Source organism: Pholcus phalangioides, unplaced genomic scaffold (genome assembly GCF_987345545.1).
Source record: "Pholcus phalangioides strain wild (caught in Gottingen) unplaced genomic scaffold, Ppha-v1.0 ptg000032l_1, whole genome shotgun sequence".
Taxonomy (NCBI): domain Eukaryota; kingdom Metazoa; phylum Arthropoda; class Arachnida; order Araneae; family Pholcidae; genus Pholcus; species Pholcus phalangioides.
The window spans coordinates 3,835,519-3,907,607 of NW_028301622.1; the positions used below are offsets into that span (position 1 = coordinate 3,835,519).

At 40.7% G+C, this 72,089-nt stretch overlaps 3 protein-coding genes and 1 non-coding gene across 4 annotated transcripts; 3 read left to right on the plus strand and 1 right to left on the minus strand.

Moving 5' to 3' along the window:
- Positions 1 to 205: 205 nt before the first annotated feature.
- LOC149066792 (uncharacterized protein F54H12.2-like) lies at positions 206 to 1,479 on the minus strand. The gene is made up of 2 exons (XM_089253099.1): positions 1,389 to 1,479; positions 206 to 1,299 (listed from the first exon to the last, which is right to left on the minus strand). Exons 1-2 carry the CDS (start codon positions 1,477 to 1,479, stop codon positions 206 to 208), a joined length of 1,185 nt encoding a protein of 394 aa, XP_089109225.1.
- Positions 1,480 to 6,507: 5,028 nt separating this feature from the next.
- Positions 6,508 to 25,589, plus strand: LOC149066793 (myeloblastin-like). Its single transcript, XM_089253202.1, has 7 exons — positions 6,508 to 6,671; positions 6,766 to 6,796; positions 11,929 to 12,053; positions 18,785 to 18,888; positions 18,976 to 19,241; positions 22,239 to 22,360; positions 25,297 to 25,589. The coding sequence occupies exons 1-7, from the start codon at positions 6,555 to 6,557 to the stop codon at positions 25,486 to 25,488; spliced, it is 957 nt and encodes a 318-aa protein (XP_089109328.1). The 5' UTR covers positions 6,508 to 6,554; the 3' UTR covers positions 25,489 to 25,589.
- Positions 25,590 to 36,602: 11,013 nt separating this feature from the next.
- LOC149066794 (mast cell protease 2-like) lies at positions 36,603 to 55,033 on the plus strand. Its single transcript, XM_089253171.1, has 7 exons — positions 36,603 to 36,735; positions 36,843 to 36,873; positions 40,994 to 41,082; positions 45,780 to 45,883; positions 46,170 to 46,435; positions 50,665 to 50,786; positions 54,798 to 55,033. The coding sequence occupies exons 1-7, from the start codon at positions 36,646 to 36,648 to the stop codon at positions 54,984 to 54,986; spliced, it is 891 nt and encodes a 296-aa protein (XP_089109297.1). The 5' UTR covers positions 36,603 to 36,645; the 3' UTR covers positions 54,987 to 55,033.
- TRNAE-UUC (transfer RNA glutamic acid (anticodon UUC)) lies at positions 38,894 to 38,965 on the plus strand. Its single transcript has one exon. It is a non-coding gene; the product is annotated as a tRNA-Glu (tRNA).
- Positions 55,034 to 72,089: the final 17,056 nt, after the last annotated feature.

Consider the following 72,089-nt stretch of genomic DNA (forward strand, 5'->3'; position numbering starts at 1 on the left):
TCGAAGAATTCTGCAGTCATGTTATCGTGGAGATAAATCGCCAACCAGTGTGTTCCGGGTTCAGTGTTAGTATCAGTGTTAACGATCAAAGCTGCTGGATACTTCTGTATTTTCAAGGGTAAAGTATTACTAGCGTAAACATCCGTAAATGTTTTCTTAGTTATCGGGTTTGTTCGAAGAGCACGTCGAATTTGATCGGAATCCATTAGCTTGAGAAATCACACAAGACACTTCTAGACTTTGTAACCTCTATTAGACTCTGAAATTCACCGTAAATGATTACCGAGATGGTTTTGGGTAATGCCTGTGCAAATTTCAGTTCCACACGTAAGTTACCCTGTCGGACTAAATGTAGGTGTCCGCAGTCACTTTGATCGGGGAGCAGCGAGAAACAAAAGAGGGTATAGCCGTTTTGGAATTCCTGTTGGCTTATATCGATGCCACGATCTTCCTCGATTCTGAATAAGTTGTTGTATGCTCTGACTGTGTTCCCGGTTTCAAAGTTGGGTTCCAGAGGTTTATGAGGCACCGGACGTCCGTCTACGTATACGGAGACAAAGGTGAGGTTGTAATGCTTGAAATCAAACGGGTTACTTGTAAAGGTACCATTGAATGCTTCGTTATCCACTAAACCAATTGTAACTCGACGCGGCATTGCACCGAGGTACACATTATCTTGCACGAATGACATGCTACCCTGAGCCACTGAATAGACTTTTGTGAGAACCCTATCGATGGGGTATTTAGCTGTGGTCTTCTCTAAAGCTTTTGCATGTCCGATGGCAACGGCGGGACTAACCCTTACTTTTCTTACGAAGAGGCTGGCATGTTCAATGATGATGTCATAATTGCTAGTTGCTGCGATTAGGAAGAACGAAGGTTTAGAACGCACTAGACGGACTTTCAAATCCACCAAATTGAGTAACAGTCTTTGTTGGAAGAATAAAGAGCAGTGAATTCTTCCCATCATATCGTAAGATCGGCTGTTTGCGATTTTTTTGGTTCTCTTCTTCATACCATCATTATTTGTTGCGTCGGCCATATGTCCCGCGGTGTCCTTGTGATAGCCTTCCATCGTGAGCGGCCCAATCTTCGCATCTCGACCGTAGTTTAATAAGGTTTCTATGTATGCTCTATACGGATAGGTGTGAGACGAATTCGTGATGTTCCTCCCGTTTAGAGATACATCAACCTGAGAGAAGAGAGAATGTAGCGAGAGGTTAACGAGAGAGACCGGATCTTTATCCGGTAGAGGATTACCATCTTTCGTAACTTTCAACTTGATATACAGTTGTGTAGCTGATAAGTCGATTCAGTGCTTCCAGCAATATTAAACTCCAGCGGACCGTCTCTGATGCCTGAGAGCGGGAGAAATTCGACCCATTCACCTCCTTCAATAGCGGTTTGCGTGGGAGGTAAAGCAAACAAGTCCACTTCGCTTTTCAAGCACTCGGGTGAGTTTGTCATGATTAGAGTCATCTTTTCAATCAAAAATATCGTGTGTTGTTACTTTCCTCGCTTTCTTGCGAATGACGTTTCTCCTCGCTAAACGCTTTCTTTTATGACCTCCAAGCATTTTCTTTACCTTTGTTGACGCTTTGTCGCTCAGCGAACGACCCGCTTCTTTGGCTCTTTCCAGTGCTGCCGTTTTCGCATCTCTACCTTGCACGACATCGTTCGCAAAATCGACCTCGGATTTCAGAACCTGTCGACCTAAAACTTTTGCTCCTCTTTTCAGTAGCGGCATAGCAGATCGGAATAAGGAGCTGAAAATGGATCCAAAACCATAACCTCGTTGTAGTGGTATACCCTGATAATATCCAAGTCCTTGACCTGCCTGGTTGACGTAATAATCGGTAACGCTGGTTATACAGCAGCGGTATGGTTGATACGACATGTTTATAAATGTTTCAGTCTAAAGTGTAGTTTAACTATCACCTTCCCACGTTCAAATGACACGAGATGACCTGTATGTGTCCTTATATGAACGTGAACTGTTTCAAAACTCCTTCGGGCTAAAGGGATGTAGTGACCTCTCTCGAATGCAGCATTGACGATGTCGCCATCATGTCCTTCGGTTTTCACGATTCTTAGTAATGGGGCGAGGGTGTTGCCAACAATCTGCGGTTCTACTATATCACAATAAACGTACAACAGATGAAAGTCCAGTTTCGGATCAGCCGTGAAAGGTCCTTCGGTCACCATTCCCTTATATTCACCGGGTTCAAAACCTAGGTTCTCTGCTATCCCTGTATGCAGAATTAACTTGGCACTTTTCCTCGTAAACACCTTTACTTTTTTCGTGGTTTTGTTGAAAGTCAAATCAATGTCTTCCTTTCTAAAATTTCTCGTTATCGCCTTAATGAGGTCGGTGGTAGTCTCGTAGAAACCGCAAGGAATGACACCTTTATTTAACTCACCATCTCCAGAATCAAATTCAAAGCCGTTAGACCGTTCCGTTATGTTGTGGAAAGAATGGGGAAATATCAGCTCCGAGAGAGCTACTTCCATGTTAGACTCGAGTTCCAATGCATTCGGGAGCTTTATGGTGAAGTTTGAGAGAGTATTATCGGGGAAAAAATTCATGCTAGCATCGCTGGGCAACGTGAGGTAGAAAGAAGACATGTCGATGTAATGAATCCAGATCATCGCGGAGTGGGGTATTTATAGCTCAACCCACATGTTAAATTTGTCACCGTAATGTTGAAATTTCACAAGATGTTCCGTTTTCCCATTCCGCTTTCTTTTCCTCAACACTTTTTCAATGGGGAACGTCTCATCCAATTTCACCTTCACCAACTCATCTGTATAAAAAGTCCCTTTAATTTCTTCACCCATTAAATCTTTCAACTTATATACGGGTACCTCTCTCTCGATACATTTATCCACTACGAAAATTTCGTGGGAAAAATTAGACTCGTAACCTTTTTCGAATGGGTGTTTCGAGCGGGTAATGCGAACGTGGTCACCAACTTGAAATTTTTGGTAAACTTTTTTCCTATTCTTTCGCATGTATAGGTTCTCCCATACCAACTTCTCGTTTTCTTTATCTACTTCCGAAGGGGTCATCTTTATGCTGCTATGATGAGTGTTATTATAACTAAATATTAAGTCCGGTAAAACGTCGATATATCTATACGTGCTCTTCGCTGTGAAGTGCCGCCACATCTTAGATTTCAGGGTTCGGTTGAATCTCTCGACGATGGCAGCCTTCACGTCATCGTTCTCAGTCGTGAAGAATTTTACGCCCTTCTCTTTCAGAAACTTCTGGAAAATCTTGTTTTTGAATTCGGTGCCTTTATCGGTCTGTAACACTTGCGGTTGTCTTTCCTGGAATATTTCCTGAAACGCTCCCACGACAGCCCTCCCCGTTTTATCTCTCAGCGGGATAGCCCAAGCATATTTTGAGAATACATCGATACAAGTCAGGATGTATCGCTGACCATCGTTGAATTTCTCTAGATTTCTCATGTCCACCAGATCGGCTTGAAACTGTTGGTCGATGGCACCTACCAAAATGGGATTCCTGGTAAATTTTTTCCTTCTCTGACGGTGAAGAGTGTAAGACTTTTCTCCTTCCAACCACTTTTTTATTTTTGCTCGTGTCACCTGTCCTTTCAACGCTCTGTACAACGCATCCACTCCACCGTAACTTCCGACGCTCCTCGGATTTTGATAAATATTCTCCATCGAATGGAGGGAGACAACGTTCAGCTGATGAGGGTTGGGTGAATGAGGTTTTGGATGAAGTTCACGGTGAGGGAGCGGATGTGAGGCGCGTGAGGGGGCGGATGTGAGGTGCGTGAGGGAGCGGATGTGAGGTGTGTGAGGGAGCGGATGTGAGGCGTGTGAGGGGGCGGATGTGAGGCGCGTGAGGGAGCCGGATGTGAGGCGCGCGCCTCCGCGCCTCCCCCTGTGTTTGAACTGTCCTTTTTTTACTACTAACATACACAAATTGGATTTTCAAGTAAAAGTCCTCATTAGTTTTCCGAAAGGGTAAATAAAGAAAGAGGAAAATTCCTTTTTGCTGCTCGGTGTGGCTGCACCTTACGCACAGAGCAGCAACTAAGAGAGAGCGCATAAGTCTGGTGCTCCGGGCGCTTGACCACGAAGAGCACCGAGTGTACACTTTTTTTCCGAAAAGCCGGGTTTTCCTAGGAATAGGCTTTTGGTATCGCGTGAACCGAACTGGATCATTTTGCGTCACAAGAAACTTGTTACGTAATCACGTTACGCGTTTGTATTTTCCTAGCGTGGCGCATCAGCTCAGAGTGGCTATATAGTATATGGGCCCCTGGCATCAGCTACTCTGTCGTCTTCATGCTCCGGTTTGAAAGGAAGGGAAAGAAACTTGACAAAAATGAATAGAAGATCGGTGAAAAGCGTGCATACGACGCATACGACTCCTCCAGGAGCAGTCCGCCAATCACGCCCGACGTAAAGCGCACTCGTGAGCCGTATTGCGCTCTGCAGGAAACACTCGTACTGTTTCTCTTATTGGTGAGTGGACGGTGCGTCACGCTGGGCGAATCACGTTGCGCGGGGCACTGAAAACCTGCTCCCAAGAAAAAACCCGGCTTTAAATATTACTTCGTTTTCCTCCTAGTTGTGGCCCTGCTTAATTCTGGGCCTGGGTATTTTAAACTTAATTTTTTTGAAACAACGAAAGGTGTTCAGTTGTGTGTGAATGTGTGGTTTGCTATAATTTTTTGGTCCACGTTCATGCGTTGCACAATTAGAAAATTTTGGTAATTCGGGCGACGGACCTGGGGGCAAAATACATGATTTTCCAGTGTGAGAGAGTACTATATGTTTTTTTCCTAGTTGCTCCTTGTGAGATGGGTAGAAAAACGGCGCCCGAGCGCAAGATCCCAGTTCAAAGAGGGCCTAGAAATCATAACAGACATTATTTTTTACGTCAATGTTTCAAAAAATACATACTGCGATCGCGATTTGATTCCATTTTTTGAATGGGGGGGGGGGAACTCGCAGATGTCTCAGCCCTGATTCACGGAAATCGGTATACAGTATGTGCACTGCTCATCAACTCAAACTTTGAATTATTTTTTTTCATCACTTATTTTTCATGTGCATTTTGCACAGTAATTTTTTTTAAAAATTACCTTAAGGATTATTTTTTATATCTGCTATTCATGTATTTCTGAGTTTTCTAACTCATTTCGGCTCCCCCCCCCCCCCCTATAATTTCGCGCGCTGTGCAATTGCACCGGTTGCATAGCCCTAAGACCACCACTGTGCATGGCCTTGAATTTTCTGCACATGCTCAAAAGTGCAGCTAATTCAATAATATGGTTCATAGTCCATGTAAACATGGAAAATTAAAAAAATAAGAGAGAAAACGTCCACCCAACTAAAGCGAAAAACTTTTCGCCGAACTTTTTTCAAACGAACCTAATTCGCGGGAAAACCGACAACTTGATTTGCGAAAAATCGCAAAGGATTATGGGACAGGAGTATGCACCGCAAAAATCCCCAAAAGGATGTAAATACAGTATTTCTTCCTCTTTCGTTACTCCTCTCCCTACGAGGGAAAAAAGTCTTCAAGCCGATGCCGGAACTCCCAATGCTACCGCAATATTGCACATGAAAACCGGGCTAATATGACTTGAACATAAAACGCCCCCCTCCCTCCCTCCCTCCCTCAGACTTCTCAGCACCCACCGGTGGGCGGTAGCGCCCGAGTTGGGAACCACTGGTCTAGAGGTATGATTCCAATTTAAAAAAATGCTAAAAAGGCGTTTCCAAAATTACACTGTACCAGCTTGGAGAGTGAAAACACAGTGTGCCACAAAATAAAAAATCTAAATTTTTATACGGTCCTTTTCTCCTCTAACTTCATATAAAAAAGTTTTTGATCTGTCTCCTCTGAGCCCAACAGAAACCCCCCGCCTCCCTCATGTATCTAAATGCAATATTCACTGAGAGATTTTAAGTCGAAAATCGGAGAAAAGTTGGGAAATAACAGCGAAAATTAACCGACAACGCTCTTTTCCCCTCATTTATGATGTCCTTTCCCAACTTTTTTCTGTTTTTGAATTCGAATATCTCAGTGAGTATTACCGTTGAAAACATGGGATCTCTTTTGTTGGATTCAGAAAAAACGGAGTAAAACAACTTTCTTTTGTTGGAAGTCACGACAGGGAGGACCGTGTAAAAAATTAGATTTTTTCCCCACACTGTTATTTCACTCTAAAAATCTCGAGCAGGGTAATTTTTGAAAATATTCTGAACATTTTTTAAGTTAAAATCAATCATACCTCTACGACAAACGGTTGATGACACAAAGGCCACACAAGACACCTTGTATAAACGAAGATGCATCAATAAGAAATTTCTGGGATATGGTATTAATACGTGAGATAATTTTTCAATAAACAATAACCATTAGAAGACTTCGTAAGAGATTCCGTGAATCACTATTATGTACGGCTGTTATTTCGCTCATTAGCCAGGTGTGTTTTTCACTCATTACGCGATTTCACAAAACAACCGTTGATCGTTGTATAAAAACGCAATATCACAAGAGCAATATAATGATTTTTCTGTTAAACAAGTTCTCAATACACTCCAAGATGCAGATCTTCGTGGTTTTCTTACTTGTTGTATCCGCGGCTCCGTGTTTTGCTAAGGATAAAGAATCTAAGACCACGGTAAGCGAGCCCAAGTTTTAAAAATCATGTTTTTTTAGCATCAGATTTACCGATTTATTTTCACATTATAATTATTATTTTTTTTCATTTTCAGGATTTCAAAGAGAGATACGAAAAAGACACTCGTGAGTTATGATCAAAATATAAAAGTTCTCTATTACAAAATTATATTAAATTTTCTTTCATAAATTTAAAAAAAAAGCAATTATTTGTATATGTGAAGCTTCTTATTTTATATTGAACTAGCTACAATTCCTGGCATTGCCCATGTTTTCTTCAATTACTGGGAGGATTGAAAAAGTGACAAACTATTACAAAGGAACAAACTACAACTTGTGTTATGCATTAATACAGACAGCATTAAAGAAGTGACCAACCATTGCAAAGACATGAATGTCTGGAACGCATTGCTATGGAACCACGGTAACTAAAGTAAACATTCCGAAAGTGATTTTTGAGGCTCAGAAACCATTGTTATCCGACAGTTTTTTGCTCATCTAATTTTTGGTACACATTTCGGAATTTTAAACTTTAAAAACTCATATTTTAAGTGAATATTTCGGCATTTTAGAATTCGCAAATTTTTAGAGAACTATATTTTTGACTATATTTTTGCTACTATTTAAGTGCATATAATCCGGGCTCTAATCATTAAAAACCATTGTTGAATGAGGTCCTTAAAAATAGAAGTAGATGATGAAATACTGATTGAGTTGCACGTTCATAGAAAAAGATTAAGAACTGCGTGAGCGCTGATTGAATTCCCCGAAAATGGAAGATGATCAAGGACCGCTTCTGGTGGAATTCCTCTATAGGGCGACTGATGAATGAATTCCTCGAAAATGAGAGAAGTCGCCATTGCTGATTATATTCCTTGAAAATAAATGGAATGAATAAGTACCATTGTTGATTAAATACCTCGGTCAAAGAAATAAATTTCCAAGGACTGCTACTAATTGAATTCCTCCGGCAACGCTCGGTTGATTACGGAGCTCTGATTCGAATCACTGTACCGGACAAGTACCCTGTACCCTGTTAATCCATCTGATGTATCTAAGGCTGCCATAATAAGAACATTTGGGTTATTTGAATTTCCATACAAAAATTTCGGCCTCTGTTCAGCAGCACAAGCTTTCCAAAGATTTATCAACGAGGTTATGCGTCACTTAGACGACGTTTTTTTTTTCATACATTGGCGATATGCTAGTGAGAAACCAGAGCAGTATAGACAACATTCAGAGGAAATTGCCAAACGATTTTCGGAATATGGTATAGTAATTTACGAATCAAAATTAGAATTTGGTAAAGAACAAATTGAATTTTTACGTCATTCCATCAATCAAAATGTTTTCCTACAGAAAAAAACAAATTATTGCGATTTTGGATTTTAACAAACCTTGTAACATAAATCAGCTTAGAGGATATTTTTGGTGTTGGTAAATTTCTATCACTGCTTCATCCCAGGTGGTGCGTGTGTGTGGGTAGTGTTGTTATTCTTTCTCTTTAAATAAGCTGCTGGTTGGAGCGAAAACGAATCACAAGCGCAAAATCAAGTGTGATTCAGAGTTTGAAACAAACTTTGAGAAGGCAAAAATGCTATGACTGACGTCACTTTATTTTATCATCCTTCAACAAATATTAAAATGCCTTTTCTCATTGATTGCAGTGGTTTTACGATGGGTGCTGCATTGCACGAGATAACTACAGAGGGTCCAAAACCACTTGGTTATTTTTCGAAAAATCTATCACGACCTCAACGCAAATATTAAGCTTACGAAAGGGAATAATTGCTTGTCGTTGCATATTCAGCAATTCAATAATTTAGGTATTTGTTGAGAGCAAGACCGTTTGCTTTGTTCGTTGACTATAAACCCCCTCACGTTTGGGCTACAACAGAAACAGAGAAAATGCCCACCACGGAGGCTCAGGCAGCTTGACATCATTTTGCAGTTTACCACCGACATTCAGTACTTACCAGGTAAAGATAACAAAGTAGCGGATAGTTTGAATATCGTATTTCAGAAATTCAATTTTCGCCACTAGCACACATGCAGTTACGGGAGATAATGCAATCTGCACATGATGAATTTAAGGGCATACTGGAAGAAAGTATTGAGCATACTATGAAACTGGTCATGGTCAGAATGCCTGCTTCGGACATTCGTCTTTACTGTGGTAATTCTACAGGTGAAAATGGATTTTATGTCCCTCAAACACTGAGAAAAAACAGTTTTCCAACAGATGCATGGCTTATCGCCTGATATCAAAACCATTAAACAATTAATCAACAATCATTACTTTTAGCCTAATAGAAATAAGGATATTACTGTTTGGTGCACGGTACGTGTGTTTTGTCAAATCTGCATACCAAGTCGCATTTAGGCAGTTAGCGAAATTTTTTGTCCCTCATGAACGTTTTTCCGACATTCACCTAGACTTGATAGGGCCACCGCCTCCGTGCCATGGTTTCCGTTAATGTCTAACGATTGTAGATAGATTCACCAGATAGCCCGAGGTAGTTCCATTATCTATTATGACGGCCGAAAGAGTGTCGCCAGGGCTTTTGTACACGGGATTGCTCGATTTGGTACGCCGCAGAGTAATAGAGGTGGGCGATTTGAATCTGGTGTATTAAAGACTTTCCCAGATTGCTCGGAGCCCAATTATCAAGGACGGCTGTATACACTCCTCAGTCCAACGCCATGGTGGAGAGTTTCCATAGGCTACTCACGACAGCCTTCATGTGTCGCATGTGGGAACAAGTCCTGGAAGACCTCGACTCATACTGGTATGAAATTCTTCCGCTGGTCGTTTTCGGGTTGAGATCCACAAACAGGAGTGACCTCGATGCCCCAACCGCCCAGCTGACATATGGTTCCTCACTTCGTCTTCCTAGTCAGCTCTACGATGACATGTCAGCTCCATCCGACTTTCTTTTCTTTCAAACCGAGCCCAACTTATGTCTATCACCATCTATGGGCGAATTACTACCTAGTGAGTTGTGCCGGAAGTGTAACTGTTTTTGTGCACCTAACAATTTGAGTGCGTATGTAGTGTTGTGTTTGATTTTTCAGTGCTGCCATCTATATTTCAGAAGTGAAGTGAGCGATGTGTTATGATTGAATTACATTTTTACTGTTTGTAATTCTGCTGAAGAGAAATCGACTCACATTCGTGCCTTGAAGGTAGGAACAACAGAAAACTAACTTCAGCCGACCACCACTGTGGTGACGGTGGGGTTCGAACCCAGGATTTCGCGACGCGAGTCCGTCACTATGACCACTCGACCACCACAGCGGCTAAATCCATCCCACAACATTGCTCGATTGCAGAGAATCATGAACTGTGTGAAACCAAGTGTGACATGATCTTCGTCCCGAAGTGGCTCCCAAACCAAGTTTGAATCTGGCGGGGAAGTTGTGTAGTGAAGTTTTCGTGTGTAGTGTCACCAAGTATTTCTTTATAAACTCGCCGTTGCTGTGTTCCAGAGCTTTTCTTCGCAGAACCTTCTTAATCAGCTGTAAGCCGCAAGTTTATTTTTGCGTTGTGCTAACATTTAATGCCTAATACGTCGTTTCAGTTTTTTCAACTTTTACATCTGTTGATAAATTTTAATCAATCGATCTTCATAATAGTCCACTCTTTAGAAGCATAATTTTAAGTTAAGGAGCTAGATCGAGAATATTCATGCATACCATCGGTCACTGAACCAGAACCGCTACCGATAGAATTCACCTGGCCATGCTGGGATATGTGCTCGAATGTCTTTAAGCTCTTCTCTGTTTGGCATGATGTCATACCTTTTGTTCGTAAAAGGTGGGTTTGGTCATTGGTCCCTTGGTCACAGATAACGTGCGTAATCTTTATCTTGAAAAAAGAACAAGTTTCAGAGAATACAAATGTGGGAGAGTTGACCTGTCATCATTTACTGAGAAGAGAAGGGCGGTGAAGAAAGCGATAAGGAATAGTAAAAATAAATTTGAATCAAGGTTGGCAAATAACATTAGCTGTGATCCAAAATCATTTTTAGGTACGTCAATAATGGATGTAAAGGAACAAACAGTTGGTACTCTCTCGATGGGAGGGTCTAGGGTAGAGAGCAATGTAGGCAGGTGTAGTACTTTCAATGAATTTTTCATGGCAGTCTCTAATTGTGAAGGTGATATTCAAAGAACCGGTGTGCCATGATGTGACAAATTCTCAACGGAATTCAATTCCTCGATCATGGAAGAAATGATCAAGGCCTGCTACTGATTGTTTCCTTGGCCACAGACGTCTATCAAAGACCAATGATAATTGAATTCTTCGAAAATAGGTAATCAAAGGACGCTGTTGATCAAGTTCCTTAGTTATTCCGTACATATGAAGCAGATGAAGGAATTCCAACTGTGACTGCAAGAATGAACTGCACACAACCAACATAACCCTGCTACTTCTTATCAAGCACTCCCGATTGCTTATAAACAAATCCTACATTCCTAGCTACATTATAGAAATTTGGCACATCGTGATTGGCCGAAATGAGTGATAAACCATTACGTCACTCAGTGAAATGTTTGCTTGCGCGACATTTAACAATAGTTATACTTAATTGTATAGGAATCCGACATTCACAGTTAGCTGGTAGATACAGCACAAAAACACGTAACGAAGATTTTGCTTTCGATTCTCTCTCAAACCCATGAAATTTTTTTCCCGCCATTCCCTCTTTGCTACCATTCATTGATTAACTTTCATAACAATATGTAGATCTAAAATTTAATTATTAATTGATCTGGCGCTCTGTATCACTGTTCACGGTCACGGTCATAACAAAAATGCTTCCGTTTTTCGTTAATGAACTTCGAATTCAGTTTCGTCAGTTCGTCAGAGAGAAAGATAACGTTTGTTATCTTTCTTGCTCGTACTAACCAATCATCGGCGTGCTCATGCCTCTTGAGACAACTGTCAAGGACCACTGATAGTTAAATACTTCGAAAACAGGTAATCCAAGTCCATTGTTGATCAAGTTCCTTATTCTGTACATATGGAAGAAGATGAAGAAACTGCAGCTGTGAGAATGAACTGCACAACCAACTTCATCGTTCCACTTCCTATCAAGATCTCCCGACCTGTAATGGCATGCTAATACATTGAACACGTAACGTCATCCCCAATGGACAGTGAAATTTTAAATTCAAAATTTTTGTTCCTTTTTTTCTGCAGGTATCGCCACATTTTTTATCAAATTGCACATTATATAAATTTTATTTTCCAGGTCCTGTGTGCCAAATAAAATCGGAAAAAGCTGCCTCACCGCATCTCAACTTGCGCGATTCCACTCATCCTCCACCTGGGATCATAAAAGGACATACCGCTGAGAAAAATAGATACCCATATGCCGTAAGTAAACGAAAATTCGTGTAAATTCTCATGGACGCAAAGAAGTGAAAACTTATCTATATAAAACACCTTCAGAGCAAAATTTATGAATAGAATCAAATTTATTTATTTATACAATATTGGTGGACCTTGGGGCCTATACAAGAGCATACGATTAAAAATGCAAAGATATTGTTTGATATTGGACAAAAAACTAGTGATGGGGGGGACTCGACAAAAGAACTTGGGAGTTTGTTCCATTCACATCAATGGTATGAGCAAAGAAGCTGTATTTAAAGCAGGAAGCAAAAATTGGTTTTATTTTAAGGGAATGGTTGCGGCGGAGGAAGAAAAGTTTGTTAAGACACTTCTGGTAACTGTAGTCAACATGTTTGTTCCAACGTGGGTCGGCTGAGATTATGAGATCGAGGTATTTGTTTTGAGAAATTTGGGATAACGTTAAATTATTGATGGAGTACGAGTATTCAAAAGGAAGTAATTTACTGGTAAGAGGCCGTTCAAGTATTACGTAAGCCCATTTTTAGCCATTTTTGACCCCACCCCCTCCTTGTCAGCAAAATTTCATCACTGCCCCCTACCTCCTAACGCATATTGGTGGGATCAGAAACGTACGCGGGAGGGGGCGCAATAGAGGGCTCGTGCGCCTCCCCCCAGACGTAAAAATTATTTTTTTAATACAAAAAAAATACGTTTATATGTTATTATAATCGATTTCTGTGTAAACTTCAATGCTATTTGAAGGGTAAGAATACAAAATTTCTCTTTAAAAATTCATTGCGACCCACCGTTTAGCCATATATGGTAAACCCTTGACCCACAGACCAAATGTGGCCCTGAAGGTTATCTGATGTGGCTTGGCCCCCCCCCCTCAAACCTAACTTTTGTAAAACTGAACTAAGCGGCACATTTACAAATAGCTTAAATGACCAGTGTCACAATTCCAGAGCATTTAAGTGGCCCATGGCACATTTCCAATTCACTAAAGTAGGCCTTAACGATCACTTTCACATGCAAAGATCACCTAAGTAACCCGCGACACAGTTACATCACATTTAAACGATTTGTGGCACATTTAGAGATCCTTTGAGTGACATGTGGCACAGTTTTAGAGAGTTTAAGTGGCCCCCAGTGCGGTTCAACTTCACTCAAGTTACCCGCGGAACATTCCCAGATTACTTAAGTGATCCGTGGCATAATTACGGATCACTTGAGTGATGCGTGACACAGTTCCAGAGCACTTAAGCGGCTCGGAAACATTTCCAGAGCACTTGAAGGATCCGTAAAACATTTAGAGATCATTAAAGTGGCTCTGTAGAGGACTTATCAAGAAGTAGAATGTTAGTTCGGTTGTCCAATAACTATTGAAAGTTTTTTTTTTTCGTTTTTGACGCACCGAATAAGATGCCATAAAAAATATTTCATATCTTCATAAATAAAGGGTGGTTGATGACGTAAGCATCACCCCTCCACTCCCCCCTTGTCATCAAAAGTCAGCAAATCAGAAACCCCACACCGATGCTGACGTAATACTTGAATGGCCCCTAACTGTCATGTAAACCGTTTTTGAGGTATTAATCGGCATCTTATATATAAATGTGAAAGTATGTATGTATGTATGTATGTATGCTCTTTATGCAAATCTACAGTTTTAGACCGATCGTCGCCAGATTTTGCATATATACCAAACAGGACCGGGATTGAACCGTAGGCTACTTTAAAAGTTCGTCAGAGCTGGGCAAATGCCCGAAATGGGCGAAAAACTGTCGGTCAACAATGGTTTTGGGGCCCTCAACAATTACTTTCGGAACGTTTACTTTGGTTACCGTGGTTCCCAACAATGCATTTCAGACATGTATATGTCTTTACAATGGTTTGTCACACCTTTAATTCTGTTATTATAACAGTTTATTCCTTTATAACGGTTTGTCACTTTTCCAATCCTCCCAATAATTAAAAAAAACCCGGGAAGCGCCAGCTATTTTTGCTTGCATGTATACAGGGTGTCCTGTAAGTGCTAATGTGGCCTTTATCTCATCAACCACCCATCGTTGAGGTATAGTTTCAATTTAAAAAGTGCTTAAAAGGAGTTTGAATAATATTCGTTGCAGAAGCTGGGCATATGACGTCACTAACAGAGAACAACAACTACTACGATAAAACAGGGAATAAAAATGTTCAACGCCAGCTGATGAACTCAATGCTTGCCTCAAATCATCAACACTCTGGCACGAAGTTAAAAAATTATTTTTATATCCACCAACATGCGAGTTCAACTGCAAAATGACTCAGCACTGCTATCATTTTCACATCAGTTGACCAACCAGTAGACCCAAGCACTGGACCGATTACGTTCCCAAATGGATTTTGCCAGTTGTTAAACTCAGTTCAAGAACTTGCAGACAAAGTCTTCCCAAACATTCAAAAAAATGACCAAAACCATGAGTGGCTTTCTGAGAGCGATTCTGGCACCGAAAAATGACAGTGTGAACAAGATCAACGAAACAATCCTAAAAATTATTCCGGGATACTCCACATCTTACAAATCGGTTGACACTGTCACAGACACGGCACAGACACTTAGTTCTGTATCCTGCAGAATTTCTGAACTCCTTTGGATATTCCGGGTGTGCCACCACACAATTTGACCCTCAAAGTCGGAGCACCTATAATGCTTTTAAGAAATTTGGACACACCGAGACTCTGCAATGGCACCAGACTCTGCGTCAAGAAATTGCACAATTGCATCATTGAAGCAACGATTCTAACTGGATGTGGCAAAGAAAAAGAAGTCTTCATTCCACGTATCCCAATTATCACTGAAGAAATGTCATTCACTTTCAAGCGATTACAGTTCCCGATTCGTTTAGCTTTTGCCATGACCATCAACAAAGCGCAAGGCCAGTCGTTAGCAGTGGCAGGTATCAACTTACTTGAGCCCTGTTTTTCACACGGACACCTTTTCGTCACCTGTTCGCGTGTTGGTAATCCCAAAAATTTGTACATCTACACACCAGATGGAAAAAGAAAAAATATCCACAAGCGATTTTAATTAAAATATTTAAAAATGAAAGTAATTTTTTCTTACTTGATGCAGAAATTTTTTTGATTAAGAAATAATTAATAAGCTATACATATATACATTTTTTACGGGGCGGGCAACGTCGCCGGGTATCAGCTAGTCTTATATATAAATGTGAAAGTATGTAGGTATGTATGTATGTATGTATGTATGCTCTTTATACAAATCTACAGTTTTAGGCCGATCCTCGCCAGATTTTGCATATATACCAAACAGGACCGGGATTGAACCGTAGGCTACTTTAAAAGTTCGTCAGAGCTGGGCAAATGCCCGAAATGGGCAAAAAACTGTCGGGCAACAATGGTTTTGGGGTCTCAACAATCACTTTCGGAACGTTTACTTTGGGTACCGTGGTTTCCAACAATGCGTTTCAGACGTGAATATATGCCTTTACAATAGTTTGTCACATCTTTAACGCTGCCATCATAACAGTTTATTCCTTTATAATGGTTTGTCACTTTTCCAATCCTACCAGTAATTGAAGAAAACGCGGGAAGGGCCGGGTATTTCTGCTAGTTTGTCATAAAGAACACTAGTCCGCGATGGAAGCCAGGTTATGTTGGAGAAGTTTTTAATCAGATTCATGGGGAATGATGCGGTAAATTACACAGTCATCAGCAAATAATCTAGTAGTGTAGTTGAGGGATTCTGGGAGGTAATTGATGTGAATTAAGAAAAGTAACGGGGGGGGGGAAAGGAGCGATCCTTGAGGGGGCGGATGGGGAAAAATTATCATTAGCATGGACAAACTGTTCTCTATGTTATAGGAAAGCCTCCACTCAATCAAGTAATTGCACGTTCAGGCCAAGGTTTGAGAGTTTAAGAAGTTAATCATGGAGAACTTTATTAAAGAAAAATTATCAAGTGTTAGTGAATGAGATAATCTCAAATTACTGATTATTTTTTATTGAAATTACACACGTTTTCATTGCGGCGATTAACAGAATACTGTAGGCAAAGAAAATGTTTCAGGTCTTCTGAGCCACAATAAAGAAGAAAGATTGGTTTTAAGACACATTTTTGGGGTTGTGAATGAGGAATTTGAATATAGCCATTTTTTTAAATGAAATTTAATAGTTGTTTCATTTAGGTCTATTTTTAAAGTCTATTATACTTACTGTGGCGAGACCGGCTTGCATTTTCTCTTAAAAATTTGAAAGTCAGTTTCTCTGAAACATCACAGTATTGGGTCTAGATCTGAACCCATGACTTTGATTCAAATATAGCCATCGTGAGCTGCATGTGGTTCGGCCGTCCCAGGTTGAACACATTCTATTGTAAACTTTTTTTCTTAGCAACATGATTATTGCTGTAAACCGCTCCAGAGTTAAAACTTCCCGTTTAAGAAATGTGATATTGTATGGCAGGGGTTCTCAACCACGGGTCCTTGGAGAAATTTCAGAGATGCATGAACATTGATATAGAAAACAATTGACTCATTCTTTTCATATCATTAAGTAAGGAATATTATTTTGTTAAACGATTCCACCTTAATTTTCTTGGCACATTGGGTCCGGGGAACAATAAACATCAGGCATAGGTTTTACGCGACCCACTGCAGAGGACATACGCAAGGCTTCTGAAGATCAGACTTAGAAAAGCAATCCCACTCAGAAGGAGATTTAAATAGCGTTACTTGTGCAATCAAAATTGAGATAAAATTAAAAAAAAATAGTTTACCTCTGCTTTAGGGGGGCTATAGAAACCCCCTAAAACTGTGTGTCATGAGGATGAGTCAAAACTCAAAACTTGGCTTTCTTCTTAGGAGATATATTTTAAAATAAATTTAACTCAGCCTAATTTTTTTTAATTCGACCTCAATTTTTGATTCGAGACGCACGCACGCACGCACACACACACACACACCACGTTTTTATCATTTCATATCCTTACACATATGTGCCGTGTGTCTAAAGTCTTGACACTCGAAGCATTGTAAGGGCATCAAGTTTTCACGCACTTTGAACCCACGCAAACGACGTTTATTGCCACTTGTCCGATTATTCCATTGAAAGAGTGGGGTCCGAAAGAGCGACACAGAAAAGGATCAGAAACTCAAATGGTCCTTTCGTACATTTGACATTTTTAGTAAGGTGTCCAGTACAGTTTGCATATGACAGATGCATCCCCATCGCAAAAGAATTCGTTCGATAATAGCAAGGGAAAAGACGTGAAAATGTAGAGGTAGTTCTTTGAGGCTACCTTGACTTCCAAGCGTGAAGCTGTTCCCTCACGAATAGCCTCCCCTGAGACTAGCAACATTCACTGAATTATTAATTTTTATGTCCGAGGTAGATGGCAGCACATACTATACGAATAGCTTTCGTAGAAGTTATTGAGCTCAAACTCAAAATTGAAAAAGAGAGTTTTCCCCTAATACAAGGGTGACCACATTTTATCGTGACGAATACGGGACAATGAAAGTTTCTGTTCGGGAAAATACGAGACAGCTCCAATTTTTGTCATAAATGCTACCGGTTGCTGAAAAATAAGTAAATTTTATAGTTGAAATCACTTAAAAACTGCCGATGGGCAAGCTTCCACATGTGTGTAGACAGGAGTGGCTTAAGCGGAGGTGCAAGGAGTGCCGGGCACCCGAGCGGCAGTTCCTAATTAGTGGCAGCTTAGGCGTTAGTTAGATACAAAAAAATTTTAAAAATTTCCAGTACAAAATCCACATGACGAGAGGCAAATTTATGGTTAAGACTGTGGCTACGAAAATTTTGTGTCCCTTCTACCATCGTCGTTTAATTTTCAGGACCGTTTATTTTTTTCAATTTTGGTCTATAGACCTCTCAACTGGTAAACGTGTCTTAAAACGTGGGTTTTTTGTTACTTTTTTCCTCACACTTTCCGTCTTGACCTGGTACTTTGCTTTCTAGGTCACTCTTTGGTAAATCACATGCTGGCACACTGTTTTTGTCCCTCATGCTCTTGCAAACTATACGTCATTCGATTAGTCGCTCGCTCGCTCATTCCCCCCCTCTCTCTCTGGGGAGAGGCGGATTATAGTTTTGTAAATTTCTGCGCATTTCTCCCATTATACTAATTTTTTTGGCCACTCATTTCTGGAATTTGCTGGCCTGGACTAAAGCCCGCTAAGTCCCTGTGTGAATACGGCTCTGCACATGACACCCTGCTTTTGGGCCACACCTTGCCGACAAACCGTTTTGATGCTTCATCTAGTAATTTTTCTGGATCGGTCAAATGGATGCAAATTAAGAATTCGGCTTCTTACTTAGTAATGAGTGGTCAATAAAACTAATAGCATGAGAGGAGGATGACAAAATTTAAATTCATCATAGACAGTACAAACTTAAACCCACCATCTGTCTCTGCCTAGAGCGTGAGGGACTAGTCCAGTGAGTGACGAAATGGGTGATCTAAAGGGTTTGGAATCATGGGAGAGCTCAAAAAAGTGACCCAGAAAATATGGAAGCATGGACGAGATCAAAAGAGTGACGTAGAGCGTATGTAAGTATGCATGAAAGAGGGGCGGAAAAATTCATGTAGCCCACAGGCAAAAACGATGAATGTGCCTCCGGTGGAAGTTAGACTCGAGCCGCCCTTGTGTCTAGAGAATTAAAATGCACTATCAACACTATGAAACTTAGGACGTGTCAAGTATTTTCAATTAATTTTCTTATTCCAGACGGTTCTATTTAAAAGACGGAAGGATGGAGTCATCGTAAACGGTTGTGGATCGACTCTGATAACAAACCATCACGTCCTGACAGCAAGGCACTGCATAAAAACGTATGAACATGGCTTCTATCTCAACGTTTCGTTATAATTTCATGATATCTGAAAAGAAATTGACTTTTTTTTGATAATTTATTTCAGGGACAATCTTGATGATGTTGACATGAGCATCGGAGAATACGATCTGAGAAGTGAAAACGGTACTCATTTACTCCGTGAAACTTCTGGTTTCGTCAGAAAAGAGGGGGAGGACGACGATATAGCCGTGATGGAATTTAAAGAACCTGTTACTTTTGGATACAATGCAAAGATCGGCCGGGACATCTACGCTGCTAGTTTGCCTGGACCGGATTTCATCTTGAAGGAGGGATCATTGATGTCCATGTTCGGTTGGGGTTACGCCGAGAGTAAGATTTTTACACACGTTACACCATTATTAATCGTCGTGATAGGATTGGAATCCTAAACATTCGAAACTCTGTGGTCATCGTTTTTGCTTCCATTCGCCTTCGCACCAAATCACGGCGGAATTATTCTTTTGGTAAGAAAATGAAAATAACAATATCGATGAAAGGCACCGTGTATATTCAAATATATAGCCAAATACGCTGGTCGCTCATTCAGTCACTCTCGGATATAGTCAATCTCGCAATCAGTCGGTCACTCATAATCAGGGCACATGAAATGTCCAGGGCGAAGTGTCGGTGGCGAAATTTCCAGCTCCCCTTGGACGTACAGTACTTTCACGTGGTGTCCAGTTCCGCTCACAGAACTGACAGATATTCTTTTACTGAGTGACGCTGCAAACATGGATGTTATAGTTGTGGAGGTCGTTCGTTGATTCCGATTGGCTGCTATAGCAATACACTGATTATGGAAAGAATACCAAATAATGTAAACAACTGTCCGGAGACCTGTGCCTGGTCGACCAGTGGCGGTTCTTGGGACGGGAGATCTCTGCAGCCGCTCTAGGGGAAGTACTGAAAAAAATGTTTGTCAACCGAGAAAAACGTGGATGGGGGTGCCAAAAATATGTCCCGCACGGGTAAAAATTTATCTTGACTGTGGTCGACCAATGGTTACCATGTCCTTCTGATGACGTTACTGGCAAATATGAGGTTTTTACTGTGATATTGGTGCATAAAGCAGTGTTGTTGAAGTTGTTTTACCTTAGTCACGAATCACCAACTGAACCTTTACGACCGTTTCGTAAGCAGAAGAGGTTCCGGTCCAGTCAGTCATGACGTTCTTTCGTGCAGTGCCCAGTATAGGTGAAAATTTGAACTTTTTTTTTAAACTGTACCAAAAATATGCCAATTTGAGGGAATGGCAAACAACAACTTTTTGGCAAAACAACATTCGAAATTTTTTTTTATGAACTTTTTTGTAATTTTTTTTAGGAATTTTAAAACATTTTACGAATTTAAGTATTTATTTTCATCGTGTATTTTTTTAACTTTTGACTTTTAACCTCATTATTAACCTTTACCCTTAATTTTGAAACATCCAGAGAAATAAGTGCTTATAAATGCTACGTGAAAATTTCAAGCTGATGTCCTTTACTGGGTGATTCAGAAAAACATCGCCAAAATGAAAGGGCAGTTAGGGCATACGACAACCATTCAAAATCACCGCAAAGCTCATATGGAGCCGCTACAAGAAGTTGTTGGATCACACACTTTTCAAGCAATCCCGAACTCAGCAAGCATGAGGTCACTATTTTGACAACATAAATACATTAGTTATTACATTAAATACAAACATACACTCGGAACACATATTCCGACGTGTACCGATTCGTTACAAATTCATGGACCGCATGCTTGTTACTACTACTTAATTACTACAGTTGTAAGAATATGCTGACATCACGAATTAACTGTTCTACCGTGTCCATTCAAACACTTGTTTCTTTCTCTTTGCATTTTCTATCGAATATTGTAAAATATGTAATTTAATTGTAAACTCTAATTTTGTATAGTATTGTCGTAATTGACTGGGGGACAAATAAGTTATGTTATGTTATGATAAGAATGTAGATACAAAGTTATAATTCTCTTTTCACCCTCACCCTACCTGTTCTATTTTTCACTCTCTCAAGAACGATACATATGTGGGAGAAATATCACTACATCAGAGTATACAAAGCAAGGTTGCCTCAAAGTTTAGCGTTAATAAGGTGAAAGGAAAGAAAACAGGATGAACTCGTTTGAGTTCATTCCCACTGGCGTTTGGACGCAATATTACGTCCATGATCGTAAAGTGGTTAATATAAAATAAGTATTCTAAGTCCCACGGGCTCAGAACTGAATAATATCTGCTGAACTCCCATTAATATCTGCTGCTCGCGAGATATTAATGGGAGTCCGTGAGGTAGGATATTTCTCCCCCATTGAGAAAATAACTGCTCCCTCTCCGGACCCCGTATGGCGAATCATATTCACCGAGACGGGGTAAGTTACTCATTACTACTCAACCGTACCTGCACCTCGTACACACATTTCTATGCGGAATTTCTAATTCTTTTGAGTGTATGTGTGGCTCATAAAACGAATTTATGTTGTCAGAATTGCGAATTCATGCTTGCTGAGTTGGGGATTGCTTTAAAAGTGTTGACGCAACAATATATATATATATAGCAGCTCCGGATGGCGTTTGCGCATGTACGTTCTTATGTGATTTTGGATTATTATCATACGCCTGAATTTCTCTTTTATTTTTTCGATATTTTTCTGAATCACACTATATATAGTCGAATGCCATTTTAACGAATACCGTTATAGCGAAAATCTCGTTTTAACGAACACTTTTCTAATCCCTCAAATAAGTATATATAGGAACAACGCGCAAACAACCTGAAATTCCTTTATAACGAAGTGATTTCTCCGGTCTCTTGGAGTTCGTTATAACGGGATTCGACTGTATGACGTTCGACATTTTTATATGGGTAGTTGAAATGTTAGTCTACACCTAAAAGTGGGCACCTAATCAGTGAAACCTGGTTTCTGCTATCGAATGAAACTGCAACAAATCGGGATAAAATCATTAATTTGGTATCTATTTTGTGAAAAAAGATTGTTCATTCACTGAGTTCCTTTTCCATGAATTCGATGCAGCTAACCTCTCTTTTGTTTGGTTATAAACATGTGGTTGTTTTTTTTGGTATAACAATCAGTACAATTAACAGTGAATGGCGCATCAGCGCTGACGAGGGTCTGGAACTTTACCTTGGAGTGCCTTGCTTCGCCATTAGGGAATTCTAATTCATCTCATTGACTGTGTTTAATGAGAGTTTATGATACATAATGAGGAGTTTTTGAAAAAAGAATGTTAATATGAGCATGGTAAAATTTATATTCCATAAGAAGAAACTAAATGCGTATTCTTTCATTTCTATTTTACAGACCATACGACACCAACGATCCTCAATACATATGATGCACGGTTAAATGAAACAATGTGTGATAAAAGTAATAACATCACCATTTGCGTTGCAGGAGAAGAAGAGTATCAAAATACATGTTATGTGAGTATAAACTGATAAAATACCGAACCGTTCATGAGATTGTGACTGAATGAGGAAAAAACACTGTGTGTGACGATATGCAGCAGCAAAGCAAATTTTCTTTAATTTTGTGGCTGTGTCCGACACCGGAGAAATCCCTTCGCTATAACGAAATTTCGTTATAAAGGATTTCTGGGTTCTTGTATTGTTCCTACGGAAGCTTCTGTGGGGGGGGGGGGATTAGAAAAGTGTTCATTAAACGAGATTTTCGATATAACGGTATTCGTTAAAGAGGGATTCTACTGTACAGTGAAACCTATCCAAGACGGACGCTGCATGAGACGGAAACCTGTCTTTTAAGGACTCAGAAATAATCCCTTCATTGATAATGAAATGCTTCTACGTGCACCTTTATGCATTTCAGACCCGAGAGTTCATTTTTTGGAATTTTTCAGATGTTTGATACTAAAGAATTTTTGATACTAAAAAATTGCATTAAAAACATAAATGTCATCAAATCATCATTTTTACTCAAAAAATTCCACTTTTTTTGGCGAAGAAATAACGCACATCGTTAAAATTTATCAGGCCAAGATAATGGAGGGGGTGCATGCATCTTCACATATGAATTTTTCCAGAATTTCAGTGCCAAATCTATACATGTATATATTTATAGCTTCAGCCAAAACCGCTGAATATGGGAAATCATTGGTGAGCAATTTTCAGATTACCAAATCCAAACGAGTGAAGTCGCGTGTAAACAGCTAGTATTATGTAATAAATAATACTTTCCTGGAGGCACTTTCTCTCCTGGAAACCATCTTATATACCCCCCTGAAAGTTCAACTTTATTAACCTCTGATGAAAGCCTTCTACTCATCATGTTTCGAACTCAAAAACTGATAGAGTCCTTTAAGGCATAACTCCCTGAGGTCAAAATAAAAAATTCTGCAGTGAGAAAAAGCAACCCACACATGCGAGGCACCATCTCTTGGCGTTTCGTACAGGTTCCACTGAAAAAACAATAAAAACAAGGTGTGATACAAAACAAAGAATGCGAGTTCGAACTCACAATCAGCGACAAAAAAAGTGATTGGTTGCAGGCAGCTGCTACTCAACAATGTACACCCATCTATACAGCGTGTCCCGTAAGTTTTAAAGCGGCTTTTATCTCATCAACCGTTCGTCATAGAGGATGGTTCCAATTTAAGAAAGGCTAAAAATTTTCCAAACACCACCCCCACTTCAAGGTCCAATTTCGAAGAAACCCCCGTTGGTAGCATTCCACGTTGCTTCTTGTGTGATAGAACCTGGGGTGTCTGGCGGTTTAAGGTTTTGTCCAGGGTATTTAATAGCGCGGTAATTGTCTGCTGGAAGTGAAAAAAAAACAACCATAAGTAAATCCTGCAATTAATTTAGCTGGTATAAGACCCAAATACAGGGTGACCCATAAAATCCTAGAAATCATAAAAATTGAAGGAATTGGTATATTTTTGAATGCGGTTTGCAGAAAAAGAATTATGATGAAAGGGCATTTCTTTGCTATAAGAAAAAAAAGTTCAAATATTCGTCGATAGAGGGCACTTAATGGAAGCGAATGGCTGAAAATATGCAAATCAGAGTCCTATAAAACGATTAACAGCTTATTTAGGCAATTTTCTGTTACTTTACCGCTCACGAACTCCGGCCATATATCGCCATACGGCAATTTCCGACACTGGAGTAGGGAATGAATCGCCCCAGAATTTTCTGTTACTGACACCTATATAGTGATGGATGAAACCAATTGGCTGAAACTTTACGAACGTTTCGGATACAAAAGAGATTGAAAGAAGGTTTCTGGCCTAGAATTCTTTAGTTTGCTTTCATGCAACACCATCTATCGTCAAACGTTTAAACTGTTTTTTTTTTCTTCATCAAAGAAAAAAAAAATCCCATTTCGTGAAAACTGTTTCGCAAACAGCATTCAAATGTACCCATTTTTTCGATTTTTATGAATTTTTGAACTATTTACAATATACAAATACAACGCCACAACAGGCAAACCGCCCAACGAGGTGGCTGACCCAAGAACATCACGGATCCCCGAGCCCCTACCTAATACTGCCACACCACACATGCACCCCCCCCACCCGCGGAACCCCCCAACAAATCGGCACATGCGGGAATGTGCGCGCACGCGTTGTGCAACCAGACGTAAAGTTTGTTTCTGTGTAATGCTTGTTATGTGTAGTGCTGTCATCTGCCCCCAGTTTTACTAACTATGAGTGAAGTGTTATGGTTGAATGATTTACCGTTGTAGGACTGTTGCTCTCTGTGGCGAGACTTTTTAACGGGGAGATCGGCTCGCATTTGCGCCTTGAAGTTGGGAACCACAGAAAACCAACTTCAGCCGACCACCACTGTGGGGTTCGAACCCGGATTCTCGCATCACGAGCACCATATACATATTATTCACCTATGACTTTCCCATTTCTGTGGTGAAGATCAAAATTACTCCAGACTCCAAAATCACATTTTTGAGATCTCCAAAATCACATTTTTGAGATTGCCAAAATCACATTTTTGAGATTGCCAAAATCACATTTTTGAGATTGCCAAAATCACATTGTCATTTAAAAATCAAAAATGAAGCATACACACAAATACAAAGGAAATATCACACATCGACATGCTGTTTATCCGTACGGCACGTATTTTGTGCATTTTTATCTCACTTCTAATTAGTTATAATTAGCAAGAATTACTTGTAGATCAACAAAGCCATTTTTTGGAGATATCATGTTTTGACGAAACGCCACTTTACGAACTAATCAAAGTCATACGGGCTCTGAAAAACGAACGTCGCCTGTATACGTTTGACCATATCGTATTTACGTCGTGCTTCTTTCGTGTTCTGATGTTGCTGCCATCTGTAATTCAATATTTTGATGAATTTCAATGATTTTTAATTTCAGGGTGACTCAGGTAGTGGTTTGATGTATCGAGACCATGGAAAAGATGTCGTTGTTGGTATCATGAGCTTCGGTTACGGAGAAGGCTGTGAGGGGCAACATCGCGTATCAGGCTTCACCAGAGTCAGTGCTTACGCAGAATGGGTTTATAAACACACCCGAAACGCAGAATGTAAACCCAGCTTCGTATTTTAACCTGCGTAATTGATGAATCGATCAATAAAGTTAGGTTCTTCATTCGATTTCATATTGCAATCGTGTTAAATATCGTGTAATAAAAGAAAAAGAAAAAGTGACTTTTAAGTTTCATCTTACATTGCTTATGTTACATGCTTATTAAACCCGACCAGATAGAGAACGATCACAGTCGATCGAAAGGCTGACGTCTTTCCACTTACATCACGTCACGTGTAGAGGGTGCACATGTGCAACAGAGAGGGTGACGTCTTCCCTCCTAGATCACGTCTACAGGACGCGCCGAGAGGCTTAAGGGCCTCCTCACACGGGGTTACTGTAGTCTTACGACTGACAGGAAACGCGGTATCCAGAGGATTAAGCACATATATTTATATGCAAACACCACACATATGGCCCCCGCTCTGTCCCTTGTGTGATATAAGCAGGCTACCTTGCGGCTGGGCCATGCTGGAAAAAAGAAAAAGGCCCCGCTAGCCACCAAGACCACGGGCCGACCTCCGACCCACGCAAAGGACTACAGACACTAACACCAAACATTACGCAGTTCTGAAGCAGATTACCTAGCGGCTGGGCCATGCTAGAAAAACTCTCTTGATGTCCGGGCCCGGCAGGCATCGCCGGCCCGTAAGCCACAGGACCCAACCCCGCCGGGGCCCCCATCGTCTCCGACTCGCTGCAATCACACCCACCAAAGTCTCCGGAAACCCCCGCCAAGGAGCCCGGGCGAATTGCCCGCAGGAGGCCAACGAAAACATCCCGAGCCATCCGCCTTCATCACTGTACTCCGTCCCCAACCATCAGTCAATCTGCAACACCAACTTCTTCTCTCATCTTGTCTTTTGTTGGAAGGGTTTTTTTTTTTCATAGGTCCGAATCTGAAAATAGAACATGAAAAACAGGATACATGTACAAATTCAGGTCCAATGAACTATAAATATGTAAGTGGGTATTATCGATATTGATCAATTGCTGGTATTAATAACATCACAAGACTGAAGGAGATGGGGAGACTTTTCATTGCCAGTTAGAGACATATTTAGATTTGGATATTATAGTCCTAATGATGAGATCTAGTACGGAGAAATTACAAAGTTCACTTGAACATACAAAGTTCAGTTGCGCACTAGTGGATTCACCGGCGGTATACATTGGAACAAATGAATATATTGATGAATAACAAAAATTATGGCGTTTCATAGCAGTCGAGAAAGTATATATAATGCGATTATAATCAGGTGTCCGGGTACAACGTCAGAGTTTTCATAACAGATGGGCTCTGGGAATGATCTAGACAGAAACATATATTTATATGATGCTCCTCACACAAGGATATTGACGTATTAGCGACGAAATATCCAACGCGATGAAGTCACTCTCGATATTGCACGCTGGTCTAACGCAACAAAAGTAACGGGACTCTTGAAATATTCCTTCATATTTTCATCGTCGAGAATATACAAGCGGTGTCCGACGCTGAATTTTGTAACAAGATAAGCACAGTTATATGTGATATTGTATATTTTCTACAGAAATGTTCTCTGATTGCAAATACAAATATCACGCGCACACGTGTGTGTGTGGGATTATATGGGGAACCCCCCCCCCCCCACCCAGAAGATAAACACAGTTATATTTTTCTCTCTCGGTATGGTAGCTGTAGTGACCTTGGGTTCTTCGAATAGTGAGCACTCATAACGACAAACAGGAACTTATTAATAAAATAATTAGGATATATGTGTATATATATATATATATATACACTGCTGGCCACCGTAAATGCAACACCCTGAAGGAAGCATGCAAATAATATGAAATTTGCAACATGCATCAGCGGAGGTGAGATATGCAAATGATTAGAATTTCAGCGCAGACGCACATCACGCGTGCCTGTGGTGCCACTTCAAAGCGCTATTTAAGGCTTGGAGATTTCGACGATTTGAAGTACGGCAATTGTGTTTTTCTTGTGGTTTTTTTCAAAAAAACGATAAATTATGCCTCGTAGAAAACAGCGATCATCTTTTGATCAAGTATCCGAGTTCGACAGAGGAAGGATAGTGGCCTACCGAGATTGTGGATTATCTTTCAGGGAAATCGGTAGTCGTGTTGGACGAAACCAAACAACTGTAATGCGGATATGTGATCGTTGGATGCAGGAGGGTACGACGGACCGCCGTGTTCGATCGCATCCACCTCAGTGCACCACTTCACGTGATGACAGGCGTATTGTGCGTATGGCAGTGACGGATCGCTCAGCCACATCACGAACCATAGCACAGCACATTCAGTCTGTACCGCATCATCCAGTGTCTGCGCGTACCATTCGACGCCGTTTACAGCAGAGTGGTCTGTCCGCAAGACGTCCATTGCTTCGTCTACCCTTGACGCAGAACCACAGACGTCTCCGCCGCCAATGGTGCGATGAAAGAAGGATGTGGACGGCACAATGGAATGAAATTGTCTTTACTGACGAGTCACGCTTCTGTCTGCAACACCACGATGGTCGGATTCGAGTCTGGAGACACCGTGGAGAGAGGATGCTGAACAGCTGCGTTATGCACCGCCACACTGGTCCTGCACCGGGTATTATGGTATGGGGCGGTATTGGATATCACTCTCGCACTCCTCTAGTACGCATTGCCGGTACTTTAAAAAGCCAGCGCTACATCTCCGAGGTGTTGGAGCCAGTTGTCCTTCCATACCTTCAGGGCTTGCCGAAGAACCTTTGGACAATGCGTGCCACGTGTGGTCGCGCATTATCCTGTTGAAATATGGCTGATTTCATCAGGTTAATGCGCGACCACACGTGGCACGCATTGTCCAAAGGTTCTTCGTCAATCGCCAGATTGAATTGCTTCCCTGGCCAGCTCGCTCTCCGGATCTTTCGCCGATAGAAAACATGTGGTCCATGGTTGCTCAACGATTGACCCAGATTATAACCCCAGCTGCCACACCAGATCAACTTTGGCAACGCGTGGAAGCTGCTTGGTCTGCTGTACCCCAAGAACACATCCAAAGTCTCTTTGAATCAATGCCGAGGCGTGTGGCAGCGGTGATCTCCAACAATGGCGGCTACTCTGGCTACTGATTTTGGCAGGAACCACACTTCACAGAAGTCTATAAATTTAATCATTTGATGCTTGGTCAACATGTTATCTACAAAATAAATATTGTTGCGATATCTCTTGTCTTTCTTGGTGTTGCAATTTGGGTGGCCAGCAGTGTATATATATAAGAACGTAAACTCTTGAGGACAATCTTACTCGATCGCTTTCACACGCCATCTTTTATCTCTCTTTTTTATTATACCCAGCGCTTTTTTATTATACCTAGCTATTATACCCAGCGCTGCCCAGGTTTTATATTAAGAATTTTTCAGTAATGAGGTTTTCATTAATGAGGCTCTTTGGATTACGTGATATATCTCCCTCTTTCTTTGAGGAACAAACAAACCGAAAGCCCAACACTTTCATCTCATGGACCAGGACCTATGTGGGTAATCAAGGGAATGAATTAGCAGACGCACTTGCTAATACAGCTACTTACACAGAAAATATGAACTCTGATATTCCTCCTCCTTAGGGGTCGTTCGAGTATTACGTCATCCTCGATGGGGGGGGGGGTTTGGATAATGCTTACGTCATCAACCACCCTTTATGAAAATATGAGTTAGGATTCAGAGGAGCAGAGCTGATGACGAAATTTTGCTGACGGAGGGGGGGGGGGTCAAAAATGGCTAAAAATTTGCTTACGTAATACTTGAACGCCCCTTAGTCGCATGCAAAACACAAGATACTTTGTGCAGCGAAAGAAACTTGTCATTGTCAGTCCAGATGAAATGATGACCAACGAGCCAGAAAAGTATTCCAAATCATAAATAAGACCAAAACCATGGATTAGAGAAATGGCAATGAGCATGGCCCTTTTCCGTATTACCTAATGAGATTTAAAATATCTAAAAATAAATTATGTGCTTGCGGGAAAATCGGTGCATTTCTTCACTATATTTGCTATTGTCCTAGAACTGCATCCTATCACCAGCTCCCGATCAATCTAAAAAATGTCTGTCTAGAAAAACGTCAAGTGATACAAACTAAAAACTGGGCTCATATCATCAGACTAATCAATTTTCTGGAGGAAAAACCTGTCGCTCTGTTCTGAAAAACTGAATCTCTTCGAGTCTGATGAAAGTTGTGAGGACCTCTCTGCCTTCCACACGGTGACTAGATCGATGACCAGAACAGATCGGCATCAATAGCCCAAATTTAATGATCGCACCGATATTGTGCAAAGGGGTCATTCAAGTATTACGTCAGCACGGTGGGGGGGGGGGGGGTTAGATGTTGCTTACATCATCAACCACCCTTCATGAAATGTTCTTAATGGCCTCTTATTCGGTACACCAAAAACGGAAGAAACCTTTCGATAGTTATTGGGCACCTGAACTAACATTCTACCTATTCATAAGTCCCCTACAGAGGCACTTTAATGATCTCTAAATGTTTCACGGATCCTTGAAGTGCTCTGAAAATGTTTCCTCTGGAACTGTGCCACGCATTGCTCAAACAATCCGTAATTATGCCACGGATTACTTAAGTAATCTGGGAATGTTCCACGGGTAACTTGAGTGATGTAGAACCACACTGTGTGGGGGCGCTTAAGTGCTCTAAAACTGTGCCACATGTCACTCAAGGGATCGCTAAATCTGCCACGGATCGTTTAAGTGTTCTGGAACTGTGTCGCGGGTTACTTAAGCGATTTTGGAATGTACTACCAGCCTACTTCAGTGATCTGAATAATGTGCCACGGGCAACTTAAATGCTCTGGAATTGTGCCACGGGTCATTTAAGCGATTTGTAAATGTGCCGCTTAGTTCATTTTTGTAAAATTAGGTTTGAGTGGAGCAAGCCACATCAGATAACCTTCAGGGCCACATTTGGTCTGTGGGTCAAGGGTTCACCATATATGGCTTAAAGGGTGGGTCGCAATGAATTTCTTAAAGAGAAATTTTGAGTTCTTGAAATAGCATTGAAATGAACAGGAATTGATTCTAATAACATATAAGGGTATTTTATTTCGAAATTTCAATTTCTTTTAAAAATATTTTTTGCATAAAATTTTTTTTTTCGTCTGGGGGGGAGGAGGAGCGCACGAGCCCCCTATGCCCCCCCCCCCTGCGTACGTTTCTGATCCAACCAATATGCGTTAAGACGCGTAGGGGCAGTGCTGACGAAATTTTGCTGACAAGAGGGGGAGAGGGGGTCAGGGTTTTTCTGACTTTTACTGACGGGGGGGGGAGAGGTCAAAAATGGCTAAAAATTTCCTGACGTAATACTGGAACGGCCCAAAAAAATGTCAAAATTTTTTGTTCTCCATATATTTTTCCTTCTCTCTCGGACTTGATGTTTGCATTTCTTGTGCATGTTTACCGTATTTGCATTTCTGTTTTCCCTTTTTTTCCATTTTTCCCCTTTTTTTTCATCTCGGACATTGACGTGCATTGAGCCTACCACATATGTTCAATTTTTTTCATTCTTTCGCGTTTACTGTGTGTTTTTTCCCCCCTCCACTTGCTATAATACAAGATTCCTCGAAAGACTGGTTATATTTGGAGATGATTTTACGAAGAAAATTAATCACTGTCACTCCAACGCCTGATCTCTCGTTTGCCGGACGATTGCTCTCCCCTTAAGCTATGGAAACAGAATATTTCTTTCACTGAGCGCATATATATGTTGAAATGTACATAGACTAATAGCTTAAAAATGACATAGGCCATCAGATGACGACATATATGGGAGATGTAATATCATTGTATATTACACACTTCTCACGCCAGTTCTGATGAACAATCAAATGCCATTCAACATTTCACTTCCATTTCTTCCGCCTAGAAAGAACAAAACTTCACCTGTTCTGAAAACAATGAATGTTGTCACAAATGTAGAAATTGTGTTCCAGGAGTGACAGTCTATATTTGCGTCGGCCAAAAGAAAGCTATTGCAAATATCGTTACTATATCACTACACGCAATTGAAACGCGTGGATCGTGGGAAATATTTGACAAGGAAAAAAGGCACACGCAACTATGAATAGCAATGACGTGGTGATAGAATTATGAAAGACGCGTGTCTGTATTATGGAACCATTATGTGCCATACTACGTATAGATCATAGTTTCCCAACATTTTCACCCTTGCAGAATACGTGCAATCATTTCCGTGATCTGGGGCACATTGGAATAATATGCATATTGGAAGAAAATCTCGTGCAATGATCTTATAAAGAAGTCCCCCCTCCCGCATTATTTTCCCTTAACACTTCATTTATGGTTAAGACTCGCAGTGGCAGATAGTCACTGGCGGAGAAATTTAGATTTTTGTGATTAACTTTGTTTTTGTGATTACTCATAACTTTGAGTAATCCCGAATGTATCTGATACCTTACTTTTCAATCGACTGTATTGCTACAAATTGTTGAAACAATTAATAGCGTTTTGCACCCGGACGTTCTCAAAATAAATTTGAACATAATGAAACGACGTTCGAATCTAGCAGGAGAATGACGAGTTTAAGCAAATGTGAAAATGTTCACTCAAGGTGTTTTGGAGGTCAGGTTCAAGGGTTACATATATATAACCTCAACCTTTCCTTCCCAATAAGGCTTTCGGCAAGAAAAGTAGGATTTATACACATAACAAAGATATAGAGAAAGACGTGCTCTTCTTTCCTTAATATAAGATATACTGAAAAACTGGCTATTTATGTAGAGATACTGATTTCGGGTTTGAGTCCCGTAAGCGGCAGAGATGATTTTTTTCCCAAAAATCAGTATCTCCATATAAATAATCATTTTTTCAGTATATTTTGCATATAACAGAGAAATGTGTAGGTAGGGGGAAAAAAAGTAAAGCAAAATAAGATTTTACAATACTCAAAATAGCCCTAGTAGAATGTTTTCCAAGGAAAGGAAAGGAGATATTATTAGTTACAGAAAGTTAAATTTATGTTAGAAAAACCTTGCAGACCAGTGTAATCGATCACCTGCTATTTTGTTCGCAACTACGGAGCCCTTACAAAATCAAAGACATAAAGCTCCTCGAAAAGCCACAGAGGTCGTTTACTAAACGAATACCTGGCATGAGCGGTCTATCTTATTGCCAGAGACTTCAATTTCTGGGTTTACACTCACTGGAATAGCGTAGAATCGCTGCAGATCTGAAGATGTGCTACAAACTAGTCCACCAAATTGTTTATCTACCATCGAGAGAACCTTTCTTCGAAATCATAGACAGGCGAGTTAACCTACGGAGGCATCGCTTCCAAATAATAATACCAACGGCCAGAAGAGATTGCTTTTTCCACGAATATAGATGCCGTGTGTCGAGAATATGGAACAGTCTTCCATCAGAACTTGTATGCGCCTCCTACGTAAGATTTGCTTCCCCTGTTGAGGATTTCGACCTGGCTCCTTATGCGAAATGCTATCCTTTCTGACTATTATTTCTAATTATCTTTATTATTTATTCATTATTATTGTTATTATTATTCCAGTATAAGTGCATTTTATGCCTTCTGGGGTTATTACTGTAAATAAAAAAGTTTTCTCATCATCGATTGAAGACAATAGTGAATGCGTCTATTTTATTTGATTGCATTCCTGGAGTGGCAATAACAACAGGTGGAATATTTCTTAAGACTCGCAATGGCAAATAGTCACTGGCGGGGAAATTTAGATTTTTGTGATTAACTAAATTAATTATTCAGTAATTAATTGTTATAAAAATTTCAAAATTAAAATATCAAACTTCTTAATTGCAAAATTAATTTATTGAACCTGATAATTACCTGTTTTTTTTCATAATAAATGGAATTTTGAAATTGAGAGGCTTTCTTTGAAAAGGCTACCTGCATATCATCACCTACATTCAAGCGATTTATGGTTACTGCTATGACAAGCAAAAGTAAAGCAAACCCTATTTCGCAAAGCAGTAGCGGCTAGCAGAAGTGTTTGCAAAGGTGCTCATTCTATAGCTTTGGAAATGGTTGCGACTGACCATACGGAAATTGTTCAAAATAATTTTTTCGAAATTACATTTGAATTCGTACAATGCTCGCATGTAAATATAATAATTTTTTAAAAATCAAATTACCATTATTCATTAAGTTTAAAAGGAAACAGATCTGAAGTCCCTAGCAGAAAATGAGGCCTTAAAAAAGCATCCGAAAATTGCATATAAGCATAGGTGTATTCAATGACGGGCGCACCGGGTGCGCACACTGGACCCCCCACTTCTGGGGGGGGGGGGGGGAAGCACGCAAAACCTAAACTCCACACTCTAATATTTGAGGAACCAATACAGTATTTACTTCTGCACCCGGAGCATCAACCGACCTCTATTTGCCCTGCATGTAAGTGTGTGTGTGTTTTTCTAAATCCTTTCAAATTGAATACATTCAAATATCACCTAACGCATTAAGAGCAAAAGGCAAAAAGATGAGTTGTCAAATGGTTCGTATGATTCGTATTTTTGAAATATTTTGCATCACGAGCAGTGCAACTGACTCTCGTCCACACACACATACACCCACCGATTAACGAAATTTGATCAAGTTACAAAAATGATCAGTAGTACAGGTTAAAAAATCTCTCCGCAGAGGGCAGACAAGTCTTCAACTGTGTACTTACATAACATAAAAATTAAAGCATTCATTATCTTCACTTCAAAATACGGAAGGAAGATGACAGCACCAGCATAACTCGGAAAAAAAGCATAAATCTTATAACATAAATACATCAGAAGCCACTGATACAACATATTTTGTTATATACCGATCTGTAAGAAACTCCACAGAGGAACGTCTACGAGCTGCATGTGCAGTTAAGCAGTCATAGTCTCGTAAAGGCTGGTCATATTTATTTCATAAAATACGTAAAATCGGCATCGATAAGGGGGGATTTAAAATTATCGTCTAAGTTCCACCAATAGTGGAAATTAAAGGCAATATATATGACATGTCACGAGGGATTTAATTCACCAAAAAAATGTACATGTTTGACCAATACCTCAGATGGATATCGTTACAACATGACCCGATTGCCTGGGACTTCCCTGTATTCACCCGTTATTTCAATCGTCCCGCTTCTTTTCTTCTTTTTTAAAAAGCTTACCTTCAGCTTCATTTTGGCAAACAATGGGATCCCAAATACGGGAAATTACGTCTCTAAATATAGTCTCGTATTTTTTTCCCGGGAAAGTGCGGTCAGCTTAAAGATCTGTGAGTGTATATATTTATATAATGCTCCGGACAGCTAGAATTACATGAATGTCCCATGAAATAAGGGCAAAAATGCTGCATATTCAGCCCGTGGGAGGAAACGGTTGTACGCACCCCCCTGCTCTTAGCAATCCTTCCTTTGAATATTATTACACTCTTTCCTCAGTCATCATTGAGGTCAGAGGCGGAGATAGACTTGGAAATCTGGGGAGCACTGTCATTATTGCTGGGGGGGGGGGGGAGCCACTATGATGATGTCAATTCATATATACATTACATCTGTGCACTCCACTTTTGACGCTGCACCCCCCCCCCCCCGTATCTCCGCCCATGATTGGAGTGTTTAAAGTGTTTTAAGTAGTATTACGTGAGGGCGAACAGGATACTCGAGTCTTTCAGTCACCCAGATTCATGGTCTCCGGTCTATTCAAGGTCTATTTAAGTATCCCCGTTGGGGAGGATACCTTAATCCTCAGTTTTCGCGATCCTGGGGGCCCTTCCCATTCATAAAGTCTTATATATTTTTCATGATTCAAGTAGAAAAAGTTCATAGTCTAAGCCAGGGGATCTTAACCTTTTATGTTCCATGGAACCCGTATACCAATAATGCGACTCGGCCATTTTCAAAACAATATTCAGACCATAGCAGTATAAAAAAGGAGACTAAATTGTTTTTTCACGCAAGTTCATGGAATCCCTGAAAACTCATGGAGCATTTCATACTTTCGATATAACGAACTCCAAATGTAACGTCCATTTCGTTAACGATGGGGTCGTTATAACGATATATTTTCTGTATTTTTGCTCTCAAAATTGAGACAGGATAATTTTTGAACGCCTTTTAAGCATTTTTTTCAAATTGAAACTATACCTCCATGACGGATGGTTAAGGACATACGTCACATCAGCACTTACAGAACATCCTATCTACAGGGTGAATTTCGACTAATCTTCTCCAAACTAAGACTAGCCCAAGTAGGGCATAAAACACCTCAGCAACTCTATCCTACCTCTAAATGTTTTGGGCGCGGTAGCCCAGGTCGATAAGATACTCGCCTGAAGTACCAAAGGATGTTTAGAGGTGTCGCGAGTTCGATACTCGGTTAGTCCTCGTCAGAAAACTTTCCTGACACAGGGGTATAACGGAAAAGACGACATGACCGCAGAAAAAATTGCTACCGCTAGGAGGTCCCCCATCGAGGGGTTAGCGCACCAACCTCTCGACGAGTATGAAATACAAGCCTGCAGTTCGGAATCGGCAATAAATTGTAGGTCCCGGTCTAATTAGCCCTCGTGTGCAGAAAATGACCTAGGTGCGACAAAAATGATCAAATGATCTAAACGTTTTCGAGTTATGGTGGGTAAGATGGGAAAATGTGTCAAATGTGAAGAAAGGAAAACTAAATTTGCGTGTATAAAGTTAGATCCTGAAAGACCTACACGCAAACTAAGTGCATATTTGGAAAGAGCAGAAAAATCTGGAGCACAGGGTAATTTTTGAAGACATTTCTGAAAATTTTTTAAGTTGAAATCATACCTCTACGACAAACGGTTGATGACATAAAGGCCACATCAGCACTTACAGGACACCCTGTATAAACGACGATGCATCAATAAGAAATTTCTGTGATATGGTATGAAAATACGCGAGATATTTCTCTTGTGAAACCAATAAACAATAGCCATTAGAAAACTTAGTAAGATTGCGGGAATCACTATTATACGGCTGTTATTTCTCTCATTAACCAGGTGTGGTTTTTCTCTCACTCGAATCATTACGATTTCACAAAACAACTGCTGATCGTGTATAAAAACGCGCGGTACCGTAAGAGCAAAGTCAGTATTTTTCTTTTGAGAAGCGCTCAATACACATACTCAGATGCAGACCTCCGTAGTTTTCTTACTAGTTGTTTACGCAGCTTCTTCGTGTTTTGCTAAGGATAAAGACTCTGATGCATCAAAGACCACGGTATGTGAGTGAGGGTTAAAAAAAAAAATCACGTTTTTTAACATCCTGACAGCATAATTACCAATTTATACTTTCGCATTATAATTATTATTTTTTTTAATTTTCAGAATTTCAAAGAGAGATACGAAAAGGACTCTCGTGAGTTATGATCGAAATATCAATTCTCTGTTATAAAATAATATTAAATTATTTTCATAAATTATAAAAAAAAAAAAATCAATTATTTGTATATATGTGAAGCTTCTTATTATATGCTAGCTATAATACCCGGCGCTGACCGGGTTTTCTTCAATGAGGATTATGGATCACGTGATATCTCCCTTTTCTTTGAGGGACATGAAAACTGTCTTAAGTTAACCAATATGACGACTTCCTGCGCTACTCATGAAATAAACAAATCTAAATTTAAAGAACCGTGGAAATGAATTGTTCCCCCCCCCTTTTTTTTATGAGTATTTCGATTCCCCCCCCCCTTTGAACTTCAAGTTATCTATCTCTGCCTGTTTCAGCTTCCAAAAATGCTTAATTAAAGCTGTGGAATTTTTTCGATGCACTTTTTACGGGCCCATAATTAATTTTGAAATATCCTAACCTACATGGATTTATGCAGTTGAATATTAAAAGACCATACGGAGACATTAATTTTCATGCTTGAGACAACTGGCTCCAACACCTCGGAGATGTAGCGCTGGCTTTTTAAAGTACCGGCAATGCGTACTAGAGGAGTGCGAGAGTGATACCCGTTGCAGGACCAGTGTGGCGGTGCATAACGCAGCTGTTCAGCATCTTCTCTCCACGGTGTCTCCAGACTCGAATCCGACCATCGTGGTGTTGCAGACAGAAGCGTGAGTCGTCAGTAAAGACAATTTCATTCCATTGTGCCGTCCACATCCTTCTTTCATCGCACCATTGGCGGCGGAGACGTCTGTGGTTCTGCGTCAAGGGTAGACGAAGCAATGGACGTCTTGCGGACAGACCACTCTGCTGTAAACGGCGTCGAATGGTACGCGCAGACACTGGATGATGCGGTACAGACTGAATGTGCTGTGCTATGGTTCGTGATGTGGCTGAGCGATCCGTCACTGCCATACGCACAATACGCCTGTCATCACGTGAAGTGGTGCACTGAGATGGATGCGATCGAACACGTCGGTCCGTCGTACCCTCCTGCATCCAACGATCACATATCCGCATTACAGTTGTTTGGTTTCGTCCAACACAACTACCGATTTCCCTGAAAGATAATCCAAAATCTCGGTAGGCCACTATCCTTCCTTTGTCGAACTCGGATACTTGATCAAAAGATGATCGCTGTTTTCTACGAGGCATAATTGATCGTTTTTTTGAAAAAACCACAAGAAAAACACAATTGCCGTACTTCAAATCGTCGAAATCTCCAAGCCTTAAATAGCGCTTTGAAGTGGCGCCACAGGCGCGCGTGATGTGCGTCTGCGCTGAAATTCTAATCATTTGCATATCTCACCTCCGCTAATGCATGTTGTAAATTTCATATTATTTGCATGCTTCCTTCAGGGTGTTGCATTTACGGTGGCCAGCAGTGTACATGGCCTGGAGGGTGGGTTGCAATGAATTTCTTAAAAAGAAATTTTGAGTTCTGCAAATGGAATTGAAATTAATAGAAATTCATTATAATAACATATGGAAGGTATTTTCTTCTGAAAATTTAAAAAAAAATATTTTTTGCTAGTCACGGAGGGGGGGGGGGGGAGCAGAGCTGATGACGAAATTTTGCTGGGAAGGGGTCAAAAATGGCTAAAATTTTGCTGACGTAATACTTGAACGGTCCGTTTTGTACGTGGATGGATTGCATGATTCGGTACTCTTCAGAAGTTCACATGTGATACAGGTGGACAATTTGACCGTGGTTTCTTTCAGGCTCTTTCCAGGTTGCTATCAAGGACGGCTTTTTTTTTTTTACTTTTATTACGATCTGGACATATGGTAAAGATCTCTTGGGAATAGGTGATGATCGCATTATTATTACCAGACGCGCCCATCCTATAAAGACATCAGTGCGTTCCCGAAGGTCGGACACACCTTCCCGGAAAATCCGGACAACATTTTTTTTTTCCAACGGACGGATGCATATGAAATCTTAAATCGGCAATAGAAATCAAGAAGAATTGATGGCTTGATATCCCATGTGGTCTAGTGGTTAGGATTCCTGGCTTTCACCCAGGTGGCCCGGGTTCGATTCCCGGCATGGGAAATTTTTTGTTCCAGACTCTGCCACGAAGCTGGGCTGGAAGAGATCTCGGCAAGTCAGTCCAGTGGCAAAGTTCTGGCATCCATTCATTCATTCAGGTGATTTGATAATCTTCGTCTTGAGCGTCTTTTTGCTCACTCGTCGTCACGCCGGGATCTATTACGGCTAAAATAAAATAAAAACAAAACCGCGCAATATATGATTAGGATCTTTAATTTTCATCAGTAATTCAATTGACTAATCTGTTTTCTTTTTTTGACCTCTGGAGGGCTGAAATCTCAACGCTCTTACTTTTGTCCACAAATGTATTTTTGCTCCCATCTCCTGCTCTTGCCCAATCTCCAAAATCAATGAGGCCTTATTAAGGCGCCACGATTTTTCGATCGTGATCGAGTTAGTGGTGGAGAAGTACGACGTTACATATATTATGGGCTGTCGATCTTCTTGTTCGAGGGGGAGAATATGATGGATCTATTTCTTTGTTCTGACCTAGTTCTAGTTCTTAGTTCTAGTTCTAGACTTCTAGTTCTGTAGTAACTAGCTCTGTTGTTATGTAGCAATAATAAATTTATCGCCGCAGAGAGCAACAGGCCTACAATGTTACGATTATTCATTCATTGCACTTCACTCACTATGAGTTGAGAGAAAATTCATAGCTGAAAAAATTGATTGCAGATGGCAGCACCGCACATAACAAGTATTACAAATACAAATACAAATACAACGCCACAACAGGCAAAATGCCCAACGAGGTGGCTGATAAAAAGATGCCCATAAAAATATGGTTGTCATATGTTTCAAAAATACAGCAACCCAATTAAAAATGCAATTAACACAAATTACAAACAATATATATACATGATAAAATATTATACAATGCCCATAAAGAATACTTATGGTTGTCTTATTCTAAGAATGGATAGAGCTTCTCGATTTACCCCAACATGTTTATCGTATTTCTTTTTAAACGTGTCAATTGTGTTACAATTTACTACCTCCGGGGGTAAGCTATTCCATTTATTAACAACCCTATTGGAGAAAAATTCCCTGCGACACCATAACCTTGCACCATAACCCTTACACAGCAACAAACTTCGCGGAAGGTTCACTATACATGTACACATTCCGACATGTACCAATTCGTTAGAAGTTCCGCAGAGGAATATGGACGAGGTGCATGTCTGGTTTAGTAGTAGCAATAACAAATTTAGTTCTAAAAATGTCAGAAGATTCGAAATTCTGTTACAATTCGCTGGGCTATGAAGAATGCTTTTCTTCCAAGCGATTGCTCGGAAACGTTGCTAAAGTGTGATACTGCTTTGTCCTACGGCATTTGCGTCACATAATGCAAAAATGTACCCACTCTTTTCCGCATACACATTTATCATCTAATGAGTGATTACATCGATAAAGTTATGTTGGCAGAGAGAGAAAGAGAGGATCATACTCTCTGTTTTAAAGTTATCGTTCACCATCTAGGCCAAAACCTTATTCTCGTCTCGACACTCTCCTGGAAGTAGTGAGCATCTTTACCTTATCAAGGGCGGCTGCATACACTCCTGAGCGCAACGCCATGGTGGAGAGTTTCCATAGGCCACTCAAGCCACCCTTGATGTGTCGCATGCAGGAACAAGTCCTAGAAGATGATGGGTTGAGATCCGAGTACAGGCGTGATCTCGATGCCTCATCTGGGCTGTTGAGGCGTCGAGATTAGTTAGTCACTTCGCCTTCCTGGTCATAGACGACTATCAAGGACCATTAATAATTTAAATCTTCGAAAATAGAGGACATATGAAGAACATAAAGAAACTGCAACTGCGAGAATGAACTGCACAACCAACTTAATCGTGCTACCTCTTATCAAGCACTACCAATCCGTAAAAACATTCTAATATAATGAACACGTAACGTCATCCCCACTGGAAAGTCCAATTTTAAATTGAAAATTTTAGTTTCCTTTAAATTTTTTTTCTACAGCTATATCGTCACATTTTTCATAACATTACACACTACATGAATTTCATTTCCCAGGTTCTGTGTGCCAAATTAAATCCGGAAAAGCTGTTTCACCTGGATCCAGAGACGAGCAGACCGCTGAAAAAAATGAATTCCCATACGCCGTAAGTAAACGAAAAATTTTGTGGAGCTTCTCATGGACGCAAAGAAGTGAAAACGTATCTACATAAAATACAAATACAAATACAACGCCACAACAGGCAAAATGCCCAACGAGGTGACTGATAAAAAGATGCCCATAAAAATATGGTTGTCATATATTTCAAAAATACAGCAACCCAATTATAAAAGCAATTAACACAAATTATAAACAATATATACACATGATAAAATATTATACAATGCCCATAAAGAATACTTATGGTTGTCTTATTCTAAGAATGGATAGCTTCTCGATTTACCCCAACATGTTTATCGTATTTCTTTATAAACGTGTCAATTGTGTTACAATTTACTACCTCCGGGGGTAAGCTATTCGATTTACTAACAACCCTACTAGATAAAAACTCCCTGCGACACCATAACCTTGCATTATCCCTCACCAATCGATACTGGTGTCATCTTGTAAAAACAGTCGATTGGCGGTGTACTAAAAGTTCATGGTCCATCCTATCCATCCCATTGAAAATTTTGAACACTGCGATCATATCTCCTCTACACCTACGTTCATCCAATGTAAACATATTAAAAAAATGAAGTCTCTCTTCCTAACTCAAGCCCTGTGTGCCAACAAGGACACGCGTAGCTCTTCTCTGCACCCCTTCAACCAATTCTATGTTCGCTCTGTAGGTATGGTCTCCAAAACCTTACAGCATACTCCAGTCCAGGACGAACTAAGCCTCGAAAAAGCGGAAAAATGACTTTAGGAGAACGTGAAGAGACCTTTTTGAAAATGAGAACAAGCATTCTATTCGATTTTTTGACATGTTCAGAAACCACCTTCAAAGCGAAATTTATGAATAGAATCAAATTATCAAGTGTCAGTGAATAATATCATCAAATTATTGATTATTTTTATTGAAATTGCACAAGTTTTTTCATTGCAATGATGAACAGAATAGGCCTACTGTAGGCAAAGAAAATCACTAACGTTTCTGGTGTTCTGAGCCTCAATGGAAGAGGAAAAACTAATTTTAAGCCACACTTTTTGAGTTGTGATGCTACTATTGTGAATGAGGGAACTGCATTAATCCATTTTTTTAAATTTAATTTAATATTTGTTTTATTTAGCCTATTTTTAAAGTCTGTTACCACACAGTACTGGGTCTAGGTCTAACCCCATGACTTTGGTTCAAATATAGCCGTCGTGGCCTGAACGTGGTTCGGCTGTCTCATGTTGAACACATTCGGTTGTCAGCTCTTTTTTTCGTAGCAACATCCTTATTACTGTAGACCGCGTTAAGTCGCTATGGAGGTAGAGTGGTCATAGTGACGGACTCGCATCCCAAGGTCCCGGGTTCGAGCCCCACCGTCGCCGTAGTGGTGGTCGGCTGAAATTGGTTTACTGTGGTTCCCAACTTCAAGGCGCGAATGCGAGTCGATCTCCCCGTTTAAAAGTCTCAAAAAGTCTCGCCACAGAGAGTAATAGTTCTACAAATGTCACTCATAATGTTCAATCATAACACATCACTCACTTCCTTTCTGAAATATAGATGACAGCACTGGAAACATTCAGACCGTTACGTACACACAGTTACACCTCCGGCACAACTAACTAGGTAGTAAATCGCTCATAAATGGTGATATACCTGACTTGTGCCAACAACGTTGTGCTCGGTTTGAAATGACCGCTTTAGCCTTCAAACTTAACGTTACGGGAATGTTATATTGTATGGCAGGGGTTCTCAACCCGGGATTCTTGGAGGGATTTCAGGTGATTCATGAGCACGGATTACAAAACAATTGACTCTTTTTTTTTTTTTGCATTGTTATGTACTAAATAGTATTATAGTGATATCGAAGTGTAAAGCTGTTCCCTAACGAAAAGCCTCAACAGGAGAATTTAGACACGCAACGTTCACTAAATAATTACTTTCCATGTCGGAGGTAGATGGCAGCACATACTGTAGGAATAGCTTTCGCCCAAGTTACTGAACTGAAACTCTCAAAATCGAAAAGGTTTTCCCTAAACACAAGGGTGATAAAAATTTCTCGTGGTAAATGCGAGACGTTGAAAGATTCTGTTCGGGAAAATGCGAGACATTTAATTATCGCCATAAATCTTCCGGTTGCCGAAAAGAAAAGTGTGAATTTTATTGGTGAAATCACTTAAAAACTCCCGAAGGGCAGGATTCAAAAGCTGTCGGGTGTGCATAGAGGCGGCTTAAGCGAAGGTGCAAGGGGTACGGTGCACCCGGTCGGTAGGTTGTATTTGGCGGTGGCTTAGGCTTTAGTTAGACACAAAATTTTTAAAAAAATTTCTAGTCCAAAATACACTCTCTACAGCGTGGTCCAACCCCTCGGGGAAAAAGGCTTATATCCCTCATGGGACAGAGTCCGGGCCACGACTGGTCTTACAGTACAGTCCAAAATACACATGACCACAGGCATGTTTATGGTTAAGCTGACCATTTATTTTTTTAAATTTTGCTGGTCTATAGCCCTCTCAACTTGTAAACATGTCTGTATTTTCTTAGTTACTTTTTTCCTCACACTTTCCCTCTTGACCTGGTACCTTGCTTTCTAGGTCACTTTTTGTTAAATTACATGGGGTAGACTGTTTTTGTCACCCACGAGCTTGCAAACTCTGTGTCACTCGTTTGGTCACTCGCCTGCTGGTCCCTCTTTCTCTGGGTAGAGGCGGATTATAGGTTCGCAAATTTTGGCGCATTTATCCCATTATACTAATTTTCTTTGACAATCATTTCTCGGATTTGGTGCCCTGGACCAGCTAAGCCCCTCTGTAAATACGGCTCTGCTTTTACGCCATACCTTGCCGACAAACCGGTTTAATGCCCTCATCTAGTAATTTTTTTTGGAACGGTCAAATGAGGGCAAATTAAGAATTCGGCTTCTTACTTGTCCGATAAAATGTCTCGCATCGTTATATATTCTGTTTAAAGGGTAAAAAGTGTCAATAAAATGATGGCTCACCAACCAAGAGCTGAAATGTGAATTGAATTACCCGGCATAAATAGGAACGGTAAAATGACCATCGACCACAGAACGGTCTTTTGTAATAGCGGGAAGCATAGTGTCACGCACATTTAGTAAAGATAAACTATTGCATCGGTTCTCAAACGGAGCACTTGGGGGCTCCGTGTGCACTTCCCAGGGGCTCCGCGAACACTCGAGGGAAATAAATTAGCAAATTTGATAAGTGAGTAAAAAAAAAGAGGCTTACAGGGTTCCACGATGAAAACTATTCACAGAAAGGGTTCCTCGAGTCAAGCAGGGCTCCGCCATACAAATTATAGACCGAAAAGGGCTCCGCGAATCCGAAAAGGTTGAGAACCACTGAATGATTGCGTTTTTTTTCTTTCAGTAGCTTCACCAAATCTAAAGCACTGGCAGCCTCTCGCAAGAGTCTTCCTTAGGGGTGGCACATGGATTTACGGGGGAAGCTCACCGGGCGCCAGGGCGGAAAATTTGAGCAATGAGTGGTCAATAAAACTGATAGGATTGACGCAGAGCGGCAAAATAATTTGTATAAACCACAGCGAGTAAAACCTTAAACCCACCATCCGTCTCTGCCTAGAGAGCGAGGAACTAGGCCAATGAGTGATGAAATGGGTGATCTAGAGCAGTGTTTCTTAACCTTTTTTTGCCCGTGGCCCCCTTTGAACCATATTTTTTCCTCGTGGCTCCCCTGTCTTACCCAGAGTTTTCAACTCTCATCTAGAAGCAAGACACTTTATGCGTATTGAAATGATTTTTTTCAGTGAATTTATACTGAACGAAAATTTTGCAAAGAAAATTGGCCTCCAGACCACTAGCCTAGAATTTATTGATCTCCCCGCTAGTCCGAGTTTTATCAGGACCATCTCAACATCATGGGGCCTCCACTTTAGGCAAAGTGATGCTATGGTAGTCCCATACTTTAGCTGGAAATAAACAGCCTACATATTACCTACTTATTTTCAAAATTAATTGCACTATACAAAATATCATGAAGTGGGGTCACTTATGGGCACGAGGCCCCTGGGCACGAACCCTCACAAGAGTGGGACTGACAGAGCTACAGCCCGGGGCCTAATATGGTTTTCATAATTTTTTTTTTGTTTTTCATACAATAAATTTTACAAAGAGAAGGGGGGTTTAAAAAAATTTAGCCAGGGACTTGAGAAAAACCCAATCCTAAGGAACTTGTTGCAAAATGTAGGCCGTGAGGCATGGGTGGGTCCATGCCCTAAAGAAGGCCCTGGTTTTATGGGTGGTTTTATTGGACTCTCTCTCTCACTGTAAGTGTTAGTCACTAATATAAAATCTTTATTTCTTCACACCTTAATTTTTCTTCTCAGCTCTCCAAACCACCTGTCATGGTCCCTTTCTCCATTTTCTTCCGTGGCCCCCTTGAAGTATCCCAGTACCACAAGGGGGCCATATGGCCCCCGGTTGAGAACCACTGATCTAGAGGGTATAGAAAAAAGCATGGGAGAAATCAAAAGAGTGACTAGAGCGTGTGTAAGTATGTGTGAGATGGAAGCGGCAAAATTCATGTAGCCCACAAGCAAAACCATAAATGCGCCTCTGGCCGCAGTTAATCCGCAGCCGCCCTTTTGTGTAGAGAATTGAAATGCATTACCATCACTACAGAAACTTTTGACGCGTCAAATATGTGTAATTAGAATTCATATTCCAGACGGTTCTGTTCAAAAGAAAGAAGGATGGAGTCACTAAAGGTGGTTGTGGATCGACTGTAATAACAAACCAGCACATCCTGACTGCAAGACGCTGTATAACTAAGTATGAACATGGCTTCTATCTCAATGTTTCGGTATTGCTTTGCATCCTAATGAGTAGCACGATGATCCGAGTAACATAATAACATTTATATTGCGCAAGCAAATTATTACTATGTCACGTGCGAAAAGTGAATGGCATTAACAACAACTACTTCGCATTCGAAGAACATATAGGCCTATATCATTTGCGCTTACGCATGCGCACAGTATTTGCATATGTTCGCGAACAGGTATGATTATCAATTTAATGATATCTGAAAAAAGTAACGGATTTCTTTTTATTGCAGTGACACGCTTGATGAAGTTTACATGGACATCGGTGAATACGATCTGAGAAATGAAAAAGATACTCCTTTGCTCCGTAATGCTTCTGGTTTCTCCAGAAACAAGGGCAAGTACGACGATATAGCCGTGATAGAATTCGAAAAGCCTATTACCTTCGAATACAATGCAGAGATTGGCCGGGACGTCTACGCTGTTAGTTTGCCTGGACCGGATTTCGTCTTAAAGGAGGAAGCGTTGATGTCTGAGTTCGGTTGGGTCGGCACCGGGGGTAAGATTTGTACACACATTGCCCCATTATTAATCTCCGTGATAAGATTGGAATCCCAAACCTTTGATTACTCTCTTGCTTCCATTCGCCTTCGCACCATATCACGCCGGAATTATTCATTTGGCAAGAAAACGAAAAGTACAAGGACGGACGAAAGACACCGTCTATTTTCAAATATAGCCAAATGTACACTGACTACCAAAAGTTGAGCACGTGACGGATTATATGATAACGACACCATTTCAATCGCGTCCCTCCGGAATGCACAATTAGTGGAACGTTAACACGTGGAACTCGGGCACGTTTACGGAAAAACTTCACCTGCGACATTTCACCTGCCCTGACCGTGTGTGAAGAGGTGAGTGGCAGAGTGATCATATGAGTAACGAAGTGCGTGACTGTATTAGTGATCAAGTTAGTGACCAATTGAGTAAGTGGATGACCACATGAATGACCAAGAGAGTGGGTGAGTCACTGTATGAATGGCCAAGAGAGTGTGTGAGTGGCCGCATGAATGACCAAGTCAGTGGGTGAGTTAACAATTCAAGAGAGGCATGACCGTATGAGTGCTTGGGTGACCATATGATTGAGTGACAGTTTGTGAACGCTTGAGAATCCAAGTGAGTTCAGTCACTCATACGGTTACTAAATTAAAACGGTTAGGGGCCGTTCAAGTATTACGTCATCATTGATGGGGGAGGGGGTTTCCGATTTGCTGACTTTTGATGACAAGGGGGGAGGGGGGTTTGGATAATGCTTACGTCATCAACCACCCTTTATGAAAATATTAGTTAGGATTCAGAGGGGCAGAGCTGATGACGAAATTTTGCTGACAAGGGGGAGGAGGGGGGTCAAAAATGGCTAAAAATCTCCTTACGTAATACTTGAACGGCCCCTTACTGAATTAACTTGGTCACTCACTGCTGCAGTAATTATCTCCGTAGAACACTAGACTCAAGGGCAACGAATATCTCAATCGTTTTCTGGAGCTCGTGCACACTGAACGGGCAGATGAGTTTCCTCTCTTCCCCTAGGGCCGTTCAAGTATTACGTAAGCAAATTTTTAGCCATTTTTGACCCCCCTCCCTCCCCTGTCAGCATAATTTCGCCATCAGCTCTGCCCCTCTGAATCCTAACGCATATTGGTGGGATCAGAGACGTACACGGGGGTGGGGGCATAGAGGGGTTCGTGTACCCCTCCCCCTCCCCCTCCCCCACGATCAGAAATTTATTTTGTTAATGCAAAAAAAAATTTTTTTTTTAATTGAAATTTCGGCAGAAAATACCTTTATATGTTATTATAATCAATTTCTGTTAATTTCAATGTTATTTGAAGGGTAAGAACACAAAATTTATCTTTAATAAATTCATTGCGACCCACACTCGAAGCCATACAATGATGAATCGCACAAAGGCCCATGGCCCGCGGACCAAATATGGCCCCGGTGGGTTATCTGAGGCGGTCCGCCCTCCTCAAACCTATTTTTGTAAAAAAAATGAGCTAAGCGGCACATCTACAGATCGCTCAAGTGTCCCGTGGTACAATTCCATAGCATTTAAACGACCCGTGGTAGAATTCCATAGCATTTAAGCGGCCCGGGGTAGAATTCCATAGCATTTAAGCGGCCCGGGGTAGAATTCCATAGCATTTAAGCGGCCCGGGGCACATTTCAGATCACTTAAATGAACCGGGACACAGTTCCAGAACACTTAAGCGATCCGTGACACATTTAGAGATCCCTTGATTCACATGCGACATAGTTTTAGAGTACTTCATAGTTCCCCAGTGCGGTTCTACATCACTCAAGTTACCCGCGGCACATTCTCAGATTATTTGAGTGATCCGCGACATATAATTACTGATCACTTTAGTGATGCGTGGCACAGTTCCAGAGCACTTGAGCGGCCCGAACAGATTTCCACATCAATTGTATCCACGAAACATTTAGAGATCACTAAAGTGGCTCTGTAGGGCACCTATCAATGCGGGGGGGGGGGATGTTATTTCAAGTATACCGATTCGTTATAAATTCAGCATGGACCGGACCGCATGCTTGCTACTACTTCTTAATTACTACATTTGTAACAATATGCTGACAATATGCGAATGTAATAATATGCTGCTTTTTTAAATGTAAAATACTTATTGTAAGCCCCAAGAGGCACCAAACTGTTGCTCGCGAGATTTTAATGGTGCTCCTAGGGTAAAATGCTTTTTTTTCCCATTGAGAAAAAAAAATGCTCCCCCTGGGAATCCCCCGTGTGGGGGAATCATATTCTCCGAGCTGAGAAAAGATACTCATTGCTACTCAACCGTACCTGCACCTCGCACACATTCTTCTGTGTAATTTCTAGTTTTATAAATGTACGTATGCGCATAACGAATTTATGTTGTCAGAATTGCGAATTCATGCTTGCTGAGTTGGGTATTGTTTTAAAAGTATGTAAAACAACATGCCAACGACCACCACATGCCGCTGTGGTGGTCGAGTGGTTATAGTGACGGACTCGCGATGCGAGGATCCGGGTTCGAACCCCACAGTGGCGGTCGGCTGAAGTTGGTTTTCTGTGGTTCCCAACTTCAAGGCGCAAATGCGAGCCGATCTCTCGAACTCTCCATTAAAATGTCTCGCCACAGAGAGCAACAGTCCTACAACGATAAATCATTCAATCATAACACTTCACTCATAGTTAGAAAACTGATGGCAGATGGCAGCACTACACATAACAAGCATTACACAGAAACAAAACTTTACGTCAGGTTGCACTACACGTACACACACATTCCCGCATGTACCGATTCATTGGGGGCTCGGGGATCTATGAGGTTCTTAAGTCAGCCACTGTAACAAATCGGGATGAAGTTATTAATTTGGTAAATAAAAGACATATTCTGGAAACAAATATTGTTCATTCTATGAATTCTCCAAACAGGGATCAAATACAGATAAATTCTCTTTAGTTCAACTACAGATGTATGTTCTTTTATTTAAAAAGTCGCTACAAATACAGTGATTGGCCCAACAATGCTGGCGAGAGTTCCCGAACTTCACCTTCAAGTGCTTTGCTTCACCATTTGGGAATTGTTATTAATTTCCTTGACTGTGCTGAATGAGAGCTTACGATCAGGAGTGTTTGAGAAACGAATGTTAATATAATAAATAAATAATTTTATTGATTTGACCCAATTATTTTTATTAATAGTGGACGATTACAAAATTGAAATAGTTGGTCATAACTTATTCTTGTCAAACGGGATTGTTTCATTTCAAGTAAACGTATCCAGACTTTTAAAATACAGTAAAACCTCGATAAGGGAATATCGAAAAATTATGACGGCTTAAGCGGAGTTCCGTCAGTTTTAATGTGCAATTTTGTGAAAATCGTATTAATTTAAAGTAATATGACATTTATTGACGTATGAATCAAAATAACAACATTAATAAAATTTATAGATTGTAAGAGAAAAAATTATAGGCAATTTTTTACCTTTTTTTGATCTCTTATGACTTAACTTATTGGGGTAAAATGCACTGTACACTTTGATTTACACCAGTAATTTTTAATTTAGATTAACAGAGCAACTGTTAGAATATAAGTAGCTTTTCGTCATAATAGAACTCTATTGCACATTAATTTTACATGTACATCAAATTTAATTTTAGTGTTTCAATTTTCATCAGTTAATGATACAGTTAATGATACAACTACAAGGTAATCTCGAACACTTTTGACTTGAGGCGGTGGGCCCTGGGCAGGGAAAAGTAAACAGAAGACCTCAACTTGGGGAAGAATGTCTGATTTTTTTCAACAAAGATATTTTGTTTAAATTTGAAGCCCTAAATTAGTAGGGCCCATGCAGAAATCAGATCTAGCTCGAACAGACCCTAACGTACGTTTCATAAACCTTAGTTGGCAAATGAACTTCCGCAGCGTAACTCTTGTTACTTAAATTTATCCATTTAGATATATAGGATTTTATGATGACTTTTAAGCACATGGTAATGCTGTGGAAGATGGAAGAGCCTTAAGAAAAATGACGACTTAACCGAAGTGACGACTTATCAGGGTGACGACTTAACGAGGTTTCACTGATATTTTTTAAACGAAACACACTGAGGCTTGGGCGGCCAAGTTCAGCTCTCAGAGCGTACGTATGAACATGGTCAAATTAATATCCCATAAGAAGAAAAACTAATTGTCTATTCATTCATTTCTCTATTTCACAGATGGCGCGAAAGAAACGATTCTCAAAGCATATGAAGTACGGTTAAACGAAACAGCGTGTGATAAAAGTGATAACATCACCATTTGCGTTACAGGAGAACATGAGCATGAGAGTGCGTGTAAGGTGAGTATAAACTGATAAAAACAACCGTTCTTAAAAGTCGTTTAAAAAAAACTGAGAATGAGATTTAACACTGAGAGTGCGACTGAATGAGGAGAAAACACTGACGATATACAGCAGCAGCAAAGTAAATCTCCTTCAATTCTGAGTCTGCGGGAATAGTCCGGGAAATGATTGTCCGGGAAAAATTCTCAAAATGGCAGCATAAAAAAAATTCTTTCATTCCAGTTTTCTCATGTGAAAGATAAGAAACTCAAACTTATATGTTGCAAATACTGTGGAAACCTATCCAAGACGGACACTGTACGAGACGGAAACCTGTCATTTAAGTCAGTGTTGTCCAAACTTGATTAAGTGCGATCCCCTCGTGACCAAAAAATTAATCAGCGACCCTTTCATAGCCTGACCATATGTCCCCCCCCCCTCCAAAGGAGGTCATGAGGGGTTCAAAGATTATACGGGAAGAAATCATTGGTGAGCAATTTCCCGATTACCAAATCCACGCGACCAAAGCCGTGGGTAACAGCTACATTTACGTAATAAATCCCACTTTCTCTTGGAGATTCCATCTTAAATACCCCTCCCCCCCTGAAAGTTCAACTTTGAGTGCTGCCCTCTGGTGAAAGTCTTCTAAGTTTATATTCACCATATTTCTAAATCAAAAACTGACACAGTCCTTTAAGGCAGTGTTTCTCAACCTGGGGCCACATGGCCCCTTGCGGTCCTGGGATATTCTAAGGGGGGGGGGGGGGGCACGAGTGAAAATCAGATGAAAGGGGAGTCATGACAAGTGGTGAAGGGGGGCCCACGGAGAGATGTGAAGAAATCAAGTGTTCAAGTGAAATATGTTAGGAAAAAAACGTGACTAAACTTTCAGAATCCAGCAGAGCTGTCCATGAAGCAGGAGCCATCTAAACCTATGTGGGCATGGCTTGGGGTGCTCATGAGGGCCCTTCATGGTCACATATGGTACTATGGTTTTTGAGTGTAAATATGTAAGCTGTTTCGATTACGTAAAGGGGCCCCCCAGAATATCATTTCGTCTGGGGACCCATGATAGTGAGACGGCCACGCATAGAACCCCAAAAGAAGGAAGTTCACTGAGCTCCAGGACACGGTAAGGACGTGAAGTTGTGTCTGTGTAACAAGCATTACACAGAAACAAAAAACTTCACGTCAGGTTCACAACACATACAAGAACATTCCAACACGTACCAATTCGTTAGAAGTTCCGCAGAGGAATATGGACGAGGTGCATGTGCGGTTAAGTTGTCCGCGGTAAGGCGCAGACCCATAATGATGTGTCAGAGAGGCGATTTATTGTGTGGGTTCGTTAGACCGTCCAGCATTTCGCACTGGCCTATTATTCCCATATAATTTGTCCCTTAAGAAAGGTGGCAATCGATCACTTTGATCGATCTTTTTTACAAAATGTTTGTTCATTACAAACTTAGTTTGGACTAGATTAAATTCAATAAGTAGAAAGTGTTTCACTCCTTCATGGGGGGGGGGGTATGTATGTATGTATGTATGTATGCTCTTTATACAAATCTACAGTTTTAGACCGATCGTCGCCAGATTTTGCATATATACCAAACAGGTCCGGGATTGAACCGTAGGCTACTTTAAAAGTTCGTCAGAGCTGGGCAAATGCCCGAAATGGGCGAAAAACTGCCTGGCAACAATGGTTTTGGGGCCTCAAGAATTACTTTCGGAGCGTTTACTTTGGTTACCGTGGTTCCCAACAATGCGTTTCAGACGTGTATATGTCTTTACAATGGTTTGTCACATCTTTAACGCTGCCATCATTGCAGTTTATTCCTTTATAATGGTTTGGCTCTTTTCCAATACTCCCAGTAATTGAAGAAAACCCTGGAAGCGCCAGATATTTTTGCTTTCATGTATACAGGGTGTCCTGTAAGTGCTAATGTGGCCTTTATCTCATCAACCACCCATCGTTGAGGTATAGTTTCAATTTAAAAAGTGCTTAAAAGGAGTTTGAATAATATTCGCTGCAGAAGCTGGACATCTGACGTCACTAACAACAGAGAACAACAACTACGACGATAAAACAGGGAATAAAAATGTTCTACGCCAGCTGATGAACTCAATGCTTGCCTCAAATCATCAGCACTCTACTACCATTTTACTACCATTACGCGCAATTTACTACCATTAGTGAGATGGGTTGGAAGTGAAGGTTCTGTCTATCGTTGGTCGCCTCGAGTTTGTTAGGACATCAACACTCTGGCACGAAGCTAAAAAATTATCATTATCCACCAACATGCGAGTTCAACTGCAAAATGACTCAGCACTGCTATCATTTTCACATCAGTTGATCAAACTTGGCAATGGAAGAATTCTCGTAGACCCAAGCACTGGACTGATGACGTTCCCAAATGGATTTTGCCAGTTATTATATATATAAACTCAGTTCAAGAACTTGCAGCCCGTAAATTTTTCACGGGGCGGGCAACGTCGCCGGGTATCAGCTAGCTGAACAAAATGTTTGTTCATTACAAACTTAGTTTGGACTAGATTAAATTCAATAAGTAGAAAGTGTTTCACTCCTTCATGGGGGGGGGGCCTAGGTAAGACGGGGGGGGGGCACGAGAAGAAAATGTGGTTCAAAGGTCCATGAGCTAAAAAAGGTTGAGAACCACTGCTTTAAGGCATAACTCCCTGAGGTCAAATTGAAAAATTCTACAGTGAGAAAAAAGCAATTCAGACATTTGTGGCACCAGGGTCTGAAATACTTAAAAAACGGAAACCCCTGTCTAAAATGAAGGATTACTTCAGTTTCTTGGCGTTTTGTACAGGTTTCGGTGAGAAATTCAATCAAAAAAAACGGGTGATATAAAACAAATAAATAAATAATAGATTGTGGGATCGAACCCACAATCACAGCGACAAGAAAAGTGATTGGTGGCAGGCAGCAACTACTCAGCAATATACACCCATCTATACAGGGTGTCAGGTAAGTCTTAATGCGGCTTTTATCTCATCAACCGTTTGCCATAGAGAATGGTTCCAATTTAAGAAATGCTCAAATGTTTCAAGAATCACCTTGTACCAGTCTTATGAGAGATGTGCCCGAGTGGCATGGTGGTAAGATGCTCGTCTACCATCGTGAAGGTTGTTGTCAGGGTTCCGGGTTCGAACCCAAGGGAGGATATAGATAAGATATTTTCCCAAACGAACTTGAGGCGACCACCAATAGACAACACCTTCACTTCCAACCCATCTCACTAATGGCAGTAAATTGCAATATAACGATATGGCCAGAGTTGGTGTTTGGTGAAGTAGTCTTATGAGTGAAAGTACAGTGTAGGTTTTTTAACAACTGGCTGTTGCTAAGATATATTTTGAAAAGAGATCTCTTTCCAAACCTTCATATGGTAACGGAGAGTGACGTCATCCTTGTAAAAGTATAGTGTGTCACGAAATAAAGCATCTACAAGGAGACAGTTATTTTATTTGGCTGAAACTTTACAAACGTTTCGGATACAAAAGAGATGTAAGAAAGATATCTTGTCCAGAATTCTTTAGTTTTATTTCATGTAGCAACCTCTATCGGCAAAAGTTTAAACTATTTTTTTTTTACCAAAAAAACCCCATTTCGTGAAAATGACTTTTTCGCAAACAGCATTCAAATGCTCTCATTTTTTAGATTTTTATGAATTTTTAAATTATTCACAAATTTGCGGAACATCCTGTACATAAAGGGTTATTTTCAGCCTATGGCTAATGTCCCAAACCATATACATATTCTTTACGAACTAATTACATTGCATGCGGATTCAGAAAAATAAACGTGAGTGCATATTCATGCCCATATCGTATATATGTCGTCAGAGTTGTGTGCTTCTTTTCGTGAACCCATATCGTATATATGTCGTCAGAGTTGTGTGCTTCTTTTCGTGAACTAGTGCTGCTGCTGCTATATGTACTTCTGTATTTTGAAGTTGTTCTGATCGACTGATGCATTTCAATGGGGTTTTTTTTTAATTTTAGGGTGACTCCGGTAGTGGTTTGATCTATCGGCACGATGAAAAAGATGTCATCGTTGGTATCATGAGCGTCGGTTACGGAAGCTGTGAGGAGAAACACCACAAATCGGGCTTCACCAGAGTCAGTGCTTACGCAGAATGGATTTATAAACACACCCTAGACGCCGAATGCAAACCCAGCTTCGTATTTTAACGTGTGTAATTGATGAATTGATCAATAAAGTTAGCTTCTTCATTCGATTTCATCATGCAATCAGGCTAAATATCGCGTAATAAAAGAAAAAGAATGTGACTTTTAAGTTTTCATCTTACATTGCTCATGCTACATGCTTATTAAACTCAGTCGAGTGGTTAGGGAACTAGCTTCTCACGGTGCAGGTCTGTGTTCGAATCCCGGTTCGGGCGTGGATGTCTACTAACACTAACAAATTCCGTGGACGGATCATGCTGATCTCTTAGGAATATGTGAAGATTACGTTTTATTATGTAGATTGATAGAGGACGCTCACAGTCGAACGAGAGGCTGACGTCTTTCAACCTACATCACTTTTATTGAACGCTCTCAATGTAAACCGAGAGGCTGGAATCTTCTCTGCAGAAAGATGTCACTCTCCCAGTTAATACAACAGATACAGAAAAATAGCTCAATGAAGAGATATCTGTGTCAGAGGGAAGGAAAATTAATTTCCACCCTCACGGGGGACGGAGGACTCAACACCGGTGTCTCGTATGTCAGACCAGTGCTCTACCAACTAAGGTATGAAGACAGAATTCTGCCCCCCCCCCCCCTGTAGCGTATGTATATGCTGAATGGCTGCGTGCAATGGACGGCTGCAACATTCTGATAATAGCTCGTAAATGGCATTAGGGGCACCAGATGGCAATATATCAGAATTGACCTATAAGCAGAATGTTGCAGTCGTTCACTACACGGAGCCATTCAGCATATACATACTATCCCAGGAGGTAGAGTTCTATCTGTTTTCATAGCTGGCAGAGCACTCCTCCTGCAAAGGGGTTCGATTTCCTGTGAGGGCAGAGCTGAATTTGTTTCTCTGTAACATCGGTATCTCTTCATAGAGTTCGAGAGTACCTCTTCATCTCTTCAGTTTTCTAAAACTGTTGAAGTCTTTTCACCTACATCTCCCGTCATGTGTAGAAGGCGCACACATATAACAGAGATATATGTGTGCGCAGATAACCTAGATCACGTCTATAGGACGCTTCTAGAGGCTTAAGGGCCTCCTCACATGGGATTACTGTAGTCTTACGACTGATAAGAAACTCGGTTAGATGATCAAACACGTATATTTCCATGCAGCTCCTCACAGAACGGTATTGACGTATTGGCGATGAAATATCTATCCAACGCGACGGAGCCACTGGCGATATTGCACGTTGGTCTAACGCAGCGGTTCTCAACCGGTGCTCCGCGGAGTCCTTGGGGCTCCTTGTGAGCTCACCAGGGGCTCCGCGGAAGCTCGAGGAAAATAAAAAAAAACAGTAAAACAACGATTATAAATGTTTTTAAATAGTAAAAATAAATCACTAACTTTGATGAATAATTAAAAAATTGACCTACGGGGCTCCGCCATAGAGTATACTAGCTGATACCCGGCGACGTTGCCCGCCCCGTGAAAAATTTACGGGCTGCAAGTTCTTGAACTGAGTTTATATATATAATAACTGGCAAAATCCATTTGGGAACGTCATCAGTCCAGTGCTTGGGTCTACGAGAATTCTTCCATTGCCAAGTTTGATCAACTGATGTGAAAATGATAGCAGTGCTGAGTCATTTTGCAGTTGAACTCGCATGTTGGTGGATAATGATAATTTTTTAGCTTCGTGCCAGAGTGTTGATGTCCTAACAAACTCGAGGCGACCAACGATAGACAGAACCTTCACTTCCAACCCATCTCACTAATGGTAGTAAATTGCGCGTAATGGTAGTAAAATGGTAGTAGAGTGCTGATGATTTGAGGCAAGCATTGAGTTCATCAGCTGGCGTAGAACATTTTTTATTCCCTGTTTTATCGTCGTAGTTGTTGTTCTCTGTTGTTAGTGACGTCAGATGTCCAGCTTCTGCAGCGAATATTATTCAAACTCCTTTTAAGCACTTTTTAAATTGAAACTATACCTCAACGATGGGTGGTTGATGAGATAAAGGCCACATTAGCACTTACAGGACACCCTGTATACATGAAAGCAAAAATATCTGGCGCTTCCAGGGTTTTCTTCAATTACTGGGAGTATTGGAAAAGAGCCAAACCATTATAAAGGAATAAACTGCAATGATGGCAGCGTTAAAGATGTGACAAACCATTGTAAAGACATATACACGTCTGAAACGCATTGTTGGGAACCACGGTAACCAAAGTAAACGCTCCGAAAGTAATTCTTGAGGCCCCAAAACCATTGTTGCCAGGCAGTTTTTCCGCCCATTTCGGGCATTTGCCCAGCTCTGACGAACTTTTAAAGTAGCCTACGGTTCAATCCCGGACCTGTTTGGTATATATGCAAAATCTGGCGACGATCGGTCTAAAACTGTAGATTTGTATAAAGAGCATACATACATACATACATACATACATACATACATACATACATACATACATACATACATACATACATACATACATACATACATACATACATACATACATACATACTTTCACATTTATATATAAGATTTACTTGTAAGGGCTCTGCGAGTCAAACAGGTTGAGAACCGCTGGTCTAACGCAACAAAAGTAATGCGACTCTTGAAATATTCCATATATTTCAAGAGATTCCAATATTCCAAGAGATGAAGAGATATATACAATATACAAGCGGTGTCCGACGCTGAATTTTGTAACAACATAAGCACAGTTATATTTTATATTACCCATTTTCTAAAGAAATCTCTGATTGCAAACCCACACACGTGCTTGTGGGAGTTTATATGGGAAAATCCCGTACCCCCTTAAAAGATAAACATAATTATAGTTTTTCCTCTCAATATGGTAACAGCATAGTCAGCTCTTAAAAAAAAGAAATAAAGCGTCTTCATTTCATAGAACTACAACTTCCTGAAAATATTACAACATTAATTTCACTTGCCTTAGTAAAAGATTATTAGTAGTCGTACACTACTCATGAGGCCTTACAGGTAATCATCTGCTTTATTAATTCCAGGTAAGTCTCTTCTCTAATTCCGTAGAATACAACGAATCCAATTCCTGTTGGCCATAAGAATAGTGTACGATGAATGTCATTTTCAATGTATGGAGATGGTACCATAATTTTCTTCTCTATTTTTATCCATTTCTGTGATATATATAATAGTGTAGGATGATATATAATTATTTATAATTACAGTGAAATATCAATTTCATCGCTGCTAGAATCGCTAAAATTTTGATTTTTTCCCCGATCCTGCTGATAATGTACAGGGAGATAAGGGAGGTAAACTAAACTGCGTCGTTTTCACTCATATTTCCAGGCTTTGAGAATTTTGTTGTAGTAGAGGGAGGACGGGCAACTCGACTCTCTCCAGTTGAGGCTACTCGAGTTCAATTTGAATATTCCCGTGAGAGCTGACTCTGTATCTTCCTTCTTGCATCTCGTCGCGTCTTCTCTCCCCTCCAGACCAATTGTAGCACCGCTCTGTCCCACTAGGGGATATAAGCTGGTTCGTATCAGAAGACGTGGGCAACGGTGGAAAAATCCAAGACCGGCAAACCGCCTTCAGCATGCCAGACAGCCACAAGCCAACTAGCAGCAAGACCCCTCCCATAATTTCATCCCACACACCCACACTTCCCCCATTTACTACATAAAATGACATATTAAATTCATAGATATGGGTGAATATGGACAGGTGCACCGACGCACATCCCCTGCGGGCCACGAGTGGGACCCACGAAATCTAATTATACAGGTTATTATATATGAGCATATAGACAACGTGTCAAATTAAACCTGGGAACATCAATGTCCACGTTGGATAATAGTACTTACATAAAATACAAATGCAATTCCATCCAGAACACATGTATAGTGACGTGCACAGCTTGTATACATGGACATTTGTAACTATATAATCAGACATGTTTTATGGGCTTGAAGCACATACAATGTTCCAGTCTTTCTATAGGATTGAAGGCTGCAAGTGGGGTATTAACAGGTTATTCAGAAATATCTATTATCGAACCATCATCATCATCCCCTTACTATCCTATGGATCAAGTACAGTCAAACCTCTTTTTCTCGAAAAACTCTATCCCCCTCAAAAAATGAAAAATTCCTTGCATTTACTTTGTTTTCATTTTCACCTCTTTGTCTGTCTGAAGTATAGTTTTCGAAAAACTCTCCACCTCGAAGGCCAAGCCCAATGATTAGTAAAAAGAAAACACGGAAATTCCTTTTCTTTCATGTAAATCTTGATTTTCTCTGGAGGTGAATGAAACTGATAAAAAAAAGGATTATTCGTATTACAGCCTATTGTGTTCATGGATCTTGTCCATTCATAGGCGAGTACAGGTGTACACTCGTACTATGATTGACATGGGGTGGATGCCATGTGTATTGCTTGTTCAGCATGGCAAAAAGTCAGACACTAGACAATTCAGAATTAGTTCAAGAAAGCTGCAGGTTTGGAATCAGTCAATTGATGAAGGATCAGATTTGGTGGTTCACTTGAATTTCAACGATTCCCAGAATTGTGTTGAAAATGAAATTTCAAAACATCGGAGGTTGTCCAATTAAAGGGAAAAATTCCCTTTTTTCGATTTTGGGGAAAGGAACAAGTTCACTACAAACTTGTACCACCTTGACTGATACCGAAATTTTTGCTGTATGTATGGCCGACACGGGTAACGGAAATACAGCAGTGTGAAATGAACAATGCAAATAAAATTTACATTTAGACCTTCAAAAAGAAGTTATATCGAAAAGAAGCCGACTCCTGACACAACGTCGTATGTAACGATTTCAGTTTACTAGCATCTGCATACGAAGAGAAAATAGCCTCATCATCCTGTCATAGATGTTCAAGATAATCAGCTCATCACTGAAGAAAAAGACATTCCAATCGCCATGAAACTACATACGGATGGCTCGAAAATCTCTAATGGAGTTGCTTCGGCTTTTGTCGTCTCGCGCAATCATCATACCCGAATGGCCATAAAAACTCCAAGACTTCAATTCAATTTTTCGGGCAGAATTGTATCTATATTCATCGTGCCTTTCTGCACTTATTGTATGGAAACGAACCTATTCCGATTTTTCTTCCACCCAACTTATACCACAAATCAGAGCAAATCTAATTGGCAATCCCAACACTTTCATCTCATGGACCAGGGCCCATGTGGGTATAGAAGGCAATGAATTAGCAGACGCACTTGCTAAAACAGCTATTTCATCAGAAAATATGAAGTCTGATGTCCCCCTCCCCCCCTTATTCTCATGTCAAACGCACGATAATTTGTGCAGCGAAAGAAACTTGCCTGTTTAGATCATAGTTTCCCAACCTTTTTTATCCCATCGCCCCCTTCTTCAGAAATTTTTTTCTCCCATCACCCCCAACACAATCTAACCCATAGGATCTTATGTTATACCCCAAGGAAGCATTAACGCCCACGTTGGGAATCACTGGTCTAGATGGATTGATGAGATGACGAACGAGGCAGAAAAGTATTCTAAAGACCGCAAAACCATAAATTAGAGAAAGGGCATTCCTATAGAATGAGCTTGGCCCTTGTCCGTATTAACTAATGAGATTTAAAATATCTAAAAATTAATTATGTTCTTTTGTGGGGAAATCGGTACATTCCTTCACTATTTTCGCTATTGTTCTAGAACCACATCCCATCACCAGCCGCCGAATCTAAAAATTTCCATGTCTAGAAAAACGTCAAGTGATACAAACTGAAAACTGTTCTCACATCATAACGCTGTTTGAAAATCTGTCGCTACTGCTCTGCAAAACTGAAGACCTCTTCGAATCTGATGAAAGTTGTGACGACCTCTCTGCCTTCTACATGGTGACTAGATCGATGACCAGATCAGATCGGCATCAATACCCCAAATTTAATGATTGCGCTGAAATTGTAGAAATATGCGTCCATTTTTTTTTTCGTTCTCCATATTTTTTTCCTCTCTCTCTCGGACTGTGATGAAGTGCATTGTGATTATCACAGATGCTTAATTTTTGCATTTCTTGTGTTTTGTGCGTTTCCCCTCCTTCTCTTTCCTTCCCCAGGACTGTGATGTGTATTGCGATTCCACAGATTTAAAATTTTTTTCATTTCTTGTGTATGTTTACCATATTTGCATTTCTTGTGTGTGTTTACCATATTTGCATTTCTTGTGTGTGTTTACCGTATTTTCATTTCTTGTGTATGTTTACCACATTTGCATTTCTTGTGTATGTTTACCATATTTTCATTTCTTGTGTATGTTTACCGTATTTGCATTTCTTGTGTGTGTTTACCGTATTTGCATTTCTTGTGTGTGTTTACCGTATTTTCATTTCTTGTGTATGTTTACCATATTTTCATTTCTTGTGTATGTTTACCGTATTTTCATTTCTTGTGTATGTTTACCGTATTTTCATTTCTTGTGTGTGTTTACCGTATTTGCATTTCTTGTGTGTGTTTACCGTATTTTCATTTCTTGTGTATGTTTACCACATTTGCATTTCTTGTGTATGTTTACCATATTTTCATTTCTTGTGTATGTTTACCGTATTTTCATTTCTTGTGTGTGTTTACCGTATTTGCATTTCTTGTGTGTGTTTACCGTATTTTCATTTCTTGTGTGTGTTTACCGTATTTTCATTTCTTGTGTATGTTTACCACATTTGCATTTCTTGTGTATGTTTACCATATTTTCATTTCTTGTGTATGTTTACCGTATTTGCATTTCTTGTGTGTGTTTACCGTATTTGCATTTCTTGTGTGTGTTTACCGTATTTGCATTTCTTGTGTGTGTTTACCATATTTGCATTTCTTGTGTGTGTTTACCGTATTTGCATTTCTTGTGTGTGTTTACCGTATTTTCATTTCTTGTGTGTGTTTACCACATTTGCATTTCTTGTGTGTGTTTACCGTATTTTCATTTCTTGTGTATGTTTACCATATTTTCATTTCTTGTGTATGTTTACCACATTTGCATTTCTTGTGTATGTTTACCATATTTTCATTTCTTGTGTATGTTTACCACATTTTCATTTCTTGTGTATGTTTACCACATTTGCATTTCTTGTGTATGTTTACCACATTTTCATTTCTTGTGTGTGTTTACCATATTTGCATTTCTTGTCTATGTTTACCGTATTTGCATTTCTTGTGTGTGTTTACCATATTTGCATTTCTTGTCTGTGTTTACCGTATTTGCATTTCTTGTGTGTGTTTACCATATTAGCATTTCTTGTGTATGTTTACCGTATTTTCATTTCTTGTGTGTGTTTACCGTATTTTCATTTCTTGTGTATGTTTACCATATTTTCATTTCTTGTGTATGTTTACCATATTTTCATTTCTTGTGTATGTTTACCATATTTTCATTTCTTGTGTATGTTTACGATATTTGCATTTCTTGTGTGTGCTTACCGTATTTGCATTTCTTGTGTGTGTTTACCGTATTTGCATTTCTTGTGTGTGTTTACCATATTTGCATTTCTTGTGTATATTTACCATATTTTCATTTGTGTGTGTTTACCGTATTTGCATTTCTTGTGTATGTTTACCATATTTGCATTTCTTGTGTATGTTTACCATATTTGCATTTCTTGTGTATATTTACCATATTTGCATTTCTTGTGTTGTTTTCCCCTTCCTTTTCCATTTTTTTAAAAATCTCGGACAGTGACGTGCACTGTGCTTACCACAGATGTTAAATTTTTTCATTGTTTTACGTTTAGCGTGTATTTCCCCCCCCCCCTCCACTTGCTAATACAAGATTCTCCAAAAGACTGGTTATATTTGGAGGTGATGATTTGGGAAGAAAATTATATAATCTCTACTCCATACGGCGACTCCAACGCCCGGTCTCTCGTTTGCCGTACGATTCCTCTTCCCCGTAAGCTATAGAAAGAGAATATATCTTTCTCTCCCGCATATATGTGCTGAATGTACATATCGCAGAGGACGGCAGTAATTGACTAATAGCTTGCGAATGACATATTCCAACAGATGGCTACACATATGGGAGGGGTGCAATATCATTGCATATTTACACACTTCTCACGACAGTTCTGATGAACGATAAAATGTCATTTAACATTTCTTCACCCCAGAAAGAACAAAACTTCACCTGTTCTGAAAACGATGGATGTTGTTATAAATGTGGAAATTCTGTTCCAGGAGTGACAAAGTCTATATTTGCGTCATCCAAAAGAAAGCTATTGGAAATATCGTTACTATATTTCTGCACGCAATTGAAATGCGTGGATCGTGGGAAATATTTGACAATGGAAAAGGCACATGCAACTATGAACAGCAATGACGTGGTGATAGAATTATGAAAGACGCGTGTCTGTATTATGGAACCATTATGTGCCATACTACGTATAGATCGTAGTTTCCCAACTTTTTCACCCTTGCGGAATACCTGCAATCATTTCCGTGATCTGGGGCACATTGGAATAATACGCATATTAGAAGAAAATCTTGTGCAATGATCTTACAAAGATAAGGGTCCCAAGGTGACGTCTTTAAAATATTTTGAAAAAAATGCCACTCATTCTACTCATTTACTTGGGCAAAATAATGTTCGGAGGAATTATTGTGTCACTCGAAAAACATTGTAAATATTAATATTTTTAACGCCAATGGGGAAATAGAGATTGAATTCAAAAGTTCAGCAACCCTAGAATAATGTCATTATGACAACACATGATCAAGTACGGCACAGACAAACAAAAGGATATAAATAGTTACTAGAAGAGGGAAGCTAGAGGAAAGGAAGGGGCAGAAATTGAAAATAGAGCGAGAGAGAAATTTTTTTTATGGTATATCGCCAAGAAGCGGGAGAAGCGATGAGTAGCTGACTGCTGTCATTTTTAATAATTTTTTGCACCTTCAGTAACTGCAGTTTCGTCTCCAATGTTTTTGGTTTTATGTGTTTCTGAGTGACGTTTTTTTCTCATATATTTTTGAGGACGACATATGAAGACCCTTTCCTTGTTAGTCAGGGGTTAACAAATCCACACGGAGATGGGTCAGTTGCACTGGACGGTAGACACCACTACCGAATTGCACTGCTTCGCTCTTGTTATCTATGTCCCAGTTGTACTGGATGCCCCACCCCATTTTCCTGCTGATACCGGTTGTTGATACATAACTTCCCATCCCCGCATTATTTTTCCTTAACACGTCATGTGTGCTTAAATACACGTGAGCAATACAAGATGGCACAAGAACGTCGCATCTTCCCAGCTGTTCATTATTCACGAATGTCAACGAAAAAGAATAAATGGGTAATTACGATTATTCCAAGGAAACGTATACTTCAGAGCTTCTTAATCAACATGTCCCAAAATTTGCGAAGACTTGCGTAAGATGACAAAGAAGTTCGGGACAATTCACATTTGAAAATCAGTCGAAAATTCGTTATAGCGGAGTATTTTTCTAAATTTACCTGCGGCAAGTTCCAGATCACTAAAGTTATCCGCAGTGCATTTACAGTTCACTTGAGTGTCCCGCTGTTCAATATCTATCAAGTAGGCTGGGATACGTTTTCTAACCAATGAATTGGCCTGCACTCTCTTGAAGGTTCGCAACCTTAATGGCTGGACAAAGACATCCATGCTCCAGCTGGGATTCAAACGCAGCCAGTCTAATCAAAGGGTATAATCATAGCTCACTGGTTTCTGATTTTGCAAATCGGCGTCATTGCTGAATGGTTAAAAACCTGAATTTCAGGTACTATAACCATTCTGTAAACGCGATGACTCACAGAATCGTGAAACAGCATGCATTATCTTCGTACCCAAAAGCCGAGGTGCTGAGTACTTTGGCTGAAAGGCGGCATAGTGAGAATATTGTTCCGGATAATTTCCCACAAGACTTCGAGATTGCAAAACAAGAAGCGGTTCGACGGACAAACACAGATTTATTTACAGAACAGCAATTTACACGTATTTACAACGTAATCAGAGAGCTAACAACTTTCTCTCAACGTTTAAACACAACTGACTGAATCTCCTTGAGCCTGTCTAGCCTCTCTAGCCTGCCATCTTGTGAGCGCCACACCATTTATAACCCCGGAGAAACTTCGAGAAAAAGAACATTCCACAAAATTCTATTTTACAGTTTCCTAGTCGGCGGCACCACTGTAGGGAGGGTTTGAACCAATGTCTGGAGGGGCGGGACTTTCTGGAATGTTCTCAGCAATAGCATCTTCCTCCGATGAATCGAAACCGGCATCACCCGATTTCGATATTTCTGAGAGCCATCGAACAAATCGCGCCATCTATCGCCTACAGATCGTAACATTCCCCCTCTCTTAGAATTGTTCGTCCCGACAATTCAGTTCGGCGGGTTGTCACTGTGGTAAGAGGCCAGTCTGTTGAAGTGGACCACCTTGCACTTCGAGGATGGCGTTTTCTGGATCCGGGCTACGACGTCGTTCATTCTCTTCACGACTGTGTACGGTCCTTCCCATGACGTCTGAAGTTTCGGGCACAGTCCTTTCCGGCGCTTCGGATTCCAGACCCAGACGAAGTCTCCTTCCTTGAAGTCATGAGACGTGGCCCTCGCATCGTAGCAGTTCTTCATCTTTCCAGAGCCGATGCTGATCCTGTGTCTGGCGATTCGGTGCGTGTCCTCGAGGCGCTCCTGGAGTCCCTGGACGTGTTCCTCCGGTGGAAGAGCGTTTTCTAACCATAGCAGCATCTATCGGTCGCCGGAACATCAGTTCACCTGGCAGGCGAAGGTCTTCTCTCATCAGCGATGACGAGTATCCGGTGCTCTCGTGGACGGTCCTCGGCAACGGTCGCAGGATGTTTGGGGCGATTCCTTTGCGGGCGGCGCAGGCGTCGCAATTCTTGCACCACTCGTGCACATTGGTCCTGGATTTGTCCCAACAGAATCGTTCACGGACCTTCTGGAGAGTCTTAATCACGCCGAAATGTCCACCGGTCGGGCCTTCGTGCAATTCTTTCACACGGCCCCTTGGCAGGACGAGTTTCCACCGGAACGTCTTTCCATCCTCCGACTCCCATCTGCGGTACAACACGCCATCTCTCATCGCCAGAGAGTCCCATAGCGCCCAGTATCTCTTGGTCGTCGGACTGGAAGAGGCGACGTCTTGCCATGCTGGTTTACTACCGGAGGATTCCTTCAACTCCATGATCGGTCCTATGTCGGGATCTTCTAGTTGGGCCTTTCGGGTGTTCTCATCGCTCCAAGGATCGTCACTTGCGACTTGAGATGTTATCTGTCTCACTAGAGGGTTCACCGATCCTCTTCTGCCTTGGGGCAACGACGACGGTTCTGTGAACCCGGTCCTAGCGTCAGGGCGTCGGAATTTCCATGCGTTTTCTCTTTACGACGCTGGATCGTCCTGTTCATGTCATCTGACCCTCGTGAAAGAACAGTTTCGGTCCTGCCATTGGTCTTCTTTGCATCGGCGATGCACTCTTTTCCCGCCTTTGGAATGTCCATCACTTTCCTTGAAGGTACATCGTCACGACCACATCCGAGCAGGGCGATACGTTCCTTCAGCGTGTGCAACTGGTAATTCCTCATGTCCAAGGAAAATCCGTGTTTCTTCAAGAAGTCTACTCCGATGATGCACGGATCCCCCATGTCTGCCACGAAGACGGTGTGCCGGTAGATGACCGTGGCAAACTTCAATGAGACTTTCAATTTTCCTCGCACAGTCATTTTCTGGCCCGTGACTGTCTGCAGCGTCAATGATGGTGGTACGTAGAGAAGTCGTTGCTGGAATTTCCGAGCCAGATCCGTCCTGACGATGCTCGCGTTGGCTCCGGTGTCGATGACCATCCTACACGGCAGTCCATTAATCTCGCCTCTTACGTGGAGTCCGTGGTTTCCAAATGTCCGTGACTGAATGTCCTTGAGCCTGTCTAGCCTCTCTAGCCTGCCATCTTGTGAGCGCCGCACCATTTATATTTATAACCCCGGAGAAACTTCGAGAAAAAGAACATTCCACAAAATTCTATTTTACAGTTTCCTAGTCGGCGGCACCACTGTACGGAGGGTTTGAACCAATGTCTGGATGGGCGGGACTTTCTGGAATGTTCTCATCAATAGCATCTTCCTCCGATGAACCGAAACCGGCATCAACCGATTTCGATATTTCTGAGAGCCATCGAACAAATCGCGCCATCTATCGCCTACAGATCGTAACAATATGAAATTTCTGAAGAAAAAACTGGCTGATTATTCAAACGGCTAATAAAAATTATTCAAACATCTCTGAGATAAGAGGACAATCGATAAGATGATATGACGGACAATGATAAGATGAAATCGCATTGAAACTTGTTCGAGATCGTGTAATGTTTCCATGAGCTGTTATTGGCATCCGATATATGTTATCATTATCAGAGTGAACTCTACGTAGTTGGTTTTTTTTTGTCCTTGTCGAAGTCCGCTTACCTGGACTGAGGCCTTACCTGGCTATAAATGCTTATCTATAAATTCGCATGCATAATCTCGACAATCTCAATCAGATCTCATTTTTTGAGGTCCCTCATTTACTCTTGAGGCCCGCGGGCCATCCCCGGATGAGCCCATAATTTAAGACGGCACTGGTCTATGCAACATGGTGTAGGTAAGATGAATTTCTACTGATATACGCACATATATAATCTATATTTCCATAATAATCGAATTTATAACTCAAAACAAAAATAATTTATAACTCAAAAACAATGAACAATTCTGGACGTGTGGGGTGTCGCATTGTCGTGCTGAAATTGTCCAAGTCCGTCGGAATGCACAATGGACATGAATGGGTGCAGGTGATCAGACAGGATGCTTACGTACCTGTCACCTGTCGTATCTAGACGTATGAGAGGTCCCATATCACGCCAACTGCACACGCCTCATACCATCACAGAGCCTCCACCAGCTTGAACAGTCCCCTGTTGACATGTAGGGTCCATGGATTCATGAGGTTGTCTCGTTGTCTCTATACCCGTACACGTCCATCAGACCAGGCAATGTGTTTCCAGTCCTCAACAGTCCAATGTCGGTGTTGTCGGGCCCAGGCGAGGCGTAAAGCTTTGTGTCGTGCAGTCATCAAGGGTACACGAGTGGGCCTTCGGCTCCGAAAGCCAATGTCGATGATGTTTCGTTGAATGGTTCGCACGCTGACACTTGTTGATGGCCCAGCATTGAAATCTGCAGCAATTTGCGGAAGGGTTGCACGTCTGTCACGTTTAATGATTCTCGTCAGTCCCGTTCTTGCATGATTTTTTTCCGGCCGCAACGATGTCGTAGATTTAATTTTTTACCGGATTCCCGATATTCACGGTACACTCGTGAAATGGTCGTACGAGAAAATCCAAATTTCATCGCAACCTCGGAGATGCTATGTTCCATCATCATTGATGAAGATTAAAAAACATAACGGTCCGAAAATCGATCCCTGAGGGACTCCAGATGTTACATTAAAACCTTTGCTTAATGTCTAACACAGCAAATTCTGCCTCGTAGATAGCTGCTCAACCAGTCGACCAGATCACAGTTGAAACCAAAAATTCTTAATTTTCTTATTAATATAGCATGTTGAATTTTATCGAAAGCTTTAGCAAAATCAGTATATACTATAACATTCAACTGAGCATTGCAATAGCTTCAATTATATCCTTCAGAGTTCGTGCACTAAATCTCTGAATTTGTTCAATATTTTTTTTTCTTTCTTTTTCAAATTTTATGTACTAACATGTTGCAATATACATATTTAACTTACCATAATTATTTTAACAATCTCGCAAACACAAGAGTTCATTTATAATAACTGGTTTCTTGGAAAATGTTTGTAATTTGTTCTTGTAGTACTGTATTTGCTATTGTTGCCAGTTATTGCTGAGGCTTTTCGCCTAAATCAATAATGATTATTAGTATTATCATTGTTATTATTATATAGGATACCATAAAGCAACGTATAACAAGAGACGGACCTGCGTTGCTGTGAGACGTTTTATATCGATCCTGTCGTTTTATATCAGTCCTGTGTACTCCAGTATCATCCAATATCTCGGTGAGATTTCATGAACCATTGTACTATTCGGTAATATGCCTCAAAACGTGTATGACTACGGCGCCGAAGGATGCCATTTAGCGCTCACGGACGCTAGTGTTCGTCTTCGGATGGACTCAAGAACTTCCGAAAGATTATTATGTTGATATTCACTAGACCATGGGTTTCCAATTGGTGTTCCGTGGAACTCTGGGGTTCTCTGACAGCTATTTTGGGGTTCCGCATGATCAAACATCACGGAACCCTCGAAAATCCCGGAACGCTATCAAAGAAGCAAAAAAACTATCTTCTCATTAATACTCGCAAACAGAACCGTAACTAGTGTCAACCAGTTATTCTATCGGGTGACTTTTACTAACTAATATATATATATATAATGAACCAATTATTAGCTATCAAGATTCAATCGTACCGTGGTCTTAAATTGCGTTGTGTTTGACAAAAAACATAATTAAAGTAACCTAGTGATTAAACGCACGGAAGCAAGTTTAAAGTGTATAAATATTTAATTTATAAATGGCAAATACAGTCATTGACATTATGAAAGATGTCTCCCATATCCATTAACGAAAATATATTACAATACCCTCCACAGGTGATTCAAGTTATTAACTTATGCATCTGAGAACATGTAACATCCTGACCCCCTACTTAACTGGACATTCAGGTCACGGGAAAAGTAGGTAGGTGTACTCACTCCGGTCCTCGTCTGTGACCTCCTTGCCATCCTAAGTCTGCACTTCCTCCACACTGCACTACGGCCCTTTCATATTCCGCGACTCTACGAGAGCTTCCACTCCACAAAATTCAAGCCCGCTCCTCCTGCTTTTGCTCCTAGTCCCCGGGAAAACTCCAAACCCTGTCTCCTCAAAACAAATTTTCAACTTCCATTTTTCCTCTCTTCCATCGGGTCTCCTCATTTTACCTTCTCTTCGGCTCCTCCTTAGAACCCCGGATTCGCTTTGTCTTGTAATTTTTCTTTCCGTACTACATTTTAATTTGAGGCCTCGAGCAAGGGCAATTCCATTGGACTATCGCGTGACCATTCCTGAGATCTGTGCTATTCATCTGCCCTAATGACTTTCGACCCTTCCTAAATAATTAGAACGCCGACGTGCACCTGTCACCTTCATATTAGTACCTAAGGCCAACCCCATGTTACTGGCAGAGCACAGGTGCTCTAATGGGCAATACCGCATTTAGATTTACTCTCTTACATCAATTTCTAAGCGAGCAAATGCTTATTATTCATTAATTTTAACATTTCATTATTCTCTCTCTCCATAACTTCTCCACACCTACGCCTCAGGAATCGAATCTCATACCGTGACAGCTCCTATTCATGTATTTTAGAAAAACACCTTTCTCCTGTCACCAAGCCCTGGGACTGCTCCATGCATTGTCAGGTGACGATTATACACCCATGTGAAAGTCGCACCGGCAGTTTGCTTAAGGGTAAACTATACATAACGATTCGATCTCTTTCTATTATTCTCGCAATACAAGGTAAATATCCATTGTTTAGAGTGAATCTGGTTCTATAATATGAAGAAGCTCTTTATTTCCTTTTAAGGGCTCACAATGCTACCATACCGAAAGAAAAAATTATAACTGCGTTTAACTTGGAGGAGTTCGAGGTTTCGCTTATATGTACACCCACACCCAAATGTATGCGTGACCTATATTCCATTCGAGAGGGATTTGGGGCTGTGTCAGACAACACATTTCTGTAGAAAATAAAAGCTATTATGATATATAACTGTTTATCCTGCTGCAATATTCAGCGCAGGGCACCCCTCGTACAATCTCGACGGGTGAAAATATCAATTAATATTTCAAGACGCGCATTACTTTTGTTGCGTTCGACTAGCATGCAATGTCACCAATAACACCGTCGCGTTGGATATCTTGTCAATATCCTCGAGTGAGGAGCTCCATAGAAATATATGTGTTTAACCCTATGGATATACCAAGTCTCCTATCAGTCGTAAATTAGGGTCCGTTCAAGTATTAGTCATCATCAATGGGGGGGGGGGGGGTTTCCAATTTGCTGAGTTTTGATGACAAGGGGGGGGGGGGTTTGGGTAATGCTTACGTCATCAATCACCCTTTATGGAAATATGAGTTAGGATTCAGAGGGGCAGAACTGATGACGAAATTTTGCTGACAAGGGGGAGGAGGGGGTCAGCGTTTTGCTGACTTTTGCTGACAAGGGGGGGGGGAGGGGGTCAAAAATGGCAAAACAAATTGCTTACGTAATACTTGAACGGTACCTTATCAACGTGTGAGGAGGATCTCACGCCTCTCGGTGCGTCCCATAGACGTGAAGTAGGTGGAAAGACTCAGTCTCTCTGTTTTGGCGTAGCTTGACCTAGATGGTCCTTGCGCCAAAAAAATCAAATCAAATCTCTCTGTTGCATGTGAGTGCCCACTACACGTGACGAGATGTAGGTCGGAAGATTTGAGCCTCTCGGTTTACACTACGGGTATCCTCTATCAATCAACTTGTGTTTATAAGCATGCGACATAAGCATGTAGACGAAAATTTAAATGTCACCTTTTTTTGTTTTACTACGCGGTATTTACCATGATTGCATGATGAAATCGAATGAAGAAGCTAATTTTATTGATCAGTTCATTATTATCAATCATAATCATTATGATTGATGAATTCATTTCATTACACTTGTTGAAATACAAAGCTGGGTTTACATTCGGCGTTAAGGGTGTGTTTATAAATCCATTCTGCGTAAGCACTGACCCTGGTGAAGACCGATTGGAGGTGTTTCTCACCACATTCTCCGTAAGAACCGCTCAAGACACCAACGACGACATCTTTTTCATGGTCTCGATATATCATACCACTACCTGAATCACCCTAAAATTTAAAAAAAAAAAATCATTGGAATACATCAAAACTGAAATACAAAAAAAAGAACTCTACAGTACCCACAACTTTTAACCGGACGATGGTGATATCTTGCGTTATATTTATTGTAAAAGAAGAAGAAAGGTATCATTCTTCTTCGTTTAAGATCTTCCATAAGTGTATTAAGTTCATTTTTTCTTAAGGGGC

Bases quoted from the DNA above. Each gene is read 5' to 3' on its own strand.
- LOC149066793 (XM_089253202.1), top strand. From the start codon at position 6,555: ATGATTTTTCTGTTAAACAAGTTCTCAATACACTCCAAGATGCAGATC. The intron at 12,054-18,784 runs GTAAGTAAACGA...TTCTTATTCCAG, and splicing joins AAAATAGATACCCATATGCC to ACGGTTCTATTTAAAAGACG. The intron at 18,889-18,975 runs GTATGAACATGG...AATTTATTTCAG, and splicing joins GCAAGGCACTGCATAAAAAC to GGACAATCTTGATGATGTTG.
- LOC149066794 (XM_089253171.1), top strand. From the start codon at position 36,646: ATGCAGACCTCCGTAGTTTTCTTACTAGTTGTTTACGCAGCTTCTTCG. The intron at 41,083-45,779 runs GTAAGTAAACGA...TTCATATTCCAG, and splicing joins AAAATGAATTCCCATACGCC to ACGGTTCTGTTCAAAAGAAA. The intron at 50,787-54,797 runs GTGAGTATAAAC...TTTTAATTTTAG, and splicing joins AGCATGAGAGTGCGTGTAAG to GGTGACTCCGGTAGTGGTTT.
- LOC149066792 (XM_089253099.1), bottom strand. From the start codon at position 1,479: ATGACTCTAATCATGACAAACTCACCCGAGTGCTTGAAAAGCGAAGTG. The intron at 1,300-1,388 runs GTGAATGGGTCG...TCGACTTATCAG, and splicing joins GCAAACCGCTATTGAAGGAG to CTACACAACTGTATATCAAG.